General features: G+C 42.7%; 2 protein-coding genes and 1 pseudogene across 4 annotated transcripts; 1 reads left to right on the top strand and 2 right to left on the bottom strand.

Moving 5' to 3' along the window:
* Positions 1-19,341: 19,341 nt before the first annotated feature.
* On the top strand, positions 19,342-24,784 carry LOC125507275 (beta-1,2-xylosyltransferase XYXT1-like). 3 transcript variants are annotated; one of them, XM_048671908.1, is made up of 4 exons: positions 19,342-19,875; positions 22,892-22,984; positions 23,231-23,389; positions 23,463-24,784. In XM_048671908.1, the coding sequence occupies exons 1-4, from the start codon at positions 19,710-19,712 to the stop codon at positions 24,665-24,667; spliced, it is 1,623 nt and encodes a 540-aa protein (XP_048527865.1). In that variant the 5' UTR covers positions 19,342-19,709; the 3' UTR covers positions 24,668-24,784. The 3 variants fall into 3 exon arrangements, with proteins under 3 accessions (XP_048527865.1, XP_048527867.1, XP_048527866.1); XM_048671910.1 differs by having other exon boundaries at positions 23,249-23,389; XM_048671909.1 differs by having other exon boundaries at positions 19,343-19,875; positions 23,237-23,389.
* A 6,601-nt stretch (positions 24,785-31,385) lies between these two features.
* On the bottom strand, positions 31,386-34,355 carry LOC125506663. Its single transcript, XM_048671427.1, has 4 exons — positions 34,278-34,355; positions 34,035-34,178; positions 33,523-33,732; positions 31,386-31,808 (listed from the first exon to the last, which is right to left on the bottom strand). Exons 1-4 carry the CDS (start codon positions 34,353-34,355, stop codon positions 31,386-31,388), a joined length of 855 nt encoding a protein of 284 aa, XP_048527384.1.
* A 983-nt stretch (positions 34,356-35,338) lies between these two features.
* On the bottom strand, positions 35,339-39,441 carry LOC125555481 (annotated as a pseudogene).
* Between the last annotated feature and the right edge of the window lie 32,648 nt (positions 39,442-72,089).

Raw genomic sequence — 72,089 nt, forward strand, 5'->3', positions numbered from 1 at the left:
TTGTTTTAGTTTTTTAGTTTCTTTCTCCAATTTATTAGCTTTTTTTTCTTTTCTTTCTCGTTTTCTTAGTTTTATTTTTTTCTTTCATTCTTTTTATTTTTTACTAGCTTTTTTTATTTTCTTTATTTTTTTTCTTTGGTTTTGTTTGTTTCTTTTCTCATTTTTCACTGGTTTCTTTTGTTTTCTCTGAGGTTTTCATTATTTTTCCATTCACATTTTGGGTATATATCTAATATACTTTTAATACATATATAATAATTTTGAAATATAAGATTAACATTATTCAAATACCAGAGTAACATTTTTCTATACACATTTAACATTTTTTTCAAATCATTGATTAACATTTTTAAATACAAGTTTAACATTTTTTGAATACACGGCCAACATTTATTCTATACACATTTTAAATTTATTTTTCTAATCCTTGATTAACACTTTTCAAATACAAGATTAACATTTTAACAATAGATGGTCAACATTTTTTCTGTACATATTTAACTTTTTTTTTCAAATGCTTGATTAATATTTTTCAAATACTAGCTTAACATTTTTTGAATACATGGTCATTATATTTCTATACACATTTAAACTTCTTCAAATGCTTCATTAACATTTTTCAAATACCAGTATAACATTATTTCAATACATGGTCAACATTTTTTTCTATACACATCCAACATTTTCCAAATACAAGTTTAACATTTTGTGAATACATGGTCAACATTTTGTCTATACCCATTCAACATTTTTTAAATACTTGATTAATATTTTTGAAATACTTTTGTTTTTTTAAATGCTTGGATTAACATTTTTTAAATACATGATCAACTTTTTTCACGGACATTATATATTTCATTTTTACATTTTTCGTATACATGAGAAATGTTTTTTCTATGTACATTTAACATGGTTCAAATGCTTGATTAATATTGTTTAAAAAGTGTTGTACGTAAAATTTTATTTATAATATTTGGAATTATAAACGAAAGTAAAAAAATAAAAGAAAAAAACAAAAGCAAAAACATGGAAAAACAGAAAAAATGAGGCAGTGGCCTGCGGCGCACTGGGCCGGCCCATACGCTCGCGCGCAACACGCTTCAGCGAGTGGGAAGGTACCGCCCAACATTTAATGCCCTAATATATGTCATCAATAAATCATATAAATGATACTAGTAGCTTATAATAAGATCTTAGATATGGAAGTAACCTCTAGATAGGCATGTTCATCTTCGGAGGCTGTGCCTATAAATAGTCACACGTCCTACATGTTTTCTCCCCAAAAAATTACCCAAGGTTAACATCCCTCCTGTCCAATACAATTAACAAGATCCATGAGGCCACCAACAACTCCTGTCATCATGGTCACCATTGTCCTAGCGTTTGCCAGCACCCAAGCGACCGTGGAAACAACCTGCAAAGCTTGTACGAGTTGATCAGTTTCAGTCGATTTGGGTTTCTCTGATAATCAACTGCTTGTACAATTCTTTTGAATTTTTGCTGCACTGAATTTCTCTGATAAACTACTAGTTGGCACAAAGTATTTATGTAACCTTTCTAATATTCTTCACTTTTTTCGATAAAGAACAATATTCTTCAATGCAATTTCTCATTCATCTCTGCACGAACCCATCGTGGCTCCAAGATGTTGTATATAACCTGCAATACATTGGTTATGAATTCACAATCATGAAAAAAATTCTATGTGATGTCCTGTCAGAATCACAGAGCAGAGCACATTATTTGTAAATGCTGGTTTGTTGTCTCATCTTTCCCTTCAGATCGAACAGTTCATGTTTCAGTTCCTGGTCTCGCAGAGTTCAACCCCACATCCCATATTGAGTAGCGTGAGCGACTGAATCCCCTTGGCTTTTGTACCCAAGTGCCTGTGCACTTGCAAAAGCAGAGTATTGAGAAGGTCTGAAATTGGATCCCGGTGTTGGTTTTCCTGCTGCTGCTGCCCCCTGCATTTGGGAGTGTTGGTCGCCACTTAAATGCAAGATTTCTTTTTCTTCGGAAATCTGCCCTAGGGATCTCGATTTCGTTAAAATTGCCCGGTTAATTAACGAAAAACCTGGCTAAAACCGTTACAACAACACACACGGGCAAAGCCGGCCGACATGGCCACCCACATAGAGATACACAAATGCCGCAAAGAAGAACCACAAAGTTGAGGTCGTCACCAAGCGTCATCGTCATCACTCTTTCACGAGCCAGCGACTCCGACTTCTCCATCGACTTCCACCAACGAAGCCCTCGTCGCCACAAACACCGGAACCCATGCCGGCCCATGCCAAACAGTTGACTACCGGTGCAGGCTCCAGACAGCTCCGACTGAGAAGACCACCGAAAGACAGGAGAAATTGGTTGAGTTGGCGCCAACCAACACCTCCTCGAAGACCACCAACCACTTGTCATCGTCACCACCTAGCACTCCAGGGCAGCTCCGACTCTGCGATGGCATGGCGAGACGTAGAAGAGACCTGTCGAGCACGCCAGGGAAGAACCGACAACCGAAGCCCTACTGCAACCCTGCACCGCTGGCCACCATCATCCTTGCCAAACTAGACGCCACACCCCCACATTATCGGTTGGGCACATGGAGAGCGTCTAGCACATGGAGAGCACGAACAAGATCCAAAGGTCTTCCAGACGATGCCCCAAAGAGGGAAGCGACGATGCCGACGCCATCGCCCAATCTGCCCGGCTTGGTTCGCGGTGCACCATAGGCTCTTTACTTGGGATAGAAGTTCTGCAAGATCAAACTTGAGCATGATGCCTTTAATTTGTCTCCAAGGTGAGGATACAGTGTGTCGTGTCACGGGAGACCTGGCATTTAGGGCATCTCCAACGGCAACCCGCAAATTTCCTCCTGCATCCATCCGCGGCCAGGGGAACCAGTCCGCGGACACGGATGCGGGATGCCGCCATCAAAATCTAGCCACATACATCCGATCTTCCTCATTTTTAAGTATGCACGATCAAATAGCCACGTACAAAGTGTACAGACATTCAAATAGTTGCATGGAGCAGTAGTTCAAATTTAAAAAAGTTCAAATATTACATTTCAACATTGTTTTCCCCTTTGATCACCCACTGATGCTCAATGAGATTTTCCTTTAGCTTCTAGTGAGTTGGTTGATGCCGATTTTGTTGATCAATTTGAATAAACTTTTCAGATGTGGCTGGATTCTGGTCTGGAAGTTGGATAGGATCACCCATGTTCTCAAATTCTATAGTTGTGGCAGCATCGTTGCCCTCATCCTCGACGATCATGTTGTGCTTGATCACACAGCATGTCATCACCTCTCACAAGGTCTCATGATCCCATTGTTTAGCAAATCAACGAACAATTGCAAAACGGGCATACAGAACTCCAAATTCCATCTCGACATCCTTTCTAGTTACTTCTTGTCTTTGGGCAAAGTGAGCCTTTTTCTGGCCAGCTAGGTTAGAGATGGTGCTGACAAAGGTAGTCCACGGAGGATAGATACCGTCAACCAGATAGTAGCCCATGTTGTACTCATGTCCAGTGACAGTATAGTGGCAAGGAGGACATCTTCCTTCAGTCAGCCTCGCAAAGAATGGTGATCGCTGCAGCACATTGATTGCATTGTGAGACCCGGGCATTCAAAGAAAGCATGCCAAATCCAAAGATCTTGTGATGCAACTGCTTCAAGAATTATGGTGGGCTTCTTAACATGACCCTGATATTGCTCTTGTAAAGCCTCGGGTAGTTCGTCCATTTTCGATGCATGCAGTCAAGAGATCCAAGCAAACTTGGCCACCCTCTTACTTCTGAGATTGCCAAGAGCCTTTCTGTGTCTGCGGCAGTTGGTTCTCTTAGGTACTGAGGTCCGGGCACCTCGACCACTTCAATCGCAAACCTGACCATGGCATCTCCGCATGTGCTCTCAGACATCCGTAGGTACTCCCCATGAATCAGCGGTCGTGTCATATGCAAATGTCCGAAGTGTGGACGTGTGATGTCTACTACACAACCTTCTTCTTGTAGACATTGTTGGGCCTCCAAGTGCAGAGGTTTGTAGGACAGCAGCAAATTTCCCTCAAGTGGATGACCTAAGGTTTATCAATCCGTGGGAGGCGTAGGATGAAGATGGTCTCTCTCAAACAACCCTGCAACCAAATAACAAAGAGTCTCTTGTGTCCCCAACACACCCAATACAATGGTAAATTGTATAGGTGCACTAGTTCGGCGAAGAGATGGTGATACAAGTGCAATATGGATGGTAGATAAAGGTTTTTGTAATCTGAAAATATAAAAACAGCAAGGTAACTAATGATAAAAGTGAGCACAAACGGTATTGCAATGAGTTGAAACAAGGCCTAGGGTTCATACTTTCACTAGTGCAAGTTCTTTCAACAATAATAACATAATTGGATCATATAACTATCCCTCAACATGCAACAAAGAGTCACTCCAAAGTCACTAATAGCAGAGAACAAATGAAGAGATTATTGTAGGGTACGAAACCACCTCAAAGTTATCCTTTCTAATCGATCTATTGAACAGTCCATAGTAAAATAACATGAATTTATTCTTTCCGTTCAATCTATCATAGAGTCCGTACTAGAATAACACCTTAAGACACAAATCAACCAAAACCCTAATGTCACATAGATACTCCAATGTCACCTCAAGTATCTGTGGGTATGATTATACGATATGCATCACACAATCTCAGATTCATCTATTCAACCAACAGAAAGAACTTCAAAGAGTGCCCCAAAGTTTCTACCGGAGAGTCAAGACGAAAACGTGTGCCAACCCCTATGCATAAGTTCACCAGGTCACGGAACTCGCAAGTTTATCACCAAAACATACATCAAGTGGATCACGTGATATCCCATTGTTACCACGGATAAGCACATGCAAGACATACATCAAGTGTTCTCAAATCCTTAAAGACTCAATCCGATAAGATAACTTCAAAGGGAAAACTCAATTCATCACAAGAGAGTAGAGGGGGAGAAACATCATAAGATCCAAATATAATAGCAAAGCTCGCGATACATCAAGCTCGTTCCGACTCAAGAACACGAGAGAGAGATCAAACACATAGCTAGCTACTGGTACATACCCTCAGCCCCGAGGGAGAACTACTCCCTCCTCATCATGGAGAGCGCCGGGATGACGAAGATGGACACCGGAGAGGGATTCCCCCCTCCGGAAGGGTGCCGGAATGGGTCTAGATTGGTTTTCGGTGGCTACGGAGGCTTCTGGCGGCGGAACTCCCGATCTACTATGCTCTCTGATATTTTTAGGGTATATGGACATATATAGGCGAAAGAAGTCGGTCAGGGGAGCCACGAGGGGCCCACGAGGGTGGGGGGCACGCCCGGGGGGTAGGGCGCGCCTCCCTGCGTCGTGGCTTCCTCGAAGCTTCCCCGACGTCTACTCCAAGTCTCATGGATTGCTTCCGTTCCAAAAATAACTCTCCCGAAGGTTTCATTCCGTTTGGACTCCGTTTGATATTCCTTTTCTTCGAAACACTGAAATAGGCAAGAAAACAACAATTTGGGCTGGGCCTCCGGCTAATAGGTTAGTCCCAAAAAAAATATAGAAGTGTTTAGTAAAGCCCATTAAACATCTAAAATAGAATATATAATAGAATGGAACAATCAAAAATTATAGATACGTTGGAGACGTATCAAGCATCCCCAAGCTTAATTTCTGCTCGTCCTCGAGTAGGCAAATGGTAAAAACAGAATTTTTGATGTGGAATGCTTTCTAGCATATTCTTAAATGTAATTTTCTCTATTGTGGCATGAATGTTCAGATCCGAAAGATTCAAGATAAAAGTATATTGTTGACACAAAAATAGTAATACTCCAAGTATGGTAACCAAGCAATTATGTCTTATAGAAATAACATAGCCAAAGAAAACTTATCCCTACACAATCATATAGTTTGGCCATGCTTCATTTTCGTCACACAAAATGCTCTCATCATGCATAACCCCGATGACAAGCCAAGCAATTGTTTCATACTTAGCCTTTGCAAACTCTTTCAACTTTTACGCAATATATGAGCGCGAGCCATGGACATAGCACTATGGGTGGAATAGAATATAATGATTGAGGTTGTGTGAGAAGACAAAAAGGGAGAAAGTCTCACATTGACGCGACTAATCAGTGGGCTATGGAGATGCCCACCGATTGATGTCAATGCAAGGAGTAGGGATTGCCATGCAACGGATGCACTAGAGCTATAAATCTATGAAAGATCATCAAAGAAACTAAGTGGGTGTGCATCCAACTTGCTTGCTCACGAAGACCTAGGGCATTTGAGGAAGCCCATCATTGGAATATACAAGCCAAGTTCTATAATGAAAAATTCTCACTGGTATATGAAAGTGACAAAATAAGAGACTCCCTATCATGAAGATCATGGTGCTACTTTGAAGCACAAGTGTGGAAAAAGGATAGTAGCATTGCCCCTTCTCTCTTTTTCTCTCATTTTTCTTCTTCTTTTGGGCCTTCTCTTTTTTGCCTCTTTTCTTTTCTTTTTTTTAATTTTATTTTTCGTCCGGAGTCTTATCCGACTTGTGGGGGAATCATAGTCTCCATTATCCTTTCCTCACTAGGACAATGCTCTAATAATGATGATCATCACATTTCTTTTTACTTATAACTCAAGAATTACAACTCAATACTTAGAACAAAATATGACTCTATGTGAATGCCTCTGGCGGTGTACTGGGATATGCAATGAATCAAGAGTGACATCTATGAAAAAATTATGAACAGTGGCTTTGCCACAAATACGATGTTAACTACATGATCATGCATGGCGATATGACAATGATGAAGGGTGTCATAACAAACGGAACGGTGGAAAGTTGCATGGCAATATATCTCGGAATGGCTATGGAAATGCCATAATAGGTAGGTACGATGGCTGTTTTGAGGAAGATATAAGGAGGCTTATGTGTGATAGAGCGTATCATATCACGGGGTTTGGATGCACCGGCGAAGTTTGCACCAACTCTCAAGGTGAGAAACGGCAATGCACGGTACCGAAGAGGCTAGCAATGATGGAAGGGTGTGAGTGCGTATAATCCATGGACTCAACATTAGTCATAAAGAACTCACATACTTATTGCAAAAATTTACAAGTCATCAAAACCAAGCACTACGTGCATGCTCCTAGGGGGATAGATTGGTAGGAAAAGACCATCGCTCGTCCCCGACCGCCACTCATAAGGAAAGCAATCAAAGAACACCCCATGCTTCAAATTTGTCACATAACATTTACCATACATGCATGCTACGGGACTTGCCAACTTCAACACAAGTATTCATCAATTTCACAATTACTCAACTAGCACACCTCTAATATTACCACCTTTATATCTCAAAACAATCTATCAAGCATCCAACTTCTCTTAGCATTTAAAATTTATAACCAAAGTGAATTACCATGCTGTTCAAAAGGACTCTCAAAATGATATAACTGAAGCATCAGAGATCAATTATTTCTATAAAATAGAACCACCACCGTGCTCTAATAGATATAAGCGAAGCACTAGAGCAAAAATTATCCAACTCAAAAGATATAAGTGAAGCACATAGAGTAGTCTAATAAATTCCAATTCATGTGTGTCTCTCCCAAAAGGTGTGTATAGCAAGGATGATTGTGGTAAACTAAAAAGCAAAGACTAAATCATACAAGACGCTCCAAGCAAAACACATATCATGTGGCGAATAAAAATATAGCTCCAAGTAAAGTTACCGATGGACGAAGACGAAAGAGGGGATGCCTTCCGGGGCATCCCCAAGCTTAGGCTTTTGGTTGTCCTTGGATTTTACCTTGGGGTGCCTTGGGCATCCCCAAGCTTAGGCTCTTGCCACTCCTTGTTCCATAATCCATCAAATCTTTACCCAAAACTTGAAACTTCACAACACAAAACTTAAAAGAAAATCTTCGTGAGCTCTGTTAGTAAAAGAAAACAAACCACCACTTCAAGGCACTGTAATGAACTCATTCTTTATTTATATTGGTGTTAAACCTACTGTATTCCAACTTTTCTATGGTTCATAACCTCTATTACTAGCCATAGATTCATCAAAATAAGCAAACAACACACGAAAAACAGAATCTGTCAAAAACAGAACAGTCTGTAGTAATCTGTATGTTTAGAATACTTCTGGAACCCCAAAAATTCTAAAATAAATTTCTGGATGTGAGGAATTTATCTATTAATCATCTACAAAATAATTAACTAAATAGCACTTTCTAGTAAAAGGTTGTAGCTAATCTCGTGAGCGCTAAAGTTTCTGTTTTTTTTTACAGCAAGATCAAAAAGACTTTCCCCAAGTCTTCCCAACGGTTCTACTTGGCGCAAACACTAATTAAACACAAAAAACACAACCAAAACAGAGGCCAGATAAAGTTTTATTGCTAAACAGGAGCAAAAAGTAAGGAACAAAAATAAAATTGGGTTGCCTCCCAACAAGCGCTAACGTTTAACGCCCCTAGCTAGGCATGATGATTTCAATGATGCTCACATAAAAGATAAGAATTGAAACATAAAGAGAGCATCATGAAGAATATGACTAGCACATTTAAGTCTAACCCACTCCATATGCATAGGGATTTTGTGAGCAAACAACTTGTGGGAACAAGAATCAACTTGCATAGGAAGGTAAAACAAGGATAACTTTAAAACTTTAACCACATAGAGAGGAAACTTGATATTATTGCAATATGTAAAAGCATATGTTCCTCTCTCATAATAATTTTCAGTAGCATCATGAATGAATTAAACAATATAACCATCACATAAAGCATTCTTTTCATGATCTACAAGCATAGAAATTTTAGTACTCTCCACATAAGCAAAATTCTTCTCATTTGGAATAGTGGGAGTATCATAAGAAACTCGAATACTATAAATTATCTCCACATTAAAGGAGTAATGTTCAGAAAAAGGGTAATCATAATCATGACAAGTTTTATAAATATAATCATCACTACTTTTTATAGCATAAGTATCATCACAATAATCATCATAAGTAGCAACTTTGTTCTCATCATAATCGATTGAAACCTCTTCCAAGATAGTGGAATCATTACTAAATAAAGTCATGACCTCTCCAAATCCACTTTCATAATTATCGCAATAAGATTCAACACCCTCCAAAATAGTGGGATCATTACTTCCTAAAGTTGACACTCTTCCAATCCCACTGTCATCAATATAATCATCATAAGTAGGGGGCATGCTATCATCATAACAAATTTGCATATCAAAACTTGGGAGGCTAGAAATATCATCTTCATTAAACATAGCATCCCCAAGCTTGGGAAAAATATTAATTGCAGCAAATATATTCTCAAACATGTCATTCTCATCAAACATAGCATCCCCAAGCTTGGGCCTTTTCATATCATAAGCATAATCACTCTCATCATTAATAGTATGGATAGAACCAATAGTATAGCAAGTATCATCATCACAATGAGTAATAGGGGCAACATCATTTGGGAGGGATACCTTTTCACCTTTACTTCTCCATCTTTTATTTTTCTTCTTCACATTATGTGTTTTTTGGAGCTCCTTATTGATGGGATTGGTTGAATAGAAGGCTCCTCCTCGTTACCTGATTCATCATAAGAAATAATAGGAGGATATTGGGAAGCCTCTTCCCTTTCATTAGTATTCTCTTCATCCTCTATTCATTTTCTTTTCTTTATGTAATTGACAATATAAGGTTTTTCAATGCAATTCACCGCACAATACATAAAAATTTCTTCTAGCTCAATATCGAGGAATTTCTCAAGGTTATATTCTGGAATATGCTTAGTTATACATTTCATTTATTTATAACCCAAAAGCAAACTAAGTTCATTATGATGTGCAAGGGAAATCAAATCATCGCAATTTTTGGACACGATACGATCATGAAACAATTTGCATTGGAGATTTAAATGACCATGTTCATTGCAAAGTTCACAAGTATGGCAAAGAAATTTTAAATTTTTTCAGCACAAACATCTAGCCTCTCTTGCAAGCATTTAGTTTCCAAATACTTATGCCTCTTGCAAAATCTATTTTCCCTATTTGGTGTGTACTTGCAAACTTTATGCACTCCACAAAAATTGACATGCTTATAAGAGACATTTTCATCATGACTAGTGCAATCATCCTTAGTACTATGGATATTCAAGGAGTTCATACTAACAACATTGCAATCGTGCTCATCATTCAAAGATTTAGTGCCAAACATTTTATAGACTTTTTCTCCTAGCACTTGAGCACAATTATTGGAATACTTATTTTCATGAAAGATAATAAAAAGATGAAGCATATGAGGTACCCTCAATTCCATTTTTTGTTCTCTTTTATAAAATAAACTAGTGATAAAACAAGAAACAAAAAGATTCGATTGCAAGATCTAAAGATATACCTTCAAGCACTCACCTCCCCGGCAATGGCGCCAGAAAAGAGCTTGATGTCTACTACACAACCTTCTTCTTGTAGACGTGGTTGGGCCTCCAAGTGCAGAGGTTTGTAGGACAGCAGCAAATTTCCCTCAAGTGGATGACCGAAGGTTTATCAATCCGCGGGAGGCGTAGGATGAAGATGGTCTCTCTCAAACAACCCTGCAACCAAATAACAAAGAGTCTCTTGTGTCTCCAACACACACAATACAATGGTAAATTGTATAGGTGCACTAGTTCGGCGAAGAGATGGTGATACAAGTGCAATATGGATGGTAGATAAATGTTTTTGCAATCTGAAAATATAAAAACAGCAAGATAACTAATGATAAAAGTGAGTACAAGCGGTATTGCAATGAGTTGAAACAAGGCCTAGGGTTCATACTTTCACTAGTGCAAGTTCTCTCAACAATAATAACATAGTTGGATCATATAACTATCCCTCAACATGCATCAAAGAGTCACTCCAAAGTCACTAATAGCGGAGAACAAACGAAGAGATTATTGTAGGGTACGAAACCACCTCAAAGTTATCCTTTCTGATCGATCTATTCAAGAGTCCGTAGTAAAATAACATGAAGCTATTCTTTCCGTTCAATCTATCATAGAGTTCGTACTAGAATAACACCTTAAGACACAAATCAACCAAAACCCTAATGTCACCTAGATACTCCAATGTCACCTCAAGTATCCGTGGGTATGATTATACGACATGCATCACACAATCTTAGATTCATCTATTCAACCAACACAAAGAACATCAAAAAGTGCCCCAAAGTTTCTACCGGAGAGTCAAGATGAAAACGTGTGCCAACCCCTATGCATAAGTTCACGAGGTCACGGAACTCGCAAGTTGATCACCAAAACATACATCAAGTGGATCACGTGATATCCCATTGTCACCACCAATAAGCACATGCAAGACATACATCAAGTGTTCTCAAATCCTTAAAGACTCAATCCGATAAGATAACTTCAAAGGGAAAACTCAATTCATCACAAAAGAGTAGAGGGGGAGAAACATCATAAGATCCAAATATAATAGCAAAGCTCGCGATACATCAAGATCGTTCCGACTCAAGAACACGAGAGAGAGAGAGAGAGAGAGAGAGAGAGAGAGAGAGATCAAACACATAGCTACTGGTACATACCCTCAGCCCCGAGGAAGAACTACTCCCTCCTCGTCATGGAGAGCGCCGGGATGATGAAGATGGCCACCGGAGAGGGATTCCCCCCTCCGGCAGGGTGCCAGAACGGGTCTAGATTGGTTTTCGGTGGCTACGGAGGCTTCTGGCAGGGAACTCCCGATCTATTCTGCTCTCTGATGTTTTTAGGGCGTACGGACATATATAGGCGAAAGAAGTCGGTCAGGGGAGCCACGAGGGGCCCACGAGGGTGGGGGCACGCCCAGGGGGTAGGGTGCGCGTCCCTGCCTCATGGCTTCCTCGAAGCTTCCTTGACGTCTACTCCAAGTCTCCTGGATTGATTCCGTTCCAAAAATAACTCTCCCAAATGTTTCATTCCATTTGGACTCCGTTTGATATTCCTTTTCTTCGTAACACTAAAATAGGCAAGAAAACAACAATTTGGACTGGGCCACCAGTTAATACATTAGTCCCAAAAATAATATAAAAGTGTTTAGTAAAGCCCATTAAACATCCAAAATAGAATATATAATAGCATGGAACAATAAAAAATTATAGATACGTTGGAGACGTATCAACGTGCACTTCTGGTAACAAGAGAACACAATCATTCCCACGACGTCTTTCTTCAGGATGAAGTAGTCATCATAGGACCAGACGTAATGGTACAAACGATCGAAGACAATCTTGCGCATCGAAAAACACCGGTGAAAATGGTCAGAGAAGAGTTCATCAAGGCACATTAGTCATCCATCAGTGTCAAATTGCCAAGCACCCTGTTGCGGTTGAGCACCCGGTGACCCTTGATCAAGTCCTTGAAATTGAGAACATGTTCCTCCGCATACTCCGCGTCTTCAAGGAAAGCCTGCATCATCGCCATCTAGTCGGAGTATTCCTCGTCGGAGGACTCCACATACTGCTCATATATGTACTCCAAATCGGGATCCATTGTTGGAAAGAACACTACAAGAAATCTGTTAATACGTGACAGTCCTTAGCCGTCACAGAACAGCCAAAAACTGTCACGCGTGCCCATCCATGATGGAACTGAAATCCGTCATGTATATCACGTCATAATTTGACATCATAGCTTCCATGACGGTTCTTGGCCGTCATGGAACTGCCTCAGGCCCGCCCAAGCCCAAACTAGGCTGTGACGGAACAGACCGTCACGGACCAATGCCACGTAGGATTTTCAATTGACTAACTGAAATGACGTGGCTACCAACGTGGACATTAATTTTCGTCACAGAAACTGTCATGAATTTAGGATCAATCTAAATTTGGCCCCATTCATTTCTTTCAGCCCAAATTTGATTAAATACACGTTTAGTATAATGTGTTCTATAAACCATAATGCCAATTTTGGACCAGGACAATATTTACAAAGTGCCATACATTACACAAATCACTCAATATGCAACCATACATAGGTATCTACAACCTAGAGGTTTATAATATCCTCCATAAAATGGTAATATACAACATATATTGACAAAATATATCACACAACAAGGATTAGGAATCGATACAATACACTTTACATCAAAAAAACATATAAACTACTAAGGTTGTCACTCTTGTTCTTGTTGTCGACCCTCCTGATTGCAACTATGTCATGGCGTATTGTGATGGACAGCACGAAGTAGCCTCCTACCATATTCACAACAACATTAGATATTTGTACATATGAATAGATAGTAGAAGAAGAAACTTAAAAAACAAATTACATGCTTTCCAAAATTCTGAAATCTTATTATGCCTACAGATGAGAATAACGAAGTATCTAGTACTCCCTCCGTCTCAAAATAAGTGACTCAACTTTGTACACTAAAGTTAGTACAAAGTCTAGTCACTTATTTTGGAACAGAGGGAGTATAAAACAACAATAAACATGAGGTTGCTACAAATTAATCCAAATAGAAATGTCTCAAACGAAAGTCTGATCAGGTTGACCTATAAGGGACAACATAATAGAACATACATTGCAGAACTCAAGTACTATAGCAGCAGCATTTGAGGCCATATAAATCCAACAAAAAATGGCATCACCAACAAACTATATCCATGGCGCGAAGCCACTGCTCGTCAACCTGGCTGGTGTAAGTTTCTAATGTTCATATCTCAAGAAGTTTACACATGAAACTAAATATTTATCAAGGCACTGATAGTATTGAACAACACTTACATGCCAAGTTAACTACAAATGGCATGCAAAATAACTAAGAGCCATGACCACTAATAGATCTATAGAACTAAGTGGCAAATGGTTCTGTTAAGAGGTACTGAGATGGTCGTTAGAATGTGAGACAAGGGAAGGAGATAGGTTATTGTTCCTGGAAAACTACTTGCAAGAAAACTGCCATGGTTAAGAACTAATTATGTGCCATTTTTCTTATGTAAACATATACACCTATCTACGTGTGAGAATAGATCTAATAGGAATACTAGATTAACAAGAATAGCCAAGTGTACTCTATATTATGAAAATATATTTTACAATGAATCTAATGAAACTAATTCTGTGGTTCAGATGTTCATATAGCTTCCTATAAATTTCATCAAATTCAATTACTATGAAATTGAGGAAGCAATTATAAATAATAGCATTCAATGGTAGAGAAAACAAGTTTTAAATGAAATGTTCAAGGTGGATACACTTTCAAAGTTACACCGCACTTAAATTATTTGACAAGGAACACTATTTCACAATACAGAAATATGTCAGACAAGGAACACTGTTTCCACACTACATAAAGACAGAAATGCTAGAACTTAAAGCGACATCCAGTAATACATAAAGTGGATACCTCCCTTTTCCCGATATATACAAAAGCCTTTTGGAAGTGATTCCCTTTTATTAGGCAGAAAGAAGAGGTACAATTCTACTTTACTCTTTTGGTTCTGGGAAGATACAAAAATGCACAGCAGAATAGCATATACGATTTTGTCCTAAGTTTATTAAGGTACAAGCATAATCAAGACACATGAACACCAGGCGATGGATGGTCGAATCAAAACACATTAGAAAATAGGTCTATTATATTCAACATAGCAATTGTTATGCAAAAACTTCAGAAACAAATTTGAGGTTAATATAGCAATATATCACCCAGAAGTGTTAAGAACTTCGCCAAACATGTTCCTGTCCATCAGCTGCAGAACTAAACCCTGAGAAATGACAATGTTAAACAAGGCATTATGTTCAGTACAGAATGAATAAGTTGGAGATGATGCGAACATGAGATGTGCTAAGATAAGTACGATACTTTTCCTGTTTGAAAATCAACCTTTCGCACAAGATCAACCTTTCGCACTGATTACTGTCAAACATAAAAGATGGCAGTACATATTCAGTGATTAGGAGAACCAGTTAATAATAGAAGAAAAAAGGAACATATACATCATGCAGCATGAAAGAATTATGCATCGATCATCCATTAGGGGTCCAAGATCATGTTATAAATTCTCAATATAATTCAGAATAGTTGCTACTTGAGAGTTATCAATACCAACAGCAGTCAACTAAAACTACGGCTACCTGATTGTCACTGTAATTTTAATCAAAACAAAAAAGGTTCAGAAAATTTATTGACTATAGCCTAATTTGGTACTGGATTATAAATCTCATACAATAGGGATTAATATTTGGAAAGATTATATTAGGAGTTACTGAGAGGAAAGATACAAAATCAAGCGGGGGAGGGATGCAGAGGTCCTGTGCTCATCGGAGAGGATTGTAGGCAAGGCAGCGGGTGCAGTGCAGGTCTATCACTGCCATTGCGCGAAAGAGGAGGTCGCCACAGGAAGCACCGTCGCGCTAGCGGCGCGGCATAGGGGGTCGGCTCGATGCCGCCCAGCCAAACACGCACGCACCATGCTAAGGGGATCCATCCAGGAGGAGGATAGGGCACGAAGGAGCGCTATGTACGACGGAGAGGAGCCGCTGGAGATGCGTCGCCGACGAACGCGACGCTGTAGCCGAAACCCTATCCATGAGCTAGAGGTCGTGGACAGGCGGCGGTGGTCGGGAGCCGCGGATCCAGCCGTGCTGGAGGACGGATGGGTTGGAGACGAGCTCACGAGCGTGTTGCTTGGTGGTGGACGTCGCCGGAATCGGCGGGTGTTGGTGGCGGCGCGGTGGTTCGTAGGAGGGAGGGAGAGAGAGATGGGTGGGGGTTTTGGTAGAGCTAGGAGCCGCCAGAGCTGTGAGGTGAGAGGAGGGGAGGGGAGGGCCGGCGGTGAACTGCGGGAGGAGGGAGGCGGCGAGTTGGGGGCGATGTGTTGGAGACGATGCGGGATTGGGAGGAGGCTGCGGCAGAGGGAGGGGGTGAGGATGGTGTTAGGGTTGGGTTTTTATACGAGCAACAATTAGCCGGGCTTTAGTGGGCTTCGGCGGGCTCGCGGGGCTATACCAACTCATTTATGACAGAATCTGAAAATGTCATCAGGAATCCGTCATGAATTAACAGGTTTCTTGTAGTGGAAGAAGGGAAACCTTTTTTAGCTCCGGCAATTCATTGAATAGTTGTCGGCCATGGTGAGTATAGCAGTAGCGAACGGTGCCTGGCGGGGCGGTCGGAGGATAGAGGTTGAACGGCGATGGAGGAGAGGCGGCGGTGGAGCCCTGCTGGAGCGCTAGAGGTGACGAATATGTAGTGTTCCGGCAGGGGTGCGGCGTGGCGGCCGGGGTGGTGGAGCGACGACGGAGGCAAGAGAGAAAGAAGTAAGAAGAGAAAATTGGAAGGATGGAGAGGTGCGGGGTCCGGGAAGGGTTTTGGTGGGACGGGGTGTCAGAGTCCTACGTGTCTGGTGTCCGAACTCCCCAAAACCTCCTCACTTTTGTCTTTGGTTTGCGGAAGAAAATGCATTCAGACAGTCTCGTGGACCGATACGGGGCCACGTTGGATGACTTCGATAGTTTTGATAGCGCGGAAGTCTGGACAGATGCAGTCGATTTGCGGCTCTTCCTTGAAGATGCTCTTATGCTTTAGCGTGGTTCAGATCAATGTTTTGCGCAACACGGACTGGCACTTAACACTTTGGGAGATCTGGTAGATGAGCGCGTGGAAGATTTTTTTTAGGGAAAGGATCGGTTGGGCAAGCCAGGCAAAGATATCTTTATAAACAGACTTCACTCTATTATTTTTTGTTGCCAGTTTTTTTTTGAAATGGAGGATTACTCCTGGCATCTGTATCAGAGTGATGCATGCAGCCTTTTTATTAAGTAAAGTAACCGAAAAGTTTGTGATCCAGTACAAGCTCACTAAGAGAAAGAAAATTTTAAAAAGTATAATATGCCACAACGGGCGATAATAGAACGAGATGACAAAACACCTATCCTATTATTTGACCGCCATCCAAATCGGTTGTAGATATCCCGAGCTACCATCTCCCATCAGGCAGACCTAGTAACCAAAGGCTCCCCAGCTTCCACATGAATGAGTAACGATCACATATGAATCCAAGCAGTGGCCCTGTAGATAACCTGCAGAAAATTTATACAAGTTTGTCTGTAAAAAACCATGTCATTTGTACAGTTCCATATATCCAAAAGTAATGCACACACTCCTATCCGAATATGTCTCACAATATTTGTCTCTACTCCATCTAGCCACGTCACAAATAACGTGTGAATACTATCTGGAGCGGTGATAGTAAAGGCTATATGAACTGAGCGCCATAATAGTTTGGCCAGCGGACAATCGAGAAAGAGGTCTCTGATGGTTTCATCTTGATTACAAAAGCTACATCTTTGACTATCCTCCCAATTACGTTTTGCCAAGTTATCCTTAGTCACAATCACCTCCTTATGAACAAACCACATGAAGACTTTGATTCTTAATGGGATTTTCATCTTCCAAATATGAATCGATTTCGAAATCCGACTAGAATTAATTAGGTCCAAATACATAGATTTCACCGAGAAAATGCCATTTGTAGTTAATTTCCAGTTAATCCTATCATGCTCATCAGAGAGGTTCACATCCATCAACCTTCTGACCAGATGTAGCCATGCTTCCCATCGGTCTCCTACCAAAGATCTCCGGGATTGAATATTTAGAGGGTTGGACTGTAACATGGTAGCAACGTAAGCCTCCTTACGTGGCTAAAGGCGTCTCCCCTAACCACGTATCCTCTTAGAATCTCGTCGAATCACCGTTTCCAATGATGAATTTATTTCTATGGAAGAAAGTTGCTTTCCTTCTCATCAAGCCCTTCTAAAAAGATGAATCATTGGATCTAACGGTAACCTGGGCCAAGGTGTTAGATTGTAAGTACTTATTATGTAAAATTTGTACCCAGGTGCCTTCTGTCTTCACATCTTTCGTAAACAGACTTCACTCTATTATAAACAGTCTTCAATTTAAACTTCAGTTTATAATATAAGACTACAAACTTTCTGAAGAGCACATCTTTTGTGCAAATCCTTTCAGATCTTCAGTTCATAATCTTGTACTCTGTGATGTACTTCTCCATAAGTTTTTGAAGAGCACCATACACATGATGATTTTTATAACCGTGTTTACTCATTACCTGGGTTGTATTGTCCCCCCCCCCCCCCCCCCCCCCCCCCTGGTCGACGTGCTGCTTTTTTAATTGGTTGCAGACTTCTTGTACTAGTTCCTAAGTATTCTGCTTGTTCATGGTTCTTGGATGATTATTTTCTCCTTGCCATTTGCAGAAACCAATGTATTTGTCGATTGGATTCAGTCAAACAGATTTTCTCCGGGAATCAACTGCTTGCAACTAAATTAGTGATACTACTATGTGTATTACTACCTTCCTCCTAGTTTACTAGTCCTCATTGTATTTTGGGTCAAAGTTTGACCACATATTTAACTAGCAAAATGTTAATGCATGTCACTGAAAATTACATTTTGGGTTCATATTTGGATTTAGTGGACAAATTTTAAAGCCAAATATACACTCTTCACCAGACGAAGAGAATACGTAATACAAGTGGACTATTAAACCAGGACGGAGGTACTACCTTTCAGTTTCTCGCTCATTGTCAGTTCAGATTTATTAAATATTTTATTAAATACTATACTCTTTCCGTCCGGAATTAGATGACACTCAAAGTATCTAAACATTTTTAGTGCTAGATACATCCATTTAAATGTTAAGGAGAAAATACCACAGAAAATACTGGCTACAGACCTAGGACCTCTCTTTTTCATGCTATGCGTTCCATCAGATGAGTGTACTCTCACATGAAAAATATTACTTTTCTTGAGCCCATTGCAGAGTTCAAATTTATTTGCCTTTTCGTCATCGCAAGTCAAAGTCTGCATGCAAACGGACCCAACGTCCGAGGTGTCGTACCAGATCCTTCTACACCAGTCCGCACCCACCCCTGCATCCGGTTGGCACACGTTGGCCACCACTCACCACACCGGTGAGACACGCCACCACTAGCGATGGCCTCGGGATTCTCATGTCCCATTAATGGCGTGTTTGGCGGGTTGACCACCTCGGGTCCCATCACTTGTCTAATTGCAATTGACTGCGCTAGCTGATCGTCGAACAGAGAGCCGTTTGCCATACTATTCGTGTACTTTTCTAATCCATATCACATGTACCAAGTCACTGATAAGCTGGAGCCTTGCAGGATGAAGCAAGGTGCGAGTGGATCCATGCGGGCTCACCGCCCAAGCCCTCCTAGTCAAACCCCTATGTGGAAATCACTAGGATGCTGCTTAGGCACCAGCAAACAGCCTGTGTGTATATAAACACACAGGCAGAGGTTGCTCAACACACAAACTTTGAATCTAGGTAGAGAAGAGGGAGAGAAGAGACGGAAGGAGAACAGGCAGAGTTACTCAACACACAAATTTTGGATGTAGCTAGAGCAGAGGGAGAGAAGAGACAAATTTAGAATGTAGCTAGAGCAGAGGGAGAGAAGAGACGGAAGGAGAACAGGCAGAGTTACTCAACACACGAATTTAGAATGTAGTTAGGGCAGAGGGAGAGAAGAGACTGAAAGAGAACAGGCAGAGTTACTCAACACAAAAATTTAGAATGTAGTTAGGGGAGAGGGAGAGAAGAGACGGAAGGAGAAGCGACCGCCGGCCGGTCAGGACGGCGACTGGATGGCTGCCAGCTCCTCCTCGGCGACGGCACCGGCGGTGAAGGGCGTGGCGAGAACGTTGGCTCACCGCCGCCAGGCCGTGGTTGGATTCCTGTTTGCTCTCATCGTCATCCTCGTGCTCCACACCACCGTGGTGTTTGGCCCGTTCCAGTCTACTAATGCCAATGGTTAGTACTTAGTACTCCCTCCGTTTTTATTTAGTTTGCATATTAGCTTTGGTCAAAGTCAAGCTTTACAAACTTTGATCAAATTTATATACAAAAATATTAAGATATACAATAACAAATCAACAACATTAGATTTATTATTAAATGTACTTTCACATCGTATAGATTTATTATAATAAATGTCTATGTTGTTTTCTATAAATTTGATCAAACTTTACGAAATTTGACTTCAGTCAACTTTAATATGCAGAGTAAATAGAAACGGAGGGAGTACTCGTAATCTACTTCTGTTCTATCTAAGATCTTCAGTAGTGTGATATCATAGCAAGTACTCCTTTCATTCCTAAATACAGGTCTTTGTGAGATTTCTCTATGGACCATATACAGATGTATATATAGATGCATTTTAGTGTATAAATTCACTAATTTTGCTTCGTACGTAGTTTATAGTGAAATATTTGTAAAGACTTACATTTAGAAACGGAGGGAGTATGATGCAACCTCATGGAATGCGAACTACTAGTAGTAAGCATGTTATTGAGTTGCCATAATATTTAAAGAGAAATAGATGACACTAGTATCGTAGTACCTCCTTTTTGGTTAAAGGGCTTATATTTTTTTTTCTGTTTTTCCATTTTTATAAGTCTCATTTCTATTACTCTTCATCACATGCTCAGATATTAAGGTGCATTAAATCATTGCATGCGATAATTAATAGAAACTTGTCAATGCATGTTATTTTTTTGTCATTTATTGGTCATGCATGCATATATTGCAATTAATGCATTGGTAAACATATTTTTTTAAACAATTGCATTAATTCAGTACTTTTGCAAATTATAAAAATTATTCTATCACTCATCATCTACCTAGATTGATGAAAATTTTGAACTAGGCCCTATAACCAAAAAGAAGGAAGTATCATGACACTGTATCATATTAAATGAGGAATAATATATTATGAGTAATGTAAAATAGTAAATAAGACTATCTAAAGATATTAATTGAAGATTCTTTTAGATACAACACTAAGGCTGGCCATAGTGGTGGTATCTTAGTTGATATCATGCACTCAGGACTAGCAAACAAGATGACATGGCAAACAATAAAAAAAAGATGGTTAGAGTAACATAGGTAGATACCATATCATAAAAAAATGATATGCCACTACTCCCTCTGTCCGGTGAAGAATGTACGTTTGCCTTTAAAATTTGTCCATAACAGAGTGTACTTCATCTTGCCAATGTACTTTAAAATAGAAAAAAATGCTTTTCATTCATCAAATGGTAATCAAGACCAATAACATTCTACACATGGTGTACTTAATTTTTACATGCACTTAGCTCATTGGGGGTTGGATAATTAAAGAGGACAGAGACGGTGGCTTGCATCTTCCCAATGCATTTTTTACTATTTAGTATGTGTCATGCATGTCAATAAATAAAGTCATCTATGCACTATGAAATTAGTATCATACACCACTCCCTCCATCTCAGTTTATAAGTCTTGCACGTGTATCTAGGTCGTCAATTTAACTTATACAAAATAAATTTTTTAACATAAAAATTATTTCAGTAGAAAATAGAATATCTAAAGTTTCTAATTATATATTTTTTGTAATGTATGCCTCTTATTAAGTTGGTCAAATTAACGACCTAGGTACACATGCAAGATTTGTAAACTGAGATGGAAAGAGTAATATCATATCCATGATACTAGAATTTAATACTCCCCAATATGACTAAGATGAAGTAGTGTACTTGGACTACTATATCTAAACATCAATCTAATGCCATTAGATTGTATAGAGTATCTTAATAAGATACTCCCTCCGTCCAGTGAAGACTGTACATTTGGCTTTAAAATTTGTCCACAAAAGAGTCTACTTCTATCTTTTCAATGCATTTTAAAGTAGGAAAAAGTGTTTCTCTCTCATCACACGATAATCAACCAATATCAGTCTACACATGATCTCCTTAATTTCTCAATGCACTTAGCTCATTAGGGGTTGAATAATTAAAGAGAAGAGAGTTGATGGCTTGCACCTTTCCAATTCCTTCAAAAACGTTGTACTGCATTAAGTGCTCTATTAAATTCATTTAAAAATGCATCACACATAGCCACTCCATTTTTGTCAGAACGATTGTTTCTGGTTTGCATTCAATCCGCTCCCAATCCATACTTACTACTACCTCCTCCTTTCCGGTTTATACAACCTATCTAAAAAAAATCGTTCTATTAGTCTCAGTTCTACTACTTATCATCACATGTTCAAATTTTACAGTGCATTAAATCACTACTGCATGCAAGTATGAAGAGAAACTCAGCAATGCATATAAAAATTCTTGGTTATTTACTGGTCATGCTGGCTTTGTAATTAATGCATCGGTAAACACAACTTTTTGAGAAAAAGAACATACTCCCTCCTTTCCGATGTATTGGGTTCATCTCATTTTCTTGATATTTCCATATTATAAGTCTTATTTTTTACTTCTTTTCACAACATGTTCACATTCCAATGTGCATTAAATTGATGCATGCAAAGATTAAAAGAAAACAGCCAATGCATGAAACCATTCCTACTCATTTAGTGGTCATCCATGCATACAATGTAAATAATGCAGATTAAACTATGAGTAATTTTGTAAACTACAAAATACATTCCTCCACTCACCATCTATCTTGGTTGATGAGATTTCAGATTTAAGCCATATAAACCGGAAAGGAGGGAGTACTGATTAAGTATTTTTGCAAACAATGAAATTTATTCCACCACTCATCATCCACCTTGATTGTAGAGATTTTCAAATTGAGTCATATAATAAACCAGAAATGAGAGAATACATAGAACTAACTGAAAGTTAACATTGAGTAGTAGTGTCAAACAAGCTACAAGATTCTCATAGTGTTTCTAGTCTCAAAATGGGACCACACGTATTTTTAAAATTTATCAGTTGTTTATTTATAGACATTATTTAATTTATAATAATATTATTGCTTCTTCGAATGTGTGTAGTTGTTCTGGAGTCCACTTCGGGCGAGCAAAATGCAAAGACCTCTTCTCCTCTAGCGGCACAAGCGGCGTCAGCGCCTAATAATTCTACTCAAGGTATATTAACTAGGGTGTTGCTAGATCTCAGTCGACAAAGACTTAACAAAAAGTCTCAGTCAAATGATAGAACATATAAAAAGAAGAAAGATTTTTAATTTTTTTACACGCATCTCCATGTGAAGTCTCATTCGACTGAGATTTATCGATCGATCCCAATTATGAATATGATTCTAGCAAATTCACTGTAGTAGATATACCAAATTCTCCGTATTTTGTTTTGTTGATGTATACTAATATTGACAGCTGCAGTACATGCCATAGAAAACGGGCAGAAGGACGATGTAGCCAAGAATGATAGGGAAACAAGGGGCCAGTTAGGCCAAACAGGAAAAAATGATGCTAGTGATGACAAGACGCAGGAAGAGCTCATTCGCCAAGAACTCGATCGAGACGTCAAACGTGGTTCGTTGCGCTTAACTTTGCTTCCGTTCGAATGCCATTTCATTCATCATTTGAATCGGCCGCGTGCATGCAGGTGCTCCGCGCAAGCCCATCTGCGACCTCTCTGATCCTAGGTACGACATCTGCGAGATCACCGGAGACGCTCGTGCCATCGGCGCCAACCGTACCGTCCTCTATGTCCCGCCAGCCGACGAGCGCGGCACCGACGGCCCGGAGTGGGCCATCAAGGACCAGTCCCGCAAGCAACTGGGGGACATCAAGGAGGTGAATGTCAAGACCCTGAGCGCCGCCCAGTCCTTGGTGGCACCGGAGTGCACCTCTCGGCACACTGTCCCGGCCGTCGTGTTCGCCATGAATGGGATCATAGGCAACCCATGGCACGACTTGAGCGATCTCCTGATCCCGCTCTTCATCACCACCCGCGCCTACGACGGCGAGGTCCAGTTCCTTGTCACCGAGCTCCAGCCGTGGTTCGTGGACAAGTATCGTCTCGTCCTCACCAACCTGTCACGCTACGACATCATCGACTTCAACAAGGACGCCGGCGTCCGTTGCTACCCGCACATCATAGTCGGCCTCCGCAGCCACGGCGACCTCGACATCGACCCAGCCCGCACGCCGCGCAACTACACATTGCTGGACTTCCGCCTGTACATCCGGGACGTCTTCCTGCTCCCGTCGGACGACCGAGGAATCCCGTACAAGGAGGCCAGCAAGAAGAACGCAGCCGGCAACGACAATGGCACTGCTGTCACGGAGAATCCAAAGCCGCGGCTCTTGCTCATCAATCGCGGGGAGAGCAGGAAGTTCGTCAACCTTCCGGAGATCTCCGCGGCGGTGCAGGCAGCCGGGTTCGAGCTGCTGGTCATGGAGCCGAGCCGTGACATGGGGATGGAGGAGTTCGCCCGGGCGGTGGACTCATGCGACGTGCTGATGGGCGTGCACGGGGCCGCGCTCACAAACTTCTTCTTCTTGCGCACCAACGCGGTGCTGCTGCAGGTGGTGGGGCTGGGCCTGGAGCGCGAGGCCTTGCATTACTACGGCAATCAGGCCACGGCGGTGATGGTGCAGCACATCCAGTACTTCATCAGTGCCGAGGAGAGCACGCTCTACGAAAAGTACGGCAAGGACCACCCGGCGGTTAGTGACCCGGACTCGGTGCACAAGCAGGGGTGGCAGGGTGCAAAGCGCTACTTCTGGGCGGAGCAAGACATCAGACTCAACGTCACCAGATTTGCTCCCACGCTGCATCAGCTAATCCGGACGCTCCAGGAGTAGGGAAACTAGATACGTGATACTACTACCTCTGTTCCTAAATTTTTTGAGAATGACAAATAACTCAAAATTTTACTGCAAGTACTTGAAATGTTTGGATAATTGAGTTAAATTGTTTTATTTATGGTCTTTGTTCTATGTTTAGAAATGGAAAGGAATTGCAAACATCTAGGTGCCAGGACTCGACCCGAACATGAAGTTTATTGCTATTTTAATAGCGAATTGCAAACGAAATCGAAAAACATGAAACTTGGCATGGTGCCCTCATATGGGATCCATATGTTGTGGTACCAAATTTATACAGTTTCTCAAATAGTTGTCATGTAGATTGCTTAAAGAACGTACCATCTTTAAGAAAGAATTTACGTTTCAATAGGGAACATGTTAGGTTTGAAGGCAAAGTGGTGGTTGCATCATCGCTTGAGATCGAAATCTTGTCTACTCAATATACATCATTACGAGGGTGCTTGGTTGGGCTGTGAGCTGTGGAAAAGCTGCTATGGGCTGTGAGCCGTGGGAAAGCTGTTGTGGGTTGTGAGCTGTGGGAAAGCTGTTGTGATGGAAAAGCTGCTGTGGGTTGTGTTACCGTTTGGTAAACTGGCTGTCTGAGCTGTGGCTTTCGAGTAAAAAGTCAGGAATGCCCCTAAGATGCTGAGATGGTATTTATGTGCTGATATAATGATAATAATCTGTTATAGACATGTTTCACTAATTTTTGAGCAATCGTACGTATGTTGGGAGTGAATTGCAAAAAACCACCACATTTGGGGCATCGATTGCAGAAAACCACGAGGTCGCTAATCATTTGCAAAAAACACTGCATATTTAGTAAACTTTTTGCAGTGTGCACTGATCGACCGATTTGCTTCGTTTGAGTGCGTTTCCGACAGATGGGGCCCGGTTTCCCCCTACGTGGCATAACGAACGGCAAACGGCGCCGTCTGGTCGAGACGACTTGGTCGGCTCGCGTCGGACCGGCCGACCGCGCCGCCCCCACTCCACTTCTCACTCAGTCGCTCCTCTGCTCTCCCTGGGGCTTCAATGGGGAAGGCGAAACCTGGCGGCGACGACGGCGGCGGCGCTTCCACTGGCGATGCTGGTGGTGATGGAGATCCACTGGAGCTCTGCGGGAGCTCGAATCCTTCTCAGGCGGTACCTCCTCCCCAATCCCCGGACCCGCAGTACACGGCGGCTAGGGCATTTGCCAAGGCGGTGAAGGCAAATCCGACGGGCAGCCAGCACTTTGCATCCTCCTTCGGCGGTGTGGTGTAAGCCATCCATCCTCTCCCCCTCCTCACTGTTTCCCTGTTTCCCCGATCTGGATTCTAGGGTTAGGGTTCTAGGACAAGTACAGAGTTGGGGATTATGTTGTTTGTATTTGGTTTGGATTATTGTGTTACAGTAATGTTAGTGAACTGCAAATTAGCTTGCCCTTAATTATTCAGTCATGCTAACTGAATTTTATCTATAATGTTTGGGTTCTAGGGTTAGGATTATTGGGTTACAGTAATGGTTTGGAGTGCAAATTAGCTGTAACACTAGTTTTCAGCTTACACAGTAATTTATTCTGTCATGCTAACTGAATTTGAATTGGTTAGTAGTTTAACATAATTGCACTGCTTAGTCTTGCTAACTAAGATGTTTTTAACTTAACTTTAACACTAGTTTAACATAATGGCTCAGTAGTTTCAACTGCAATTGCACACTAGTTTTGAACATAATGGCTCAATAGTCAGTTGTTTTAACTGAATTGTTTAACACTAGGTTTACTGAATTTTATCTGTATTGTTCAACACAAGTTTTATCTGAATGTTAACAACTATGTTAAATGAACTAGGTTGGATGATGAAGAATGGGAAGTGAGGTTCCATTTCTTTGATAGAGATAATTTGGAAAGAACCATTTGCTTATTAGACATAACATGTTGGAATCTTATTGCACTAATAGAGTTGGAAGGCTTTAGTTCAAGAGATTATATGTATTATGTCAGAGATCCAGGAGTTGGGGTGTCAGGAATGGAAGAATTAACTGATGATGACAAGGTTGAAGAAATGTTGGATGACATATGCAGTAAAGGAAATAATGTGGTTAACATTACAGTTATGAGAAGTGATGCACCCACACCAGCTGACCTGAACATTGGTCATGTTTATGAAGAGCAGGTCCCTTTGTCTGAATTAGGTGTACCACTTGTCTATGAGGTAGATACTTCAGGAGTTCTTTTCCCCAGTCCAGTTAAGCCCCAACCACAACCTGTCCAGGTCATGAACACCCAGGAGAGTTCATGTTTGAAGCTTAAGGGTCCAAGTGAACCAGAGTTTGCATTGGACTATGGTAGTGAGAGGCATGAGTACTTCATGGAGACAGACCAAGATCAAGAGAAGATTGAGAAGATGATGGAGCAGAGAAGGAATGAAGAGATTGAAAAGTTTAGCACCAATAAGAAACAAAAAGGGAAGTACAAGGAAGCAAAAAGAAAACTTCCAGAGCTGCTTGCTGAAGATTTCACTGACAGTGATAGTGACAATGAGATTTTAGAAGATGAAGACATAATAGCTAGGCTGGAGGCAATGAAGAGGCATAGAGCTGATCCTCTCAATCACTTTGAAGGAGACACTGATGTAGAAGAGCTTTATGAACCAGATGAGGAGGAGTTGGAGGAGGAAGCAGGAGAGGAGGAGGTAGGACAGGATGAGCAAGCTGAGGAGGGTAGGAGAGGAGGAAGCACTATAGGAGGAAGTAGTGCAGGAGGAAGCAACAGCACAGGAGGAAGCCAGAGGAAGGGGCCAACAACCAGATCACATGGAAGTCTTGACCAAATCATAGAGCAAGATTGGATACCTTGATCTGATGAAGAGAGCAACCCAGGTGACTTAAGTCAGGATGATAATGATTGTGCTCAGCTTCCAACATTTAGGCAACCAAATGGTAGGAAGAGCAGGGCCAGAAAGCAGAAGCCTAGGCTTTGGTATGATGAGAAGAGGGAGAACCCATAAGAACAATTTGTGAAGAAACTTTGTTTTCTAGATGTCCAACAATTCAGGAGAGCACTTCTTACATTTCACATCTCACAAAACAGGAACTACTCTTTTCATAGAAACTGCTCAGATAGAGTTATTGTAGTTTGCAGTACAGAAGACTGTCCTTTTTTCATTGCTGCTTCTCAAATAGCACGTGAGAAAACTTTTTGTATAAAGAAGATGAACTTGTACCACAATTGTGCTGCTGTAGGAGAGAGCACCAAAGTGACTGCAAGATGGTTGGCACATGAGTGTGAGGAACAGTTGAGGGCAGACATAAACACACCAGTCCAGACCATAATAGCCAATTTGAAGAATAAACATGGAATAGAAGTGTCCATTCACATGGCCTACAGAGCAAGGAAAGCAGCTAAGAGTGTTGTCCAAGGAGATCAAAGGGCACAATACACAAGGATAAGGGATTACCTCCAAGCTGTGTTGGATACCAATCCAGGAAGTAGATGCATTGTTACAACAAAGCAATTGAAGGCCCATCCTAGCATAAATCCTAGATTCCATGGCTTGTTCATGTGCCTGAATGCTTGCAAAGAGGGTTTCCTAAATGGTTGCAGACCCTTCATAGGTACCTATATTAATTTGTGTGAACACAATCATTTATGTTGTCCTAGTATTAATGTGAAATTTCCTGCTGTAGGTGTTGATGGCTGCTTCATTAAGTTGACCACAGGGTAGCAAATACTGGCTGCAACTGGTAGAGATGGTAATAACAACATATTTCCCATTGCATTTGCAATTGTTGACAAGGAAGACACTGCCAGCTGGTCATGGTTTCTAACACAACTGAAGTATGCTCTTGGTGGTGAGTCAGGGAAGCATGGCTACTACACTATCATATCTGATAGACAAAAGGTAACTCATACACCATAGTACTTACAAATAGTGCAAATTAGAACATGCTTAGTACTTACAAATAGTGCAAATTAGAACATGCTTAGTACTTACAAATAGTGCAAATTAGAACATGCTTAGTACTTACAAATAGTGTCTTCTGGCATCATATTCAAACATTAGTTTACTTTCACAGGGTCTGCTTAAAGCAATAACCAATGTATTCCCAAATTGCCCTCAAAGATTCTGCCTTAGACATATTTATCAGAACTTCCAAACAGCTGGCTTTAGAGGTGAAGAGTTAAAGAAATACATGGATCGGGCTAGTTATTCATATACTGAGCATGGATATAATCAAGCAATGGATGGTATGAAAAAAGAGTGTCAAGCAGCTTGGAAATGGCTTGGTAAGATACCAAAGCATACATGGGCTAGACATGCCATGGACACAAATTGTAAAACTGACTTGGTTGTGAACAACATAAGTGAAGTATTCAATAAAATGATACTTGATGTGAGAGGAAAACCAATTAAAACCATGGTTGATGGGATCAGAACAAAATTGTTAGTTAAGTTCAATGCCAATAGGACCAAGACAGAGACATCTAAGTGGCAGATATGCCCAACATATGCTGAAAAGCTGGAAGAAGCTAAACAGCATTCCAGATTCTGTCAGTCAATCAAGGCTGGACCTGATCTATACCAGGTTGCAAGTGAAGAAAGCACATATGCAGTAAATCTGAAAGATTACACATGTGGGTGTAGAAAATAGGACATGACTGGGGTTCCTTGCAATCATGGTGTTTCAGCAATTAACAAGGCTAAACTACATTCAGAAGATTTTGTTAATGCTTTCTTCAAGAAACCAATGTATCAACAAGCCTACAGTCCAATTGTCTACCCTATGCCTGGGCCTGATCTATGGCCAAAGACTGGGACCCCTGACATAGAGCCACCTGTTTTCAGAGACAAGCCAGGAAAGAAGCAGACAAAGAGGAGAAAGAATCAGTTTGAGAAGCCAGCTCCCAAGGATACTTCTAGGATGGCATCAATCACTTGAAGTAATTGCAATTTGAGTGGGCATAGGTACACTAGCTGCCACAAAAGTCTTAAGCCAGCCCTTGCAATGAGAAGGAACCAACATCAGGTTAATTGTCGAAACTTCGAAAAATTCAGTTTATGATTATATTTCCTATACTATGTTCTAATCTTTGTATGTTTACACTGCAGGAAAACAGAAGAGTTGATGCAGCTTCATCAGCCCCAAGGGCAGCTCCATCAGTACCCAGGGCAAGAACTACAGCTCCACCAGCACCTAGGCCAGCTCCATCAGCTCCTCCTGCAACTAGGAGAGCAACTGCATCTACTATTGCTGCTTCTAGGCCAAGTTCATCTACTGCTGCAGCTAGAAGGCCAAGTTCATCTACTGCTGGTGCTTCTAGGCCAAGTTCTTCTACTACTGCAAAGAAAACATTCATACCACCTAGAGCTTCAGGTACTAGAAGGCTGAGAAAACCTTCTTACAAGATGTCTGAGTGGTTCAATTGTTCCCAGGGTAGCAAGAAGATGTAATTTCATGATGGTGATATTGAAAACAATTTCAAGTTTGTGATGTTGAAAACAATTTCAAGTTTGTGATGTTCAAAACAGATGTGAGTTTGTCATGTTCAAACCAGTTTAATTCAGCCTATTTTGGCTACTTTGTGATGGCACTATGTAAGTTACCTAATTATGGTTGTGATCAAGACTTTTATGCATGAGGATGTCAAGTAGACTATGATAATGATTATGTTGAATATGATGCTGTCATTTAGACTTTGTTGCATCAAGCTATTTAGGATTTTATATTAATGATGATGATGTTGTTGTCACTTAGGGTGGCTCGGCGTCGACCAATCTTAAATGAACCATTTTTGTCACTTAGGGTGGCTCGGTGTCGACCAACCCCTAAGTGAAGCAAATTTGTCACTTAGGGTGGCTCAGCGTCGACCAACCCCTAAGTGAAGCAAATTTGTCACCTAGGGTGGCTCGGCGTCGACCAACCCCTAAGTGAAGCAAATTTATCACTTAGGGTGTCTCGGCGTCGACCAACCCCTAAGTGAAGCAAATTTATCACTTAGGGTGGCTCGGCGTCGACCAACCCCTAAGTGAAGCAAATTTGTCACCTAGGGTGGCTCAGCGTCGACCAACCCCTAAGTGAAGCAAATTTGTCACTTAGGGTGCGTCGACCAACCCCTAAGTGAAGCAAATTTATCACTTAGGGTGTCTCGGCGTCGACCAACCCCTAAGTGAAGCAAATTTATCACTTAGGGTGGCTCGGCGTCGACCAACCCCTAAGTGAAGCAAATTTGTCACCTAGGGTGGCTCAGCGTCGACCAACCCCTAAGTGAAGCAAATTTGTCACTTAGGGTGCGTCGACCAACCCCTAAGTGAAGCAAATTTATCACTTAGGGTGTCTCGGCGTCGACCAACCCCTAAGTGAAGCAAATTTATCACTTAGGGTGTCTCGGCGTCGACCAACCTTAATTTAACCATTTTTTTCACTTTGGGTGTCTTGGTGTCGACCAACCACTAAATGAAGGATCCAAACTACAAACAGACCTTTCATCACAAACCAACATAAAAATAACACTACAAACATCTTCATTAAATGATCCAAGCTAAACCCATTACATGCCATGCCATACTTCACAGCTTAGTTCAACAGATTCAAATTTAGCACACATTACAAGCCATAGTTCAATGCTTCATAAGTAAATTAGTTCAACAGATTCAAACTTAACACATTACAAGCCATACTTCAAAGCTAGTAACTAAAGACAATGACCCACATGGTCATATGACAGCACAATTTATTCTTCACCACAAATACCCTTGATTTCCTTCAGCTTCCTCTTGTTACTTTCACCTTCTTTCTTCAGGTCAGCAACAGCACACTGCAAAGTACTCTTCTCAATGCTCAACTTCTCCTTCTCTTTAGTCAACTCAACAATGTAACAATCCAGCTTCTCCTTCTCTTTCTTCAGGTCAGCAAAGCTAAACTCCAAAGTCCTCTTATCAGAGCTCATCTTTTCCTTCTCTTTCAGATGATTGAACTTCAAATTCCTAATGACATTGGCTTGAGCAACATGAATGCACTTCAACTGATCAACAACTGCCTTCAATTTTTTGATCTCAGCATCCTTTTCCATGCTGCTGTCAGCAATATTCATATCAGTTCCATGTGGCAGATTATCCTGAGAATCCAAGAGGTTGTTCACTGAAGGAAATATGCCCTAGAGGCAATAATAAAGTTATTATTTATTTCCTTATAATCATGATAAATGTTTATTATTCATGCTAGAAATGTATTAACCGGAAACATAATACATGTGTGAATACATAGACAAACAAAGTGTCACTAGTATGCCTCTACTTGACTAGCTCGTTAATCAAAGATGGTTATGTTTCCTGACCATGAACAATGAGTTGTTATTTGATTAACGAGGTCACATCATTAGTTGAATGATCTGATTGACATGACCCATTCCATTAGCTTAGCACCCAATCGTTTAGTATGTTGCTATTGCTTTCTTCATGACTTATACATGTTCCTATGACTATGAGATTATGCAACTCCCGTTTACCGGAGGAACACTTTGGGTGCTACCAAACGTCACAACGTAACTGGGTGATTATAAAGGAGCATTACAGGTGTCTCCAAAGGTAGATGTTGGGTTGGCGTATTTCGAGATTAGGATTTGTCACTCCGATTGTCGGAGAGGTATCTCTGGGCCCTCTCGGTAATACACATCACATCAGCCTTGCAAGCATTACAACTAATATGTTAGTTGTGAGATGATGTATTACGGAACGAGTAAAGAGACTTGTCGGTGACAAGATTGAACTAGGTATTGGATACCGACGATCGAATCTCGGGCAAGTAACATACCGATGACAAAGGGAACAACGTATGTTGTTATGCGGTCTGACCGATAAAGATCTTCGTAGAATATGTAGGAGCCAATATGGGCATCCAGGTCCCGCTATTGGTTATTGACCGGAGACGTGTCTCGTTCATGTCTACATTGTTCTCGAACCCGTAGGGTCCGCACGCTTAAGGTTACGATGACAGTTACATTATGAGTTTATGCATTTTGATGTACCGAAGGTTGTTCGGAGTCCCGGATGTGATCACGGACATGACGAGGAGTCTCGAAATGGTCGAGACGTAAAGATTGATATATTGGAAGCCTATGTTTGGACATAGGAAGTGTTCCGGGTGAAATCGGGATTTTACTGGGTTACCGGGAGGTTACCGGAACCCCCCGGGAGCCATATGGGCCTTCATGGGCCTTAGTGGAAAGGAGAAAGGGGCAGCCCAAGGTGGTTGCGCCACTTCCCCCTCCCCTAGTCCTATTAGGACTAGGAGAAGGTGGCCGGCCCCCCTCTCTCTCTTTCCCCCCCTTGGGGAATCCTAGTTGGAATAGGATTGGGGGGGAGTCCTACTCCCGGAAGGAGTAGGACTCCTCCTGCGCCCTCTCCCTGGCCGGCGCCCCCCTCCCCCCTTGGCTCCTTTATATACTGAGGTAGAGGCACCCTAGAACACACAAGTTGATCCACGTGATCTATTCCTTAGCCATGTGCGGTGCCCCCTGCCACCATATTCCTCGATAATACTGTAGCGGAGTTTAGGCGAAGCCCTGCTGCTGTAGTACATCAAGATCGTCACCACGCCGTCGTGCTGACGTAACTCTTCCCCGACACTTTGCTGGATCGGAGTCCGGGGATCGTCATCGAGCTGAACGTGTACTCGAACTCGGAGGTGCCGTAGTTTCGGTGCTTGATCGATTGGATCGTGAAGACGTACGACTACTTCCTCTACGTCGTGTCATCGCTTCCGCAGTCGGTCTGCGTTGGGTACGTAGACAACACTCTCCCCCTCGTTGCTATGCATCACATGATCTTGCGTGAGCGTAGGAAAATTTTGAAATTACTACGAAACCCAACATTCACATCTTCAACAAGCTTCTCATAAGTCTCTTGCAACTCTTTTTTCTGTTGTGCTAGATTGTGCACAGTAAATGAATGCTCAAGGCATGCCATCTTATTGGCCTGGATGCTATCCTCATACATAAGCCACAGTTTGTGGAGTGCATTCTGCAGATGATCTGGCCACTCCTCATCTACCCACTGCACTAATCCACAGTTATTAACTCTCTGCAATAAAAAATAAAGTAGTTCAAACATGTTGTCACATGTTACATTTTCAGTTAAGTTCAGGTTACAGTTAAGGTGCAGATTCAGTTAGATCAATTCAACTCAAAAAACTAAACAACAATTATTGTGAGCATGTTTCCTAACATGAACAGTTACTATGAACATAAATCAATATCAATGAACCATGAACAGGAACTATGAGCAATGAACAGTAAACCCTAGAACATGAACAGTTAACCCTAGAACAGATGAACTGTACTACACAGGAGAGGTTTCACATTGCAACTAATTTACTAACTTACTTCTACGGCACAGGCAATGAACCTCCTCCCAGTGCTTATCCCCTGGAATGCAACACATTTCTTCCCTGGCTTGCCATGCTCGCACATCACCCTCAAATCGTCAGTAGAACCAGTGAACAACGGGTCATCCATTGTTGGTGGGATCTGGGCAACACAAATGTACTGGTTCAAATCGAGTTGAAACCCTAAATCCAAAATGCCCAAATCAAAACCCTAAATGCAGTCCCGGTGGAACCAACTGACCTTAATAGGGGAGTCGTAGGAAGAAATGATCTGCACCTCGGAGTCCTCACTGCTCGAGCCGTCGGTCCAAGACACCATGGCGGCCAGCGGCGAGCGGAGACGAGAGGAGGCAGAGCAAGGTTGAGAGCGGGAGGGAGAGCAGAGGAACGAGTGAGTGAGAAGTGGAGTGGGGGCGGCGCGGCCGGCCGGTCCGACGCGAGCCGACCAAGTCGTCTCGACCAGACGGCGCCGTTTGCCGTCCGTTATGCCACGTAGGGGGGAACCGGGCCCCATCTGTCGGAAACGCACTCAAACGAAGCAAATCGGTCGATCAGTGCACACTGCAAAAAGTTTACTGAATGTGCGGTGTTTTTTGCAAATGATTAGCGACCTCGTAGTTTTCTGCAATCGATGCCCCAAATGTGGTGGTTTTTTGCAATTCACTCGTATGTTGGAGGTAATTAAAATGTGATAATTGTGAACGAATGAAACTACAAATATAAAATTAGTTCTTCATACATTACCAAGAGAATTAAATTGTTCATACATCACCGGCCACATATCTATACCAAAAGACACCACTTAATTTCCCACATCTATAGCTAAAGACGTTACTTGTTCATGCTTCATCAGTCACATATCTATACCATAAGACAAGACATCACTTGCTCTCCCATAAGATAGTTACCCTCCTCTCGCGGCAAACAATGAGTCAGCAATGTTATCACGAACATTGTTCATGTTTACCGCGTCAAGTAAAGATGAGACACTATCGCCTTGTAGTGGTACAGTCTGTTGCACCGCATGTGGCATGTTGTCCTCATCCGCGTCACACTTAACAAACTCTTTGTCACGTAACTTGGTGTCCCGAATATAGTTGTGAAGCGCCATACAAGCAACAATAATTCTCTTTTGTCTTCTAGGCTTTAATTTTGGCACCTTCTTCAAGATGCGCCACTTTTCCTTGAACCCCCTTTTTATCCTAACCGATTTTGATCCTGCAAGTTGCAAATTGAACTCGGGCATTATTTCTAGGGTGTAAAGTGTGTTTCCCTCAAAATATACAGTCCGTAAATCATTAATAAAGTCCATCTTCTCATACTATATTTTTTGCATATCTTTTGCCGAGTGCTTTGTTTCGGAAGCTTGAAGCATATTACATCGTACGCACAAGTTATTGTTTTGAAAATGAGCAAATTTGTTGTTTCAACCTTCTTGTAACCTACTAGTAGTATTTCCTATCCTCTATTCACCGAGCGTTCGAAGCAGCTGGTGTAGAGTGGGAGAAAATCTGGTGACGTTAAGCCTGATGTCCTGCTCGTCCCACAAGTACTTCCTTAACAACTGCCACCCCTGCTTACGTAGTGCCTCTGGGTCACGTACCGCCAGGTGGTCTTTGCCATACTTCTCATACAGCGTGCTCTCCTCCACGGTGATGCTGTACTCCATGTCCTGCAACATCATGTCCTTGGCATGCACGCCGAAGTAACTCATGGCCTCCCTCTCTAAGCCCCATGGCACCACCTGCAGCATGACCGCGTTGGTGCGGAGGAAGAAGAAGCTTGTGAGCGCGGCCCCGTGCGCGCCCATCAGCACGTCGCACGAGTCCACCTCCCGAGAGAATTCGTCGAGTCTCATGTCACGCAGCGGCTCCACGACCAGCACCTCGAACCCGGCGGCCTGCACCGCCGCGGAGATCTCTGGAAGGTTGACGAACTTCCTGATCCCGGCGCGGTTGATGAGCATGAGGCGCGGCTTTTGTTCCTCCGTGCTAGTGCCACCGTTTTTCTTCTTCTTGTTAGCCTCCTTGAACGGGATTCCTTGGCCTTCTGGCGGCAGTGAGAAGACGTCTCGGATGTACATGCGGAAGTCCAACATTGTGTAGTTGTGTGGCGTGCGGGTCGGGTCGATGCCGAGGTCGCTGTGGCTGCGGAGGCCGACTACGATGTGTGGGTAGCACCGGACACCAGTGTCCTTGTTGAAGTCGATGATGTCGTAGCGTGACAGGTTGGTGAGGATGAGCCGGTACTTGTCCACGAACCACGGCCGGAAGTCGGTTACGAGGAACTGGACCTCGCCGTCGTAGGCACGGGTGGTGATGAAGAGCGGGATCAGGACGTCGCTGAAGTCGTGCCACGGGTTGGACGTCAGCCCGTTCATGGCGAACACGACGGCCGGGACAGCATGCCGGGAGGTGCACCCCGGCGCCACCAGGGACTGGGCGGCGCTCAGGGTCTTGACATTCACCTTGTCGATGTATCCTAGGTCCTTGCGAGACTGGTCCCTGATGGTCCATTCCGGGCCATCAGGGCCGCGCTCATCGGCGGGCGGGACATAGAGGACGGTACAGTTGGCGCCGATGGCACGGGCGTCCCCAGAGATCTCGCAGATGTCATACCTAGGGTCGGACAGGTCGCAGATGGGCTTGAGTGGAGTACCTGAGTGCATACTGATTCAGAAGATGAATGAAATGAAATGACATATGAAGGGAAGTGAGTTTCTTGCGGAAGCAAGTGTGACGTTGCTTCTATTATTCCCATCACCGTCCTGATCGAGTTCTTGCCGAATGAGCTCTTCCTCCAAGTTGCCCCTAGCATCATTTGCTGTTTGACCTAACTGGTCTGTGCTATGCACTTGCACCTTAGCTGAATTAATACATTGATTGAAGATGGTCAATCAATAAGTAAAATAACCGCAAGAGACTAGAGCGTACTTGAAAAATAATAATTATGTCAACATAAGATGAAGAAAGTGATTATGTCAACATAAACTATAGATGCACCCTCAAAAAAGAAATAAAGAAAAAAAACTATAGATGAGTTACCAGTTTTCTTATTCATGTCGGTCCCATCTACTAACTTTTTGTCTTCGATACGTTCTTTCCCCATCGTCTTGGTTAGTACGTCCTTCTGCCCATTTTCTATGTCATGCACTGCTGCTGTCAATGTTTGTCATCAATCCACAAAGCAAAATACGCAGAATTACATGGCCTTAGGGCAGTCTAATGCATTACTATATCTCAACTTATATACTTATATGCATTAGATAGGTATTTAGATATAGCTTCTATGATGGATTGTGTCTAAAAAAAGTCTCATTTCAATGTATTTCGTGAGAGAGAAAAAAGTACTTATCTTTGTTTTGACGCAAAGTGCTATAGCTAGATTAAGATATGGTAACTCTCGTTTTTCTCACTAAATAGGGTGACGTGTCAGATTTTTTGCTTAGGCATAATTATCAAGGTATAGTACAAGGTGTAGCATCAGGACTGCTCTTAAATATTCAATGTTAAAACAGATATAGCCAGAATACACATACAATTAGTATGTATTGATAAACTTTATATATTTTGAAACATATGTATCTAGATAAGTATGACAAAAAAGTGTGTGCACATGGAGCTGTATAACAATTATGCACATGATCTCTCTCTAAGGAAGTATTTTCATAAGATGATGCATTTTTTCAGAAGTCAAAGTTTGACCAAATTTAGAGAGAAACATACTCCCTCTATAAACTAATATAAGAGTGTTTAGATCACTATTTTAGTGATCTAAATGCTCTTATACGAAAATACGAAACTATGTATCGTGATATATCCCATACTGTGTATTTTTGCATAACCATATTCTATCTCCAAAAATGTATGATTGTACACATATCTGTTACCTACTAGTACACATGATAAATCAGAATATAACGAGACGCGTACTAGATATTAATATACCTTGAGTAGAATTATTAGGCGGCGATGACACTAGAGGAGGAGAAGTCCTGGCACTTTGTTCAGTACGCTCACCCGGCGTGGACTGCAGAACGACTGAACACACAAAGAAACAAGCACATTACTATGAAGAATTTCGTAAATGAACAGATATTACAAATATAAAAAGAAGTGTCTGGTCTTGTTTTGAGACTACTTCCTCCGTTTCAAATGAAGTTCAAGAATTGTCCTAAGTCGAACATTTTTAAGTTTGACCAAATCTATAGAAAAAATTGTAAGAATTCATAATATCAAGTATATATAACATGCAAATGTATTTCATAATGAATATAATGAAGCAAATTTGGTGTTATAGATGTTTATATAGACATGGTCAAACTTAATGAAGTTTGACTTGGGACAATCCTAAATCTTCAATTATTTTGGAATGGAGGGAGTAGAAAACACTATGAGTGAATCTTTTAGCTTCTTTTTTGGTACTGCTAAGTGTTAACTTTAGCATAAAGTTGTACTGAATGAACAAGTAATATGGATCGGAGGGAGTATGTACTAGCTTTTAAGCAAAAATCAAACTTTTGCCTAGATATGGATTTTTTTTTCAATCATGCAGGAGAGCTGCATGCCTATAATATTAAAAAGAGAGGAAAGGAAACACGACCAATTCAACAACTCCAAGTCCAGCAAAGCAAAGCTACAAACAAGCCAAAACGACAAGATAAGACACGAAAGCACAACATGAAGAGCACCACTAACAAGCAGCTAAAGAAGGATCAGACGTCCTAAGCTAGCCATTTCCAATTGCCTAGCATCGACCTTGATTTCATCTATCACTTTGCAACAATGTGAAGAGATTGTCAAACACTCTTCCGTTCCTCTCGCGCCAAATGCCCCACATGACTAAATGCACTAACGAAATTATGGTCTTGCTCTTATATCCTTGAGTTATCGACCTTGCATTCAGCCACCAATCCTTGAGAGGCTGAGTAACCTGGGGCACAATCTCACTCAATCTTGCCCACTGAAGATATCTTTGGGTTGTATGAACTAGTATGTCCGGTTGCTAGTATGATCTATGTCCATTTGTTGCGTGTGTTGATCAACTTGATCTACGTAGCTGCAAGTACGTTGCATTGTTTTTGGGGGCCGGATATTAGGGGGGCGGTATTCAGGTAACTGAGATAGTAATAAAAGAAGGTTACCAATGGAATTCGTCGCCAGGCACAGGCCGGACACCGTGGTGTAGAGCACGACGCTGACGAAGAAACCGAGCAGGAACCCGAGCACGGCCTGGTGGTGCCGAGCCAGCCTTCTCGCCATGCCCGACGACGACGGCACTGCGGCCGTCGACGACGACGAGGACCAGTCGCCAGCCATCCCCTGGGCCATGGTTCTCCTGTCACTTCTCTGTCCGCTCTACGTACCTTCTACTAGTAAATCTGTCTGTGTAAGCAGGCTCGCCTTGTGCGGCGGGTAACGTCTTTTATGCAGGCGCTTAAGCATGCAACGTTACGTGCCTAGCGATCCATTTGCAAGTGGTTGGTTCTATCTATTTTGAGCAAGAGCTACTTACGGTGAGCCCACATCGATCCACTCGCACCTAGCTTAGCTTCATTCTTACTGCTTCTACTAGTAGCTACTTTGACTTTGGTATATTGTTCAGCGTAACGTGCCGGTGGAGATCTCCCGTTCTGCAAGTCTCCAGCTTATCCCATTCCGTAGGGGGAACCGAATCCTCTAACATCCTCAAGGGATGTCACGTAAGTTACAGTAACCGTGACATCCCTTCTGCACATCTATATGGTTAAGCCCAAAATGATTATAATTAATTTGCAAATTACAAATCAATCGTATACATTTACAAAAATTACATAGAAACGAAATTATGGTGTAACAAAATTATTTTGTGATTTATTTTTGTACATGCTACAGTAAATCTGCATAGTAGTTGCTACAGTACCTTGACATTCCTTCTTCGCTTTACACACGCATTTCACTGTAGCTTCGTGACATCCCTTGAGGATGTTAGAGGATCTGCTAACATCCTCTAACATCCTCAAGGGATGTCACGTAAGCTACAGTAACCGTGACATCCCTTCTCCCCTGCGGAGGAACCGGATCCTCTAACATCCTCAAGGGATGTCACATAAGCTACAGTAACCGTGACATCCCTTCTCCCCTACGGAATGGGATAAGCCGGAGACTTGCAGAACGGGAGATCTCCACCGGCACGTTACGCTGAACAATATATCAAAGTCAAAGTAGCTACTAGTAGAAGCAGTAAGAATGAAGCTAAGCTAGGTGCGAGTGGATCGATGTGTGCTCACCGTAAGTAGCTCTTGCTCAGATCCTCTAACATCCTCAAGGGATGTCATGAAGCTACAGTGAAATGCGTGTGTAAAGCGAAGAAGGAAGCTCAAGGTACTGTAGCAACTACTATGCAGATTTACTGTAGCATGTACAAAAATAAATCACAAAATAATTTTATTACACCATAATTTTGTTTCTATGTAATTTTTGTAAATGTATACAATTGATTTGTAATTTGCAAATTAATTATAATCATTTTGGGCTTAACTATATAGATGTGCAGAAGGGATGTCACGGTTACTGTAACTTACGTGACATACCTTGAGGATGTTAGAGGATCCGGTTCCTTCCGGAGGTCTCCGTCTTATCAACGACTTGTTCCTTGTCCTCTCTTGAGCAGTAGAACATTTTTAGTGACAGGGTCATAGTAACGGGCTATCCGTTCGATGATCGGTGCAATTAATGTTGCATTAGATGTGATGGGGATTAGTGACACCCGAAGTCAACCCGAATACACCATTAATGGGGGTGTGAGAACCATGAATTGAACTAACCCTCAAGTTCTGAGACAATGCTGCCGTTGGGATGGTCCGAAATGTAGGCTTTCCTTAGAGCAAGTACAATAAGATACAGTCAGCAGGTTGTAAGAAGTAAAGTAATATTTCTATGTTTAGTTGAAGGAGAGAGAAAAGGAGAGAGAATGTAAGCGGACTCTCATACAAGAGCCAGCCGCAGCACGTGCTCCTAAGCACTACTACTATGTGAGAGTGGAATATGGACCATGTATTAATAAAATAGCACATACTTATAGCTAATTGTTATACATGTTAGCTATAAGGTTGACTATAGATAACATAAGACTTTTTTATAGACAACAGTTGGCTATACTACTAACCATGCTCTTACATAGATATTTAGTTTAATTGGATAAATGTCACTGCAATTTCCGGTAATTCAAAAAATGCCACTTGGAAAATATCCAACTTCGAGAAATGCTACTTATACTTTCCCGCAACAGATCAAGAGGGCACACGATATTCTTGGCCTCATCAACACTAGTAGGACATAGATTCCCTGCGGGAAGAAATTCTTTAGGTACTTGAGATGCTCATTGAGGCTAGTGTCGGTCCATTTGTTTTTAGCCTTCGTCTTCAAGAGTTGGAGCGTGAAACTCAAGCGGGTCACCTCAGGATTGCAACCATCATACAATGGGGTGTTCGAGTCTACCACCAGTTGCTCCAGCTTAGCCTCCTCTCTAGAAGCAACTCTCTCAGTACTCGTCTCCTTGCGAAGCAGTGCTTGAACATGAGGGCCCCGCACGATTGAACTTAGTACCGACGAACTCTGTTGCGTGGAGTCCACATTCTCTCCGCCACCATGTCCGGCCCCTTCTCCTCCGCCATGTCCGGCCCCTCACCGCTGCCATGTCCGGCCTCTTCCCCGCCGCCATTATCGATCATCTCTTCGTCTTGCCCCATGTCGTCATTGCCTGCCCCGTCGGCGTCCTCAACATCGTCATCCTCATCTTCAATTATCCATCGAGTATAGCCATCCATGAAACCAGTCATGAGGAGGTGCGCTTCGACACGACCATCGTCAGAGGGGTCGAGCCAAACTATTCCTTTGCATTTTCGACACGGACATAAAACCTCTGTCCGGTTATTTTCTTTCATGTCCTGCACCGCCGACCGGAACCACCTGTTCACCATCGTTCCACTGACCATCATGAACGTCTGCACGGTAATAATAAACAAATTGATTATAAAAATGCGTGCATGCATCAAAGTCATACAAAAATTCGGCATGACCTTCCCTAAAAATAGGACATATAGATCTAGAGTTTGCCCGGAATTCGTCGAAACGGAAATAAATCGACATTTCGGCAAAACATAGGCAACTCAAAAGCACAATTTGGCGTCAAATCATGCCACACACACAATTCCCATCATATTACCCAATTATCATATCACACACACATACACATATTTCCATTTTGCAAAAGCATGAAATTTTAATCACCTCTATCTCGAGATCGAGCACATGGTGGAGATGATGATGTAGGGAGATCAAAAGTGCACAAAGCTCGTCTTGACAAAGATAGATCTAGTTAGGGGGCAAATAGGTCACTTAACTAAATGCTACATCTACCTAGCTAGCTAATTTGGGAGGAGACAACTTTGACTAGTGGAGGGTGAAGGAAAAAGAGAAAGGAGATGCCTTAATGGAGGTGGTGTGTAGTTAGCTAGGAGTAATGAAGAGGGAGAAAGGTAGGTAGAAGAGGGAGAGTAATGGGGGGAGAAGTATTGAGGAAGAAGAAGAGTGAGAGAGGGAGGCTGAGAGGAAGGGGAAAGGGAGGATGGGGGAGGGGAGGATGGGTGGGTGGAAAAAGTTGGTGGGGTCCTGCGACTTAGCAGTAGCGCGGGAGCGAAAACGTGCTACTGATAATAGTGTAGCAGCAGCACGTGTTTCTCGCACGCGCTACTGCTAAACGGGGCCAACCGTGTGGACAATTTCAAAATTAGCAGCAGCGACATGAGCAAAAAGCGTGCTACTACTATTTCTGTAGCAGTAGCGCGCCCCGCGACACCGCGTTGCTGCTAAATTTAGGGTGTTGGTTACTGTCGGTGGATTTTTGTAGCAGCGCGGTTTAGCCCTCAAGCGCTACTGCTAAATTCGGATCAGTAGCGCATTTACCTTGACCGCGCTACAGCTAATTAGCAGTAGCGCTTCTTTTTGTGCCGCGCTGTGATACGTCTCCAACGTATCTATAATTTTTGATTGCTCCATGCTATATTATCTACTGTTTTGGGCAATATTGGGCTTTATTTTCCACTTTTATATTATTTTTGGGACTAACCTATTAACCGGAGGCCCAGCCCAGATTTGCTGTTTTATGCCTATTTCAGTGTTTCGAAGAAAAGGAATATCAAACGGAGTCAAAACGGAACGAAATCAACTGGAGAAGTTATTTTTGGAAGGAAACCTACCAGATAGACTTGGACCCTACGTCAAAAGATGAAGGAGGAGCCCACGAGGGTTGGGGGCACGCCCCCCTGCCTCGTGGCCCCCCTTCGGTCCACCGACGTACTCCTTTCGCCTATATATCTCCATATACCCTAAAAACAGTCGGGAGCATAATAGATCGGGAGTTCCGCTGCCAGAAGCCTCCGCAGCCACCGAAAGCCAATCTAGACCCGTTCCGGCACCCTACCGGAGGAGGAAATCCCTCTCCGGTGGCCATCTTCATCATCCCGCTGCTCTCCATGACGAGGAGGGAGTAGTTCTCCCTCGGGGCTGAGGGTATGTACCAGTAGCTATGTGTTTGATCTCTCTCTCTCTCTCTCTCGTGTTCTTGATTTGGCACGATCTTGATGTATCGCGAGCTTTGCTATTATAGTTGGATCTTATGTTTCTCCTCCCCCTCTACTCTCTTGTAATGAATTGAGTTTCCCCTTTGAAGTTATCTTATCGGATTGAGTCTTTAAAGATTTGAGAACACTTGATGTATGTCTTGCCATGGATATCTGTGGTGACAATGGGATATCACGTGATTCACTTGATGTATGTTTTGGTGATCAACTTGCGGGTTCCGCCCATGAACCTATGCATAGGGGTTGGCACACGTTTTCGTCGTGATTCTCCGGTAGAAACTTTGGGGCACTCTTTGAGGTCCTATGTGTTGGTTGAATAGATGAATCTGAGATTGTGTGACACATATCGTATAATCATACCCACGGATACTTGAGGTGACATTGGAGTATCTAGGTGACATTAGGGTTTTGTTTGATTGGTGTTATTCTAGTATGAACTCTAGGGCTATTTGTGACACTTATAAGAATAGCCCAACGGATTGATTGGAAAGAATAACTTTGAGGTGGTTTCATACCCTACCATAATCTCTTCGTTTGTTCTCCGCTATTAGCGACTTTGGAGTGACTCTTTGTTGCATATTGAGGGATAGTTATGTGATCCAATTATGTTAGTATTGTTGAGGGAACTTACACTAGCGAAAGTATGAACCCTGGGCCTTGTTTCCTATCATTGCAATACCGTTTACGCTCACTTTTATCATTAGTTACCTTGCTATTTTTATAATTTCAGATTACAAATACCTTTATCTACCATCCATATACCACTTGTATCACCATCTCTTCACCGAACTAGTGCACCTATACAATTTACCATTGTACTAGGTGTGTTGGGGACACAAGAGACTCTTTGTTATTTGGTTGCAGGGTTGCTTCAGAGAGACCATCTTCATCCTACTGAAGGAAATATGCCCTAGAGGCAATAATAATGTTATTATTTATTTCCTTATTTCATGATAAATGTTTATTATTCATGCTAGAATTGTATTATCCGGAAACATAATACTTGTGTGAATACATAGACAAACAAAGTGTCACTAGTATGCCTCTACTTGACTAGCTCGTTAATCAAAGATGGTTACGTTTCCTAACCATAGACATGAGTTGTCCTTTGATTAACGGGATCACATCATTAGGAGAATGATGTGATTGACTTGACCCATTCCGTTAGCTTAGCACCCGATCGTTTAGTATGTTGCTATTGCTTTCTTCATGACTTATACATGTTCCTATGACTATGAGATTATGCAACTCCCGTTTGCCGGAGGAACACTTTGTGTGCTACCAAACGTCACAACGTAACTGGGTGATTATAAAGGAGCTCTAGAGGTGTCTCCAAAGGTAAATGTTGGGTTGGCGTATTTCGAGATTAGGATTTGTCACTCCGATTGTCGGAGAGGTATCTCTGGGCCCTCTCGGTAATGCACATCACATAAGCCTTGCAAGCATTGCAACTAATGAGTTAGTTGCGAGATGATGTATTACGAAACGAGTAAAGAGACTTGCCGGTAACGAGATTGGACTAGGTATTGAGATACCGACGATCGAATCTCGAGCAAATAACATACCGATGACAAAGGGAACAACGTATGTTGTTATGCGGTCTGACCGATAAAGATCTTCGTAGAATATGTGGGAGCCAATATGAGCATCCAGGTTCCGCTATTGGTTATTGACCGGAGATGTGTCTCGGTCATGTCTACATTGTTCTCGAACCCGTAGGGTCCGCACGCTTAAGGTTTCGATGATAGTTATATTATGAGTTTATGCATTTTGATGTACCGAAGTTTGTTCGGAGTCCCGGATGTGATCACGGACATGACGAGGAGTCTCGAAATGGCCGATACATAAAGATTGATATATTGGAAGCCTAAATTTGGATATCGGAAGTGTTCCGGGTGAAATCGGGATTTTACCGGAGTACCGGGAGGTTACCGGAACCCCCCGGGAGGTATATGGGCCTTAGTGGGCTTTAGTGGAAGAGAGGAGAGGTGGCCAGGGCTGGGCCGTGCGCCCCTCCCCCCCTAGTCCAAATAGGACAAGGAGAGGGGGACGGCGCCCCCCCTTCCTTCTCTCTCTCCTCTTTCCCCCTCCCGAATCCTATTCCAACTAGGAAAGGGGGGGGGGAATCCTACTCCCGGTGGGAGTAGGACTCCTCCTAGCGCGCCCTCCTCCTGGCTGGCCGCACCCCCCCTTTGATCCTTTATATACGGGGGCAGGAGGCACCCCTAGACACACAAGTTGATCCACGTGATCATATTCTTAGCTGTGTGCGGTGCCCCCTTCCACCATAATCCTCGATAATATTGTAGCGGTGCTTAGGCGAAGCCCTGCGACGGTAGAGCATCAAGACCGTCACCACGCCGTCGTGCTGATGGAACTCTTCCCCGACACTTTGCTGGATCAGAGTCCAGGGATCGTCATCGAGCTGAACGTGTGCTAGAACTCGGAGGTGCCGTAGTTTCGGTGCTTGATCGGTCGGGCCGTGAAGACGTACGACTACATCAACCGCGTTGTGCTAACGCTTCCGCTGTCGGTCTACAAGGGTACGTAGATCACACTCTCCCCTCTTGTTGCGATGCATCACCATGATCTTGCGTGTGCGTAGGAAATATTTTGAAATTACTACGTTCCCCAACAGTGGTATCAGAGCCTAGGTTTTATGTGTTGATGTTATATGCACGAGTAGAACACAAGTGAGTTGTGGGCAATATAAGTCATACTGCTTACCAGCATGTCATACTTTGGTTCGGCGGTATTGTTGGACGAAGCGGCCCGGACCGACATTACGCGTACGCTTACGCGAGACCGGTTCTCCCGACGTGCTTTGCACATATGTGGCTTGCGGGTGACAGTTTCTCCAACTTTAGTCGAACCGAGTGTGGCTACACCCGGTCCTTGTGAAGGTTAAAACAACACCAACTTGACCAACTATCGTTGTGGTTTTGATGCGTAGGTAAGATTGGTTCTTGCTTAAGCCCGTAGCAGCCACGTAAAACTTGCAACAACAAAGTAGAGGACGTCTAACTTGTTTTTGAAGGGCATGTTGTGATGTGATATGGTCAAGACATGATGCTAAATTTTATTGTATGAGATGATCATGTTTTGTAACCGAGTTATCGGCAACTGGCAGGAGCCATATGGTTGTCGCTTTATTGTATGCAATGCAATTGCGCTGTAATACGTTACTTTATCACTAAGCGGTAGCGATAGTCGTGGGAGCATAAGATTGGCGAGACGACAACGATGCTACGATGGAGATCAAGGTGTTGCGCCGGTGACGATGGTGATCACGACGGTGCTTCGAAGATGGAGATCACAAGCACAAGATGATGATGGCCATATCATATCACTTATATTGATTGCATGTGATGTTTATCTTTTATGCATCTTATCTTGCTTTGATTGACGGTAGCATTATAAGATGATCTCTCACTAATTATCAAGAAGTGTTCTCCCTGAGTATGCACCCTTGCGAAAGTTCTTCGTGCTGAGACACCACGTGATGATCGGGTGTGATAGGCTCTACGTTCAAATACAACGGGTGCAAAACAGTTGCACACGCAGAATACTCAGGTTATACTTGACGAGCCAAGCATATACAAATATGGCCTTGGAACACGGAGACCGAAAGGTCGAGCGTGAATCATATAGCAAATATGATCAACATAGTGATGTTCACCAATGAAAATACTCCATCTCATGTGATGATCCGACATGGTTTAGTTGATTTGGATCACGTAATCACTTAGAGGATTAGAGGGATGTTTATCTAAGTGGGAGTTCTTGAGTAATATGATTAATTGAACCTAAATTTATCATGAACTTAGTAACTGATAGTATCTTGCTTGTTTATGTTTGATTGTAGATAGATGGCCCGTGCTGTTGTTCCGTTGAATTTTAATGCTTTCCTTGAGAAAGCAAAGTTGAAAGATGATGGTAGCAATTACACGGACTGGGTCCGTAACTTGAGGATTATCCTCATTGATGCAGAGAAGAATTATGTCCTGGAAGCACCGCTGGGTGCCAGGCCTGCTGCTGGAGCAACACCAGATGTTATGAACATCTGGCAGAGCAAAGCTGATGACTACTCGATAGTTCAGTGTGCCATGCTTTACGGCTTAGAATCGGGACTTCAACGACGTTTTGAACGTCATGGAGCATATGAGATGTTCCAGGAGTTGAAGTTAATATTTCAAGCAAATGCCCGGATTGAGAGATATGAAGTCTCCAATAAGTTCTATAGCTGCAAGATGGAGGAGAACAGTTCTTTCAGTGAGCATATACTCAAAATGTCTGGGTATAATAATCACTTGATTCAGTTGAGAGTTAATCTTCCAGATGATTGCGTCATTGACAGAATTCTCCAATCACTGCCACCAAGCTACAAGAGCTTCATGATGAACTATAATATGCAAGGGATGAATAAGACTATTCCCGAGCTCTTCGCAATGCTGAAAACTGCGGAGGTAGAAATCAAGAAGGAGCATCAAGTGTTGATGGTCAACAAGACCACTAGTTTCAAGAAAAAGGGCAAAGGGAAGAAGAAGGGAAACTTCAAAAAGAATAGCAAGCAAGTTGCTACTCAAGAGAAGAAACCCAAACCTGGACCTAAGCCTGAAACTGAGTGCGTCTACTGCAAGCAGACTGGTCACTGGAAGCGGAACTGCCCCAAGTATTTGGCGGATAAGAAGGATGGCAAGGTGAACAAAGGTATATGTGAATACATGTTATTGATGTGTACCTTACTAATGCTCGCAGTAGCACCTGGGTATTTGATACCGGTTCTATTGCTAATATTTGCAACTCAAAACAGGGACTACGGATTAAGCGAAGATTGGCTAAGGACGAGGTGATGATGCGCGTAGGAAATGGTTCCAAAGTCGATGTGATCGTAGTCGGCACGCTACCTCTACATCTACCTTCGGGATTAGTATTAGACCTAAATAATTGTTATTTGGTGCCAACGTTAAGCATGAACATTATATCTGAATCTTGTTTGATGCGAGACGGTTATTCATTTAAATCAGAGAATAATGGTTGTTCTATTTATATGAGTAATATCTTTTATGGTCATGCACCCTTAAAGAGCGGTCTATTCTTATTAAATCTCGATAGTAGTGACACACATATTCATAGTGTTGAAGCCAAAAGATGCAGAGTTGATAATGATAGTGCAACTTATTTGTGGCACTGCCGTTTGGGTCATATCAGTATAAAGCGCATGAAGAAACTCCATACTGATGGGCTTTTGGAACCACTTGATTATGAATCACTTGGTACTTGCGAACCGTGCCTTATGGGTAAGATGACAAAAACACCGTTCTCCGGTACTATGGAGAGAGCAACAGATTTATTGGAAATCATACATACAAATGTATGTGGTCCGATGAATGTTGATGCTCGTGGTGGATATCGTTATTTTCTCACCTTCACAGATGACTTAAGAAGATATGGGTATATCTACTTAATGAAACATAAGTCTGAAACGTTTGAAAAGTTCAAAGAATTTCAGAGTGAAGTTGAAAATCATCGTAACAAGAAAATAAAATTCCTACGATCTGATTGTGGAGGAGAATATTTGAGTTACGAGTTTGGTGTACATTTGAAACAATGTGGAATAGTTTCGCAACTCACGCCACCCGGAACACCACAGCGTAATGGTGTGTCCGAATGTCGTAATCGTACTTTACTAGATATGGTGCGATCTATGATGTCTCTTACTGATTTACCGCTATCGTTTTGGGGATATGCTCTAGAGACGGCCGCATTCACGTTAAATAGGGCACCATCAAAATCCGTTGAGACGACGCCTTATGAACTGTGGTTTGGCAAGAAACCAAAGTTGTCGTTTCTGAAAGTTTGGGGCTGCGATGCTTATGTGAAAAAGCTTCAACCTGATAAGCTCGAACCCAAATCGGAGAAATATGTCTTCATAGGATATCCAAAGGAAACTATTGGATACACCTTCTATCACAGATCCGAAGGCAAGACTTTTGTTGCTAAATTCAGAAATTTTCTGGAGAAGGAGTTTCTCTCGAAAGAAGTGAGTGGGAGGAAAGTAGAACTTGACGAGGTAACAGTACCTGCTCCCTTATTGGAAAGTAGTACATCACAAAAACTTGTTTCTGTGAGACCTACACCAATTAGTGAGGAAGCTAATGATAATGATCATGAAACTTCAGAACAAGATACTACTGAACCTCGTAGATCAACCAGAGTAAGATCCGCACCAGAGTGGTACGGTAATCCTGATCTGGAAGTCATGCTACTAGATCATGATGAACCTACGAACTATGAAGAAGCGATGGCGAGCCCAATTTCCGCAAAATGGCTTGAAGCCATGAAATCTGAGATGGGATCCATGTATGAGAACAAAGTATGGACTTTGGTTGACTTGCCCAATGATCGGCAAGCAATTGAGAATAAATGGATCTTCAAGAAGAAGACTGATGCTGACGGTAATATTACTGTCTACAAAGCTCGACTTGTCGCAAAAGGTTTTCGGCAAGTTCAAGGGATTGACTACAATGAGACCTTCTCACCCGTAGCGATGCTTAAGTCTGTCCGAATCATGTTAGCAATTGCCGCATTTTATGATTATGAAATTTGGCAAATGGATGTCAAAACTGCATTCCTGAATGGATTTCTGCAAGAAGAGTTGTATATGATGTAGCCGGAAGGTTTTGTCGATCCAAAGGGGGCTAACAAAGTGTGCAAGCTCCAGCGATCCATTTATGGACTGGTGCAAGCCTCTCGGAGTTGGAATAAACGCTTTGATAGTGTGATCAAAGCATTTGGTTTTGTACAGACTTTTGGAGAAGTCTGTATTTACAAGAAAGTGAGTGGGAGCTCTGTAGCATTTCTGATATTATATGTAGATGACATATTGCTAATCGGAAATGATATAGAATTTCTGGATAGCATAAAAGGATACTTTAATAAGAGTTTTTCAATGAAAGAGCTCGGTGAAGCTGCTTACATATTGGGCATTAAGATCTATAGAGATAGATCAAGACGCTTAATTGGACTTTCACAAAGCACATACCTTGACAAAGTTTTGAAGAAGTTCAAAATGGATCAAGCAAAGAAAGGATTCTTGCCTGTGTTACAAGGTGTGAAATTGAGTAAGACTCAATCCCTGACCAATGCAGAAGATAGAGAGAAAATGAAAGATGTTCCCTATGCTTCAGCCATAGGCTCTATCATGTATGCAATGCTGTGTACCAGACCTGATGTGTGTCTTGCTATAAGTCTAGCAGGGAGGTACCAAAGTAATCCAGCAGTGGATCACTGGACAACGGTCAAGAACATCCTGAAATACCTGAAAAGGACTAAGGATATGTTTCTCATATATGGAGGTGACAAAGAGCTCATCGTAAATGGTTACGTTGATGCAAGATTTGACACTGATCCGGACGATTCTAAATCACAAACCGGATACTATTTACATTAAACGGTGGAGCTGTCAGTTGATGCAGTTCTAAACAAAGCGTTGTGGCGGGATCTACATGTGAAGCGGAGTACATAGCTGCTTCGGAAGCAGCAAACGAAGGAGTTTGGATGAAGGAGTTCATATCCGATCTAGGTGTCATACCTAGTGCATTGGGTCCAATGAAAATCTTTTGTGACAATACTGGTGCAATTGCCTTGGCAAAGGAATCCAGATTTCACAAGAGAACCAAGCACATCAAGAGACGCTTCAATTCCATCCGGGATCTAGTCCAGGTGGGAGACATAGAGATTTGCAAGATACATACGGATCTGAATATAGCAGACCCGTTGACTAAGCCTCTTCCACGAGCAAAACATGATCAGCACCAAAGCTCCATCGGTGTTAGAATCATTACTGTGTAATCTAGATTATTGACTCTAGTGCAAGTGGGAGACTGAAGGAAATATTCCCTAGAGGCAATAATAAAGTTATTATTTATTTCCTTATTTCATGATAAATGTTTATTATTCATGCTAGAATTGTATTATCCGGAAACATAATACTTGTGTGAATACATAGACAAACCAAACGTCACTAGTATGCCTCTACTTGACTAGCTCGTTAATCAAAGATGGTTATGTTTCCTAACCATAGACATGTGATGTCATTTGATTAACGAGATCACATTATTAGGAGAATGATGTGATTGACATGACCCATTCCATTAGCTTAGCACCCGATCGTTTAGTATGTTGCTATTGCTTTCTTCATGACTTATACATGTTCCTATGACTATGGGATTATGCAACTCCCGTTTACCGGAGGAACACTTTGTGTGCTACCAAACGTCACAACGTAACTGGGTGATTATAAAGGAGCTCTACAGGTGTCTCCAAAGGTAAATGTTGGGTTGGCGTATTTCGAGATTAGGATTTGTCACTCCGATTGTCGGAGAGGTATCTCTGGGCCCTCTCAGTAATGCACATCACATCAGCCTTGCAAGCATTGCAACTAATGAGTTAGTTGCAAGATGATGTATTACCAAACGAGTAAACAGACTTGCCGGTAACGAGATTGAACTAGGTATTGAGATACCGACGATCGAATCTCGGGCAAGTAACATACCGATGACAAAGGGAACAACGTATGTTGTTATGCGGTCTGACCGATAAAGATCTTCGTAGAATATGTGGGAGACAATATGAGCATCCAGGTTCCGCTATTGGTTATTGACCGGAGACGTGTCTCGGTCATGTCTACATTGTTCTCGAACCCGTAGGGTCCGCACGCTTAAGGTTTCGATGAAAGTTATATTATGAGTTTATGCATTTTGATGTACCGAAGTTTGTTCGGAGTCCCGGATGTGATCACGGACATGACGAGGAGTCTCGAAATGGTAGACACATAAAGATTGATATATTGGAAGCCTAAATTTGGATATCGGAAGTGTTCCGGGTGAAATTGGGATTTTACCGGAGTACCGGGAGGTTACCGGAACCCCCCGGGAGGTATATGGGCCTTAGTGGGCTTTAGTGGAAGAGAGGAGAGGTGGCCAGGGCTGGGCCGCGCGCCCCTCCCCCTAGTCCGAATAGGACAAGGAGAGGGGGGCGGCGCCCCCCTTCCTTCTCTCTCTCCTCTTTCCCCCTCCCAAGTCCTATTCCAACTAGGAAAGGGGGGATCCTACTCCCGGTGGGAGTAGGACTCCTCCTGGCGCGCCCTCCTCCTGGCCGGCCGCACCCCCCTTTGATCCTTTATATACGGGGGCAGGGGGCACCCCTAGACACACAAGTTGATCCACGTGATCATATTCTTAGCCGTGTGCGGTGCCCCCTTCCACCATAATCCTCGATAATATTGTAGCGGTGCTTCGGCGAAGCCCTGCGACGGTAGAGCATCAAGATCGTCATCACGCCGTCGTGCTGACGTAACTCTTCCCCGACACTTTGCTGGATCGGAGTCCGGGGATCGTCAACGAGCTGAACGTGTGGTAGAACTCGGAGGTGCCGTAGTTTCGGTGCTTGATCGGTCGGGTCATGAAGACGTACGACTACATCAACCGCATTGTGCTAAAGCTTCCGCTGTCGGTCTACAAGGGTACGTAGATCACACTCTCCCCTCTCGTTGCGATGCATCACCATGATCTTGCGTGTGCGTAGGAAATTTTTGAAATTACTACGTTCCCCAACGCCTACGCCTCCTACGGATTGATAAACCTTAGGTCATCCACTTGAGGGAAATTTGCTACTGTCCTACAAACCTCTGCACTTGGTAACCCAACAACGTCTACAAGAAGAAGGTTGTGTAGTAGACATCAAGGTCTTTTCTGGCGCCGTTGCCGGGGAGGTGAGTGCTTGAAGGTATATCTTTAGATCTTGCAATCGAGTCTTTTAGTTTCTTGTTTTATCACTAGTTTAGTTTATAAAAGAAAACTGCAAAAAAATGGAATTGAGTTTGTCTCATACGCTTCATCTTTTTAATATCTTTCGTGAGTATGATGGAAAGGATAATTGTGCTCAAGTGCTAGAAGAAGAGATCTCTAAAATGTTTGGCACTAAATATTTGAATGATGAGCATGATTGCAATGTTGTTAGTACGAATTCTTTGAATATCCATGATGCTAATGATGATTGCACTAGTTATGATGAAAATGCCTCCTATAAACATGTCAATTTTTGTGGAGTAGACTGGGTTTGCAAGTACACACCAAATAGGGAAGATAGATATTGCAAGAGGCATAAGTACTTAGAAACCAAATTGTTGCAAGAAGAGCTAGATGAATGTGCTGAAAATTTATCTTTTCTTAGCCCTACTTGTGAACTTTGCAATGAACGTGATCATTTTAGTACCCAATGCAAATTGTTTCATGAGCGTATCGTGTCCAAAAATTGTGATGACTTGATTTCCCTTGCACATCATAATGAACTTAGTTTGCTCTTGGGTTATGAAGAAATTAAACGTAGAACTAAGGATATTCCAAAATTTGCCCTTGATAAAGTTCTTCATTTTGATCTAGAGGAAATTTATATCTATTGCACGGTGAATTGCATTGAAAATCCTTATATTGCCAATTACATAAAGAAAAGAAAACAAATAGAATATGAAGAGAATGCTAACGAAAGGGAAGAGACTTCCCAATATTCTCCTATTATTTCTTATGATGAATCAGGTAACGAAGAGGAGCCCTCTATTCAACCAATCTCATTAATAAGAAGCTCCAAAAAGAGGATTGAACCCACACATGATGTGGTGAAGAAGAAGAAAAGAAAAAGGAAGAGAGGTAAAAAGGTATCTCTCCCAAATAAAGTTGCTCCTATTATTGCTGTGCCTCATGAAAATGATACACTTGATGATGATCTCGTTATGCCTATTGCTTGTTGTGATGATTATGATTGGGAAGATAATGACACTTCTTATGATCTTGAAAATCTTTTTGGCACTTGCTTGGAAGAATATTATAATTGCTATACTATTGGTGCTATCTATACTATTAATGATGAGAGTGATTATGCTTATGATATGAAAAGGCCCAAGCTTGGGGAAGCTATGTTTGATGAGGATGACATATTTTAGAATATATTTGCTGCAATTAATGTTTGTCCCAAGCTTGGGGATGCTATGTCTAATAATGATGATATTTTTAGCTTCTCAAGTTTTGATATGCAAAGTTGTTATGATGATAGCATGCCTTCTACTTACGATGATTATTGTGATAAAACTTATGCTATAAAAAGTAGTGATGATTATATTTATAAAACTTGTCATGATTATGAGTACCCTTTCTCTGAACATTACTCCTTTAACGTGGAAACAATTTATAGTATTCAAGTCTCTTATGATACTCCCACTATTTCGAATGAGAAGAATTTTGCTTGTGTGGAGAGTAGTAAATTTTCTATGCAAGTAGATCATGAAAAGAATTATTTAGGTGCTGGTTATATTGTTGAATTCATTCATGATGATACTGAAAATTATTATGAGGGAGGAATATATGCTTGTAGGAATTGCAATAATATCAAATTTCCTCTCTATATGCTTAAAATCTTGAAGTTATGCTTGTTTTGCCTTCCTATGCTAGTTGATTATTGTTTCCATAAGTTGTTTTCTCACAAAATCCCTATGCATAGGAAGTGGGTTTGACTTAAATGTGCTAGTCATATTCTTCATGATGCTCTCTTTATGCTTCAATTCTTATCTTTTATGTGAGCATCATTGAAATCATCATGCCTAGCTAGGGGCGTTAAACGATAGCGCTTGTTGGGAGGCAACCCAACTTTATTTTTGTTCTTTGCTTTTTGCTCCTGTTTAGTAATAAATAATTCATTTAGACTCTGTTTAGATGTGGTTTTATGCTTTTAATTAGTGTTTGTGCCAAGTAGAACCTTTGGGAAAACAGAAACTTTAGCGCTCACGAGAATTGCTGCCATTTTTATTTGGAGGGTGATATTTAGTTAATTCTTTTTTCTTATGATTAATAGATAAATTACTCAGGTCCAGCAATTTATTTTAGAATTTTTGGGGTTCCAGATATTGCGCTAGCTACAGATTACTACAGACTGTTCTGTTTTTGACAGATTCTGTTTTTCGTGTGTTGTTTGCTTATTTTGATGAATCTATGGCTAGTAAAATAGTTTATAAACCATAAAGAAGTTGGAATACAGTAGTTTTAACACAAATATAAATAAATATTGAGTTCATTACAGTACCTTGATGTGGTATTTTGTTTTCTTATACTAACGGAGCTTATGAGTTTTCTGTTAAGTTTTGTGTTGTGAAGTTTTTAAGTTTTGGGTAAGGATTCGATGGACTATGGAATAAGGAGTGGCAAGAGCCTAAGCTTGGGGATGCCCAAGGCACCCCAAGGTAATATTCAAGGACAACCAAGAGCCTAAGCTTGGGGATGCCCCGGAAGGCATCCCCTCCTTCGTCTTCGTTCATCGGTAACTTTACTTGGAGCTATATTTTTATTCGCCACATGGTATGTGTTTTGCTTGGAGCGTCAATTTATTTTGTTCGAATTTGCTTGCTGTTATTTAGAACAATTTTTTGCATCTTTTATTTCAATAAAAATGGCATTGATAGCCTTTACTATGCCTATTTTTAGAAGTCCACATGTTGCTGTTTGAAAACAGAAAGTTTACCGCTGTTGCAATAATTCCCTAGAAAATTCAGAATGTTATAAAATGTTCAAACCTTTTGCATATTAAGATCTGATAAATTTACTACAGTGGAAATTTTCTTTCATAATTTTTGGAGCTAGGGAAGTATGGATGTTGCTGCATTCTTTACAGACTATCCTGTTTAGGCAGATTGCTGTTATGTTTGCATTGTTTGCACATGTTTGCTTCTTTAATGATTCTATTTGAGGATAGGACTATTAAATATGCAGAGGCATTTAGTATGCAATGTTGAATAATAATTTTATTGATTTGCTACAGTAGAGTATGATAAGGTTTTTGCAATGGTTTATACTAACTTATCTCACGAGTCCTTGTTGAGTTTTGTGTGGATGAAGCTTCTGAGATTTAGGGAGACCGTGATATGAGAGGAATTAAGGAGACACAAAAGCTCAAGCTTGGGGATGCCCAAGGCATCCCAAGATAATATTTCAAGAATTCTCAAGCATCTAAGCTTGGGGATGCCCCGGTTGGCATCGCACCTTTCTTCTTCAACAATTATCGGTTAGTTTCGGTTGATCCTAAGTTTTTGCTTCTTCACATGATGTTTGCCATTCTTAGAATGTAATTTTATTTTGATTTGCTTGCTGTTTGAATAGAATACCAAGATCTGAAATTATAAAATGTTAGAGAGTCTTCACATAGTTGCATAATTATTCGACTACTCATTGATCTTCACTTAAATCTTTCGGAGTAGTTTGTCATTTGCTCTAGTGTTTCACTTATATCTTTTAGAGAACGGTGTTAGATTTGTTTTATAGAAACTATTGATCTCTCATGCTTCACTTAGATTATTTTGAGAGTCTTAAATAGCATGGTAATTTGCTTAAAATCCTAATATGCTTGGTATACAAGATTAATAATAAAACTTTCTTATGAGTGTGTTGAATACTATGAGAAGTTTGATGCTTGATAATTGTTTTGAGATATGAGGATGGTGATATTAGAGTCATGCTGGTTGAGTGGTTATGAATTTGAGAAATACTTGTGTTGAAGTTTGTGATTCCCGTAGCATGCACGTATGGTGAACCGTTATGTGATGAAATCGAAGCATGATTTATTTATTGATTGTCTTCCTTATGAGTGGCGGTCGGGGACGAGCGATGGTCTTTTCCTACCAATCTATCCCCCTAGGAGCATACGCGTAATACTTTGCTTTGATAACTTGTAGATTTTTGCAATAAGTATATGAGTTCTTTATGACTAATGTTGAGTCCATGGATTATACGCAATCTCACCCTTCCACCATTGCTAGCCTCTCTAGTACCGCGCAACTTTCGCCGATACCTTAAACCCACCATACACTACTAGGAAAAGGCCTACTAATGGCGCACCTAATTTGGCCATTAATGGCGCATTAGTCGTGCGCCATTAGTGCCACGCCATTAGTATATTATACTAATGGCGCACCTCAGATGCGCCATTAGTATATACAACAGTGCGCCATTAGTATGCCTCCCAGGGGGCCATGTATGCCCAGGTGCTTTCGCATACTAATGGCGCACAACAACAAGATGCGCCATTAGTAACTTCGGCATACTAATGGCGCACTGTTTAATGATGCGCCATTAGTATCCTTTGGCATACTAATGGCGCACTATGATGTGATGCGCCATTAGTATGAATATTAGGTTTTTTATTTTTTAATTTTCTGTTTTTTGCACATGTTACAAAATGTATAATTGGACAAAATATAGACAGCACACATCAACAACAGATTCATCGAATACAATAGAAGATTAGTCTCTGAATACAATTCATCATTTTAGTCTCCGAATACAATTCATCATATTAGTCTCCGAATTGAAAAGACCGAACAAAGATAGAACATTATATTACAAGTCTCGAGACCGCGAGTTTGTCTTCACATTACAAGTCGATATCGATCATCTAAACTACCATCACATAGAAGAGAGCTGCGGTCATCACGATGAGCATCATCACGATGAAACTCATCTTCATCCGGTTCCTCCAACGCTCCCTCCCCTCTCCCGCTAGATAGCGGGCGTATCTAGATTCGGCCTCGGCCCTAGTGGCGTACCCTTTGTAACTGTTACCGCTGAATCGGTGAACCTGTCTCCGACACTCCTCCCAGTCGTCGTAGACTCCGGGAACCTTACCCTTGTATACGACATACCACGGCATCGCTATGCAGTAGCCAAACGAAACGTTAGTACCAATTCACAGACAATACATAAGCAATATATAAGTATGCAACAGAACGATCGGAAGAGAAAAGCAAGACATTAATAGCATCGATTACATCTAAGTTGAACGACTCTCGAAACCAAAGAGACATACTACAAGTTCATTAAAGTTTAATTACAACATGAGCCAATCGATGTTTCAGAACTAGACACAGCATCACTGCTTTCGACTCGACTCAAGGGACCGAAGCGTGGATGAAGCCGCCGTCTATCGTGGGAGTCATGAAACAACGGGTGTTGTCAGCCTGCATTTGTAGGATTGTGTCGATGTCACTGTTGGACGGTTGATTTCTGAGGTAGAACTACCCCGAGGTACGAAGGACATCTTGATGGATGATTTCTGCAAACTCCGACTGGATGCGAAAGAATTCTTGTCTGATTTCCGCGTCCTGGATTGCCGACACGCTCGCGGCCCAATCTTTGAGTCTACTCGGTAGCAGAAGTTGATGATGGTCCCGTATGATCGCCCGCATGTGATGGATGGCGTAGTTGGCACCCTTCTGACCGCCAGGCGGCTGCTTGACGCAGCAGAACGTCGTATTGTGGGAGAACACGTGCTTGCCGTACTTACGAATAGGCCTGGTGAAGGTGCCTCCAGATTTGACGTAGCCGGTGAGAACATCATCAAGAACCTTCTTGACATTTGTGTAGTCTACGTTCGACTGACGGTCCGGGTCGAAATACGTGGCCATGGAATATTTGGGGCTTAGGAGGATGAGCGTGCAATGTGTGTCACTGCAGAAAACACGGAATGTTAAAAGAAAAACGATCGAAATCTAAGAATTCATATGTTAGGGGGCGGTTGAGGGGAGTACTTACTCGGGAAAGTAAGGCACGAGGAAGTTATCCTTATCTTGGTTTGCCAGAATGACGCCTTCGAGGTAAGAACTCGCGACTTGCCGGTCCCCAGCGCTGCCCAAGATCTTGGCACGCATGTAGAAGGGGTCGACTATCACGATGTCCGGGGTCTTGTCGCGAATGATCTGCATCTCCATACTCAGCGAAAATAGTCGAACGAAGGTGTAGTGCAGCGGATGAAGGTTCAACATAGCGTGGATGTCATCAAACCGCAGGACGATCGTACCCCCGATGGAGTTATCGACAAAGCCCTTGCCCTCTGGCACCTTGGCCGCGAAAACTGGGTATGCCACATTCTTCTCTCCGAGACGCCGCTTCTCCAAAGAAAGAACACTGTCATGAAGACTCCGCATAGCACCGGTTGCAGCATCGAGCATATTTCTCGGTAGCATCGGCCTACCCGCCACATGCACCCTCCTCGAGATATCCTTAGGTGAAGGTGGCCCGTCCTGAGCACGGATCGTACTCGGTGCCGGCTGGACCGCACCCTTGTTAGTCTTTCTTTTGCGTGCCTTCTTCTTCTCCTGTAATGGGACCGAGTTCTGCTCACAGACCGCCTTCTTGAGTGTGTTGGGGCTGATAATATTTCACACCTCGCCTATCTGAGGCTCGGTGAAGTCGGCAGCTGGAGGCGTCTCCTGAGAGCTGAACGGCAGACGACGCCTGTTGCAACTTGGCTTCTCCGCGGTACCAGCTAGATCGCGCACGTCTTTTGTTGGGTTGGGTTCTTGAGAAGGAGGCCCCATGAAGTCGCCACCGTACCCATGATCGGCAAAGTACTGATCGACGTTGGCAAATAATTTTTTTATAAGACAGTAATAATTTTTTAAAAAATATCATCAAACAGTAATGCCGGTGGAGCGGGGGAGGGTGCGCGGGGTGCGGGGGGTCGGCGGCGGCGGCCGGTGGACCGAGGGGTGCTCGGCGGCGAGGGGGACCGGATCTGGCGAGGTGGGATAGCGATCGAGATGGAGGGGGATCGAGATCGAGTGTCCATGAAATTTAAAAATATTCATCATAGTTCAAAAAGTGCCCATGAAATACAATCGAGAAATGAAGGCTACGATTTAAATACAATCGATCTTAGCTAGCTATCTGTTCACAATCTTCTTGCCCTTCTTTTTCGCAAATGGAGTTCTTCTGTGGAACGGACGTCCTTTAGGTAGGGTGGTCTTGCTTCTTCTTGTGGTGTATGCTGCTACTTCATCATCGTCGTCATGTTCGATCCTCGGGTCGCCATACTTGTCGAAGTCTTGCTCATTGGCTACTCCATCCATTCCGATGATCTTCCTTTTGCCTCTCCTCACGACAACACGACTGGGCTTTGACGGGTCGGTAATGAAGAAGCATTGGTCCACTTGGGAAGCCAGTACCCATGGCTCATTTTTCGCGGTGACGTTTGCGCCCGCGGTCTTGGATTTGGCTTCGGGTATAACCATGGTGGTGAAATACCGGTCTTCTTTTAGGACGCTCTTCGCCCATCTGACACGGAACATCGGGACCTTCTCTCCAGCGTAGCTCAGCTCCCAGATCTCCTTGATCCTTCCGTAGTATCTGTCCTTGTCGTTACCGGTGTAGGATTCCATCGTTACCCCGGAGTTCTGATAACCATCGCTCTTCATGTCCTTGGCCTCGGTGTAGAATGTGTAGCCGTTGATATCATACGCCTCATAGGTCATCAGGTTGTGCTCGGCGCCCTGTGATAAGGCGAATATGAGTAGTTCTTCCGCGGAAGAATCCTCATGTAAAGGGTACGACAGAAGCTTCTGCTTGAACCAACGCGTGAAACATGAGTTGTGCTCTTTGAGTATATCTCCGTCCGTCCTCTGTTGGCCTCGGTCATTGTACGTCTTCTTAATAAAGTTTTTGTGCTCTACCACCCAAGGATCGACCACGTCTATGTGTTGTAGCGCGACTAGGTTCGCTCTTTCAAAGTCGGCGAGTCGACCCTCGAAGTCGACATGCATTTCGCGGCGACCCTCACGGTGACCCCATCTAGCGAGCCTGCCGAGGTGCCTGTTGACGGGCAGACCAACGGGGTTCTCGATGCCTAGATAATTCGTGCAGTAGGAGATGCACTCTTCGGTTAGAAAGCCCCTGGCTATGCTTCCCTCTGGACATGACATGTTGCGAACGTATCCTTTGATGACACCATTCATCCTTTCAAACAGCATCATGCTGTGCAGGAACGTCGGCCCGAGTTGGATGATATCGTCCATGATATGGACCAGCAGATGCACCATAACGTCGAGGAATGCGGGCGGGAAGTACATCTCAAGCTCGCATAGTATCACCACGATCTCTTCCTGTAGCCTTCTGAGTTGCCTCACGCCAACAGACTTCCGAGAGATGACGTCGAAAAAGTTGCATAGGCCAAATAGGGTTTCACGGACGTGCACGTCCATGATCCCACGGATTGCAACTGGAAGTATCTGCGTCATCAGCACGTGACAGTCGTGAGACTTCATCCCGCTGAACTTCTGCTTCGCTGGGTCTAGGTATCTGCTTATCTTCCCTGCGTAACCGTAAGGAAGTTTTACTCCTACGAGGCAGGTGAAAAACTGCTCGATCTCCTCCTGACTTAGAGTGAAGCACGCAGGAGGGTAGTAATTTCCGGTCTTCTTGGCCTTTTTGCCTTTGCGACGACTTTCCGTGTCCTGCTTCGCCTCATCATCATCATCATCATCATCATATATAGCGTGAAGCTCCTGATGGGTTTCGTAGTAATTTCAAAAAAATTCCTACGCACACGCAAGATCATGTGATGCATAGCAACAAGAGGGGAGAGTGTTGTCTACGTACCCATGCAGACCGACTGCGGAAGCGTTGACGCAACGTAGAGGAAGTAGTCGTACGTCTTCACGATCCAACCGATCAAGTACCGAAACTACGGCACCTCCGAGTTCGAGCACACGTTCAGCTCGATGACGATCCCCGGACTCCGATCCAGCAAAGTGTTGGGGAAGAGTTCCGTCAGCACGACAGCGTGGTGACGATCTTGATGCACTACAGCAGCAGGGCTTCGCCTAAACTCCGCTACAGTATTATCAAGGAATATGGTGGTTGGGGGCACCGCACACGGCTAAGGAATAGATCACGTGGATCAACTTGTGTGTTTCTGGGGTGCTTCTGCCTCAGTATATAAAGGACTAGAAGGGGGGAGGGTGGCCGGCCAAGCTTGGCGCGCCAGGAGAGTCCTACTCCCTCTGGGAGTAGGATTCCCCCCCCCCCCAATCCTAGTTGGAATAGGATTCGCGGAGGGGGAAAAGAGAGAGGGGGGGCCGGCCACCTCTCCTTGTCCTAATAGGAGTAGGGGAGGGAGGGTGGCGCGCAGCCCATCTAGGGCAGCCCCTTCTCTTTTCCACTAAGGCCCACTAAGGCCCATATAGCTCCCCGGGGGGTTCCGGTAACCCTCCGGCACTCCAGTTTTCTCCAAAATCACCCGGAACACTTTCGGTGTCCGAATATAGCCGTCCAATATATCAATCTTTATGTCTCGATCATTTCGAGACTCCTCTTCATGTCCGTGATCATATCTGGGACTCCGAACAAACTTCGGTACATCAAAATATATAAACTCATAATGAAACTGTCATCGTAACGTTAAGCGTGCGGACCCTACGGGTTCGAGAACAATGTAGACATGACCGAGACACGTCTCCGGTCAATAACCAATAGCGGAACATGGATGCTCATATTGGCTCCCACATATTCTACGAAGATCTTTATCGGTCAGACCGCATAACAACATACTTTGTTCCCTTTGTCATCGGTATGTTACTTGCCCGAGATTCGATCGTCGGTATCTCAATACCTAGTTCAATCTCGTTACCGGCAAGTCTCTTTACTCGTTTCATAATACATCGTCTCGCAACTAACTCATTAGTTGCAATGCTTGCAAGGCTTATGTGATGTGCATTACCGAGAGGGCCCAGAGATACCTCTCCGACAATCGGAGTGACAAATCCTAATCTCGAAATACGCCAACCCAACATGTACCTTTGGAGACACCTGTAGAGCTCCTTTATAATCACCCAGTTACGTTGTGACGTTTGGTAGCACACAAAGTGTTCCTCCGGCAAACGGGAGTTGCATAATCTCATAGTCATAGGAACATGTATAAGTCATGAAGAAAGCAATAGCAACATACTAAACGATCGGGTGCTAAGCTAACGGTACGGGTCAAGTCAATCACATCATTCTCCTAATGATGTGATCTCGTTAATCAAAGTACAACTCATGTCTATGGTTAGGAAACATAACCATCTTTGATTAACGAGCTCGTCAAGTAGAGGCATACTAGTGACACTCTGTTTGTCTATGTATTCACACAAGTATTATGTTTCCGGTTAATACAATTCTAGCATGAATAATAAACATTTATCATGATATAAGGAAATAAATAATAACTTTATTATTGCCTCTAGGGCATATTTCCTTCAGTCTCCCACTTGCACTAGAGTCAATAATCTAGATTACACAGTAATGATTCTAACACCCATGGAGCCTTGGTGCTGATCATGTTTTGCTCGTGGAAGAGTTTTTAGTCAACTGGTCTGCAACATTCAGATCCGTATGTATCTTGCAAATCTCTATGTCTCCCACCTGGACTAGATCCCGGATGGAATTGAAGCGTCTCTTGATGTGTTTGGTTCTCTTGTGAAATCTGGATTCCTTTGCCAAGGCAATTGCACCAGTATTGTCACAAAAGATTTTCATTGGACCCGTTGCACTAGGTATGACACCTAGATCGGATATGAACTCCTTCATCCAGACTCCTTCATTTGCTGTTTCCGAAGCAGCTATGTACTCCGCTTCACATGTAGATCCTGCTACAACGCTTTGTTTAGAACTGCACTAACTGACAGCTCCACCGTTTAATGTAAACACGTATCCGGTTTGTGATTTAGAATCGTCCGGATCAGTGTCAAATCTTGCATCAACGTAACCATTTACGATGAGCTCTTTGTCACCTCCCATATATGAGAAACATATCCTTAGTCCTTTTCAGGTATTTCAGGATGTTCTTGACCGCTGTCCAGTGATCCACTCCTGGATTACTTTGGTACCTCCCTGCTAGACTTATAGCAAGACACATCAGGTCTGGTACACAGCATTGCATACATGATAGAGCCTATGGCTGAAGCATAGGGAACATCTTTCATTTTTCTCTCTATCTTCTGCATTGGTCGGGCATTGAGTCTTACTCATTTCACACCTTGTAACACAGGCAAGAATCCTTTCTTTGCTTGATCCATTTTGAACTTCTTCAAAACTTTGTCAAGGTATGTGCTTTGTGAAAGTCCAATTAAGCGTCTTGATCTATCTCTATAGATCTTAATGCCCAATATGTAAGCAGCTTCACCGAGGTCTTTCATTGAAAAACTCTTATTCAAGTATCCCTTTATGCTATCCAGAAATTCTATATCATTTCCAATTAGTAATATGTCATCTACATATAATATCAGAAATGCTACAGAGCTCCCACTCACTTTCTTGTAAATACAGACTTCTCCAAAAGTCTGTACAAAACCAAATGCTTTGATCACACTATCAAAGCGTTTATTCCAACTCCGAGAGGCTTGCACCAGTCCATAAATGGATCGCTGGAGCTTGCACACTTTGTTAGCCCCCTTTGGATCGACAAAACCTTCCGGCTACATCATATACAACTCTTCTTGCAGAAATCCATTCAGGAATGCAGTTTTGACATCCATTTGCCAAATTTCATAATCATAAAATGCGGCAATTGCTAACATGATTCGGACAGACTTAAGCATCGCTACGGGTGAGAAGGTCTCATTGTAGTCAATCCCTTGAACTTGCCGAAAACCTTTTGCGACAAGTCGAGCTTTGTAGACAGTAATATTACCGTCAGCGTCAGTCTTCTTCTTGAAGATCCATTTATTCTCAATTGCTTGCCGATCATCGGGCAAGTCAACCAAAGTCCATACTTTGTTCACATACATGGATCCCATCTCAGATTTCATGGCTTCAAGCCACTTTGCGGAATCTGGGCTCACCATTGCTTCTTCATAGTTCGTAGGTTCATCATGATCAAGTATCATGACTTCCAGAACGGGATTACCGTACCACTCTGGCGTGGATCTTACTCTGGTTGATCTACGAGGTTCAGTATTATCTTGTTCTGAAGTTTCATGATCATTATCATTAACTTCCTCACTAACTGGTGTAGGTGTCACAGGAACAGTTTTCTGTGATGTACTACTTTCCAATAAGGGAGCAGGTACAGTTACCTCGTCAAGTTCTACTTTCCTCCCACTCACTTCTTTCGAGAGAATCTCCTTCTCTAGAAAGTTTCCGAATTTAGCAACAAAAGTCTTGCCTTCGGATCTGTGATAGAAGGTGTATCCAATAGTTTCCTTTGGATATCCTATGAAGACACATTTCTTCGATTTGGGTTCGAGCTTATCAGGTTGAAGCTTTTTCACATAAGCATCGCAGCCCCAAACTTTTAGAAACGACAACTTTGGTTTCTTGCCAAACCACAGTTCATAAGGTGTCGTCTCAACGGATTTTGATGGTGCCCTATTTAACGTGAATGCGGCCGTCTCTAGAGCGTATCCCCAAAACGATAGCGGTAAATCAGTAAGAGACATCATAGATCGCACCATATCCAGTAAAGTACGATTATGACGTTCGGACACACTATTACGCTGAGGTGTTCCGGGTGGCGTGAGTTGCGAAACTATTCCACAATTTTTCAAATGTACACCAAACTCGTAACTCAAATATTCTCCTCCACGATCAGATCGTAGAAACTTTATTTTCTTGTTACGATGATTTTCAACTTCACTCTGAAATTCCTTGAACTTTTCAAATGTTTCAGACTTATGTTTCATTAAGTAGGTATACCCATATCTGCTTAAATCATCTGTGAAGGTGAGAAAATAACGATATCCGCCACGAGCCTCAATATTCATCGGACCACATACATCTGTATGTATGATTTCCAACAAATCTGTTGCTCTCTCCATAGTACCGGAGAACGGTGTTTTGGTCATCTTGCCCATGAGGCACGGTTCGCAAGTACCAAGTGATTCATAATCAAGTGGTTCCAAAAGTCCATCAGTATGGAGTTTCTTCATGCGCTTTACACCGATATGACCTAAACGGTAGTGCCACAAATAAGTTGCACTATCATTATCAACTCTGCATCTTTTGGCTTCAACATTATGAATATGTGTATTACTACTATCGACATTCAATAAGAATAGACCACTCTTCAAGGGTGCATGACCGTAAAAGATATTACTCATATAAATAGAACAACCATTATTCTCTGATTTAAATGAATAACCGTCTCGCATTAAACAAGATCCAGATATAATGTTCATGCTCAACGCTGGCACCAAATAACAATTATTTAGGTCTAATACTAATCCCGAAGGTAGATGTAGAGGTAGCGTGCCGACCGCGATCACATCGACTTTGGAACCGTTTCCCACGCGCATCGTCACCTCGTCCTTAACCAATCTTTGCTTAATCCGTAGTCCCTGTTTCGAGTTGCAAATATTAGCAACAGAACCAGTATCAAATACCCAGGTGCTACTGCGAGCATTAGTAAGGTACACATCAATAACATGTATATCACATATACCTTTGTTCACCTTGCCATCCTTCTTATCCGCCAAATACTTGGGGCAGTTCCGCTTCCAGTGACCAGTCTGCTTGCAATAGAAGCACTCAGTTTCAGGCTTAGGTCCAGGTTTGGGTTTCTTCTCTTGAGTAGCAACTTGCTTTCCGTTCTTTTTGAAGTTCCCCTTTTTCTTCCCTTTGCCCTTTTTCTTGAAACTAGTGGTCTTGTCGACCATCAACACTTGATGCTCCTTGTTGATTTCTACCTCCGCAGCTTTCAGCATTGCGAAGAGCTCGGGAATAGTCTTGTTCATCCCTTGCATATTATAGTTCATCACGAAGCTCTTGTAGCTTGGTGGCAGTGATTGAAGAATTCTGTCAATGACGCAATCATCTGGAAGATTAACTCCCAATTGAATCAAGTGATTATTATACCCAGACATTTTGAGTATATGCTCACTGACAGAACTGTTCTCCTCCATCTTGCAGCTATAGAACTTATTGGAGACTTCATATCTCTCAATTCGGGCATTTGCTTGAAATATTAACTTCAACTCCTGGAACATCTCATATGCTCCATGACGTTCAAAACGTCGTTGAAGTCCCGATTCTAAGCCGTAAAGCATGGCACACTGAACTATCGAGTAGTCATCAGCTTTGCTCTGCCAGACGTTCATAACATCCGGCGTTGCTCCTGCAGCAGGCCTGGCACCCAGCGGTGCTTCCAGGACGTAATTCTTCTGTGCAGCAATGAGGATAATCCTCAAGTTACGGACCCAGTCCGTGTAATTGCTACCATCATCTTTCAACTTTGCTTTCTCAAGGAACGCATTAAAATTCAACAGAACAACAGCACAAGCCATCTATCTACAACCAAACATAAACAAGCAAGATACTAATCAGGTACTAAGTTTCATGATAAATTTAAGTTCAGTTAATCAAATTAATTAAAGAACTCTCACTTAGATAGACATCCCTCTAATCCTCTAAGTGATTACGTGATCCAAATCAACTAAACCATAACCGATCATCACGTCAGATGGAGTAGTTTTCAATGGTGAACATCGTTATGTTGATCATATCTACTATATGATTCACGCTCGACCTTTCGGTCTCCGTGTTCCGAGGCCATATCTGTATATGCTTGGCTCGTCAAGTATAACCTGAGTATACCGCATGTGCAACTGTTTTGCACCCGTTGTATTTGAACGTAGAACCTATCACACCCGATCATCACGTGGTGTCTCAGCACGAAGAACTTTCGCAACGGTGCATACTCAGGGAGAACACTTCTTGATAATTTAGTGAGAGATCATCTTATAATGCTACCGTCAATCAAAGCAAGATAAGATGCATAAAAGGATAAACATCACATGCAATCAATATAAGTGATATGATATGGCCATCATCATCTTGTGCTTGTGATCTCCATCTCCGAAGCACCGTCGTGATCACCATCGTCACCGGCGTGACACCTTGATCTCCATCGTAGCATCGTTGTCGTCTCACCAAGTTTATGCTTCTACGACTATCGCTACCGCTTAGTGATAAAAGTAAAGCATTACATCGCGATTGCATTGCATACAATAAAACGACAACCATATGGCTCTTGCCAGTTGCCGATAACTCGGTTACAAAACATGATCATCTCAGACAATAAAATTCAGCATCATGCCTTGACCATATCACATCACAACATGCCCTGCAAAAACAAGTTAGACGTCCTCTACTTTGTTGTTGCAAGTTTTACGTGGCTTCTACGGGCTTAAGCAAGAACCAATCTCACCTACGCATCAAAACCACAACGATAGTTTGTCAAATAGACTCCGTTTTAACCTTCGCAAGGACCGGGCGTAGCCACACTTGGTTCAACTAAAGTTGGAGAGACTGTCGCCCGCAAGCCACCTATGTGCAAAGCACGTTGGGGAACCGGTCTCGCGTAAGCGTACGCGTAATGTTGGTCCGGGTCGTCTCGTCCAACAATGCTGCCGAACCAAAGTATGACATGCTGGTAGGCAGTATGACTTATATCGCCCACAACTCACTTGTGTTCTACTCGTGCATATAACATCAACATAAATAACCTAGGCTCGGATGCCACTGATGGGTTTCGTAGTAATTTCAAAAAATTTCCTACGCACACGCAAGATCATGTGATGCATAGCAATGAGAGAGGAGAGTGTTGTCTACGTACCCACGCAGACCGACTGCGGAAGTGTTTATGCAACGTAGAGGAAGTAGTCGTACGTCTTCACGATCCAACCGATCAAGTACCGAAACTACGGCACCTCCGAGTTCAAGCACACGTTCAGCTTGATGACGATCCCCGGACTCCGATCCAGCAAAGTGTCGGGGAAGAGTTCCGTCAGCACGACGGCGTGGTGACGATCTTGATGCACTACAGCAGCAGGGCTTCGCCTAAACTCCGCTACAGTATTATCGAGGAATATGGTGGCTGGGGGCACCGCACACGGCTAAGGAATAGATCACGTGGATCAACTTGTGTGTTTCTGGGATGCTTCTGCCTCAGTATATAAAGGACTAGAAGGGGGGAGGCTGGCCGGCCAAGCTTGGCGCGCCAGGAGAGTCCTACTCCCTCTGGGAGTAGGATTCCCCCCTCCCCCAATCCTAGTCGGAATAGGATTCGCGGAGGGGGAAAAGAGAGAGGGGCGGCCGGCCACCTCTCCTTTTCCTAATAGGACTAGGGGAGGGAGGGTGGCGCGCAGCCCATCTAGGGCAGCCCCTTCTCTTTTCCACTAAGGCCCACTAAGGCCCATATAGCTCCCCGGGGGGTTCCGGTAACCTCCCGGTACTCCAGTAAAATCCCGATTTCACCCGAAACACTTCCGATATCCAAACATAGGCTTCCAATATATCAATCTTTATGTCTCGACCATTTCGAGACTCCTCGTCATGTCCGTGATCACATCCGGGACTCCGAACAAACTTCGGTACATCAAAATGCATAAACTCATAATATAACTGTCATCGTAACCTTAAGCGTGTGGACCCTATGGGTTCGAGAACAATGTAGACATGACCGAGACACGTCTCTGGTCAATAACCAATAGCGGGACCTGGATGCCCATATTGGCTCCTACATATTCTACGAAGATCTTTATCGGTCAGACCGCATAACAACATACGTTGTTCCCTTTGTCATCGGTATGTTACTTGCCCGAGATTCGATCGTCGGTATTCCAATACCTAGTTTAATCTCGTTACCGGCAAGTGTCTTTACTCGTTCTGTAATACATCATCTTGCAACTAACTCATTAGTTGCAATGCTTGCAAGGCTTATGTGATGTGCATTACCGAGAGGGCCCAGAGATACCTCTCCGACAATCGGAGTGACAAATCCTAATCTCGAAATATGCCAACCGAAAATCTACCTTTGGAGACACCTGTAATGCTCCTTTATAATCACCCAGTAACGTTGTGACGTTTGGTAGCACCCAAAGTGTTCCTCTGGCAAACGGGAGTTGCATAATCTCATAGTCATAGGAACATGTATAAGTCATGAAGAAAGCAATAGCAACATACTAAACGATCGGGTGCCAAGCTAATGGAATGGGTCATGTCAATCAGATCATTCAACTAATGATGTGACCTCGTTAATCAAATAACAACTCTTTGTTCATGGTTGGGAAACATAACCATCTTTGATTAACGAGCTAGTCAAGTAGAGGCATACTAGTGACACTCTGTTTGTCTATGTATTCACACATGTATTATGTTTCCGGTTAATACAATTCTAGCATGAATAATAAACATTTATAATGATATAAGGAAATAAATAATAACTTTATTATTGCCTCTAGGGCATATTTCCTTCAGCTCCTGCCTGATGCCCATTGATTTCAAGTCTGCCCTTGCTTTCGGCCCATCTTTGGTCCTCTCTGGCATGTTGAGCAGGGTACCAAGCAGACTCTCGCACACGTTCTTCGTGATATGCATGACATCAAGGCCGTGAGGCACACGGTGGATCTTCCAGTACGGCAAGTCCCAGAAAACAGACCTCGTTTTCCATACCTTCAGCAGCGGCTCTGGCGCCTTTCGCTTCTTTCCCGGCTCTGGCGCCTTTTGCTTCTTTCCCGGCAGTGGGCAGTCTTTCCAATTTTTCAACAGCTCGTCTATTTCCTCGCCGCTCCTCGTACGCAGGCGTCCTCTTGGTTCGGTTTCACCATCGAATAGATCCTTGCGTTTTCTCCACGGGTCATCGTCGCGAAGCCACCTTCGATGTCCCATGAACACGGTTTTCGAAGACCCGGGATCTCTATCTAGCTGGCGATACGTTGTGTCATCCATGCACCTGACGCATCCAGAAATCCGTGGACCACCTGCCCCGCGACATATCCGTAACCGAGATAGTCGTGCACCGTCGTGAGCAGCGCGGCTCTCATAGGGAAATATTCTTTCTCTGCGGCGTCCCACGTATTGGCTGGCGTTTTCCACAGCGTGTCAAGCTCCTCTTTCAGCAGCCCCAGATACAGATTGATGTCGTTCCCTGGTTGTTTCGGTCCTTCAATTAGCATACTCATGTGAATGTACTTCCTCTTCATGCACAACCAGGGGGGAAGGTTGTACATCCACACAAACACAGGCCAGGTGCTATCTGTGCTTCTCTGGCTGCCAAACGGATTGACTCCATCGGTGCTCGCGCCCAGCACGATGTTCCTTGGATCGTTCCCAAATTCTAGGTCTTCGAAGTTCAACGCTTGCCACTGGCTCGCATCCTTAGGGTGACTCAGCATCTTGTCTTTTTTATCTATCTCCGGATCATTTGCGTCATCTTCTCGCTTCTTCTCCTCCCTATCCGCGTGCCAACGCAGGAGCTTTGCTACCTTAGGGTCCGCGAAATACCGCTGCAGACGAGGAGTGATCGGAAAGTACCACACCACTTTTTGAGGAGCTTTCTTCCTCTTCTTGTATCGAGTGACGCCGCACACCGGACATATGGTAGACTCCGCGTGCTCGTCCCGATAAATGATGCAATTGTTCATGCACACATGGTATTTCACGTGCGGTAAATCCAGAGGACACACGATTTTCTTCGCCTCCTCCAAACTGGTCGGGCACTTGTTCCCCTTGGGAAGACGTTCATGCCAGAATGACATGTTCTCGTCGAAGCATGCGTCGGTCATTTTGTGTTTTACCTTCA

Source organism: Triticum urartu, chromosome 5, assembly GCF_003073215.2.
Source record: "Triticum urartu cultivar G1812 chromosome 5, Tu2.1, whole genome shotgun sequence".
NCBI lineage: Eukaryota > Viridiplantae > Streptophyta > Magnoliopsida > Poales > Poaceae > Triticum > Triticum urartu.

Coding starts and splice junctions, on each gene's coding strand:
- LOC125507275 (XM_048671908.1), top strand. CDS start 19,710: ATGGCTGCCAGCTCCTCCTCGGCGACGGCACCGGCGGTGAAGGGCGTG. Junction 19,876..22,891: donor CCAGTCTACTAATGCCAATG/GTTAGTACTTAG, acceptor GAATGTGTGTAG/TTGTTCTGGAGTCCACTTCG. Junction 22,985..23,230: donor GCCTAATAATTCTACTCAAG/GTATATTAACTA, acceptor TAATATTGACAG/CTGCAGTACATGCCATAGAA.
- LOC125506663 (XM_048671427.1), bottom strand. CDS start 34,355: ATGGTGTCTTGGACCGACGGCTCGAGCAGTGAGGACTCCGAGGTGCAG. Junction 34,179..34,277: donor CCTACGACTCCCCTATTAAG/GTCAGTTGGTTC, acceptor TGTGTTGCCCAG/ATCCCACCAACAATGGATGA. Junction 31,809..33,522: donor AGCTTGTTGAAGATGTGAAT/GTTGGGTTTCGT, acceptor TATTGCCTCTAG/GGCATATTTCCTTCAGTGAA.